The following is a 72,089-nucleotide window of genomic DNA, read 5'->3' as shown; positions in this document are numbered from 1 at the left end:
AAGGTCGAGAAAGTACTGAAGTGGCCACGACCATCAAGTCCAACAGAATTACCACAGTTCCTTGGTTTTGCGGGCTACTACAGAAAATTCGTACAAGACGTCGCCAATATAGCCAAGCCACTCTAAGCACTGATGCCTCATGGGAAATCCAAGAAGTAAAAGAAACCATCAGGGGAACCATGGCACTGGGGGGAGGAACATGAACAAGCTTTCAACCATCTGAAAGATATGCTAACTTCACCGCCACTCCTAGCGTACCCTAACTACGGGACACCATTTTAAGTTCACACAGATGCCAGTGGAAAGTGAATCGGCGCTGTACTGTATCAGGAACAGAATGGTGTCAAGAAGGTAATCAGTTATGCAAGTCGAGGACTAGGTAAGTCTGAAAGAAACTACTCGGCACATCGTCTGGAATTCCTTGCACTCAAATGGGCCGTATGTGAGAAGTTCCACGACTACCTGTATGGAGCGAAGTTTACAGTTCTAGCAGACAACAACCCGCTGACTTACCTCCTTACAAGTTTCAAGTTGGATGCCACAGGCCACAGATGGCTAGCAGCACTTGGAACCTAAGACTTCAACATATTCTACAGACCGGGATTGAAGAACACGGATGCGGATACTTTGTCAAGGCTCCCAGAATACCAGAGGCTTTCCTCAGTTCGGTATCCATGGACTCAGTCAAGGCAATCTGTGGAGTTGTTCATGCCCACCCCTACGTGGAATCCCTCTGCCTCTCAGCAGCATCGGTTGACGAAGAGATGTCCACCAAGTCAACAGATCTGAAAGGAATGACTGAGAGGGTGCATGGCCCAGGCGGAAGACTCTACTCTTAAGCCATGGATCCAAGCTGTCAGGATGAAGAGGAAGCCACGCAGACAGGAATGTCCGAGCACGATGGCCAACACATCACTTAAAAAGAAAGAGGAATCCTACATCGGCGAATCAACGTGGATGGAGAGACAAAATTACAACTCGTACTTCCATCAAGGTTCATCCATGATGCATTGCAAGGCCTTCATAACGATGTGGGACACCCAGGACGTGACAGAACTCTCTCACTGCTCAGGGACCGTTTCTACTGGCCAGGAATGCAAGCGGACACTGAAGACTGGATAAGAACCTGCAACAGATGCTTGAGGAGGAAGACACCAACCAACATCCGAGCTCGGTTAGTCTCCATCACTACCTCACAGCCTTTGGAATTAGTCTACATGGAATTCTTTACGTTGGAGACTTCCATGGGTGGATTCCAGCACATCCTAGTGATTACAGACCACTTTACAAGATATGCTTTGGCTGTCCCCACTAAGAATACAACCACCAAGACCACAGCCGACGCATTTTACATGCACTTCGTGATGCGCTATGCTATGCCAATGACGATCCACAGTGACCAAGGAGCCGACTTTATGAGCAGGATAATGAAAGAGCTCTGTTCTACACTCGGGATCGCCCAATCAAGGACTACTCCCTACCATCCTATGGGGAACGGCATGACCGTGCGTTACAAAAGAACCTTGCTCAACATGTTGGGAACCCTAAAACCAGAACGGAAACAAGACTGGAAATCATTTGTAGCACCTCTCGTCCATGCCTACAATGCCACAAGACATGAGTCCACGGGCTACTCCCCTTTCTACCTCATGTTCTGAAGGGAACCCAGACTACCAATTGATCTTGCCTTTGGAATAGAACTAAACAAGGAGCATAACAGTTTGACGTCCTACGTTCAGGCTCCAAGGACAAACCTGGAGGAGCCCTACAAAATTGCAACCAGAGCATCTAAGAATTCCAAGGAGCATCAGAAGGCAGGTTATGATGTCAAGGTCAGGGGAGCTACAGTACAGCCTGGAGAGCATGTTCTGGTGAAGATCCTAGCTTTCGATGGCAAACACAAACTTTCTGATGAGTGGGAAGAGGACTCATACATCGTTGTTTCTCAGCCTAACATGGACATCCCAGTGATTGCTGTGAAGAAAGAACGAGGGGACGGAAGGTCTCGGGCCCTACATCGGAACCTGCTTCTACTCATCGGATCTTTGCCAGACGACTCAGAGAAGACCAAGCCTTACCACCTAAACCAAAGCCAAGAAAAAGGATGGCCAGGACAGTCACAGAACCAACGGAAACTAATGTGTCGGAGGAGGACAAAATAAGGTCAATTTCAAGCCTTCTAGTAGAACTTCCTACAGATCCTGATGATTCCACAGTTTTCAGCGCATAATCTATGGAAGAGGATTCGATCTCCCAGTTGGATGGTGATGGTCTGAAGGCTGAGGAGATGGACAGCGCATCTTCTGATGGTGATGGCCATCAGCCGGGGACTAGTGACGATCCCAGCACTGAGGATGTATCTGTCAAGGAAGAAATGCTTGAGGATGAAGCAGAACCTCAGTTAGAGCCGAATCCAGAGAACCTAGCAGGAGAAGCCAGAACTCCCGACTCGCCTCCAGTCCGAACCAGACCTACACCTAAACCACCACCAAGGACTTCACGTCGTGAGAGGAGACCACCGGAATGGCAGCGCTCGGGGCATTACGTCATGAGCCAGACGACAATCAACGACTGGGACGAAAAATCCGACCTAATAGAGCGCTTGGCCTCAGCAGGTGTTTTCGAGCAATTTGGTGGTGCTATGTCACAGTTTGTTGTGAACCTTCTTCACTCAAGTAAATGACGAGGATGTGATTTGTGTGGAGGGGGAAGTATGTGGCAGATTCAACTTTGTATTGTATATAGTTGTAAATATAATAAACATGTGAATCTTTTAAAGTTGTGTGTCATTATGATGAGATATACAATCTTGTTAAATAACCTAAGTCTAATAATTTTATCAATAATTATATATTCAACATTTTATATCACAGACTTAGCCCTTATAAACATCAATCTAATCTTAAATGTGATCTATTTCAGCAATACTCATTTGCACTGCATGCTTTTCTCCCTGCTATCCCTTCTAAAGCATGTCCCTTCCTCAGGCTAGTGTGCAAGTTCTATTGTTCTCTGTTCAGCCACGCGTATAAGGTATTAAGTATTTAAAAGTTAATTTCATGTAGTCTCTTGGTCAGCATCTTATGTGGTTGTCATCGAATGTTGCGGTTTAGTCCATATTCTCTAGGATCGAGATCATGGTGATCTGGACTGTTTTCCCCATGTGTATAAGGTTAGTAATCTCTAGTCTTGTGTATATATTTATTGTGGTTTTGTGTAATAGTTTCTGGTTATGTTGGCTATAGTTTAAAGTATGTTTAATCTCCGTATCCACTTTCTACTATGTGTAAATATTTTATGTGGTGGTAACTCACACTATAGTGAGTTATGACATTGCTATTAGTGTAGGTTATAACTCGCATTAGAGTGAGTTATCATACTGTTTCTATAGTTTAGCTCACAGTATAGTGAGTTAGGTTAATGTTACGTTTTGACTCACAGTACAGTGAGTTGTGTAAGTGTTATATTATATATTTATAGTGTTACATATAATCATTAATTATATTTCATCTAAGTATAATATTTAGCAATAATCTTATTTCCCATATTCCTATCACATTAAAGCATAATTACTATTAGCATTATTATAGCTACAATAAATAGAGTGCGGGTGTGGATGTATGTGCGTATGTGTGGTTAAATGTGGTTGTATGTAGCTATTACCGTAGTTACTCTTTTAATCATTTTTTGTAAATATCATCCTGCAGATGATGTAAACACCAGCAGTGTCACCTATGCATGGAATGCAGGAGCTCAGGTCATACCAACCTGGTATGTTATCATTGTTATTTCAGTTGTATTTATCATTGTATATTATGTAACATCTATCATATTTGTAAATGTTTATAGCATCAATGCCATGTAATATACATGTGCATCATTCATGTGCATCACCAAATCATGTGTTTTACCATGATATTATATATTTATATATCTGTGGAGTTGTCACGGTAACGTGTTGGCAACAGTAGTTATGATTAGTTATGTATATACGTGTACATGTGTGTGTGTTTAATTAAGTATTTGGATAAGTTAATTCAGTTGTTATGTAGTAATGTGATTCTTGTCAATTATTGATTGTAAACTTATATTGTCATTTTAACCTGTTTCAGGCTAAAGCTTTTGTTTATTACATTCGTTGTAATAAAAGTCTATCCGCCTCACACCCCAGTGGCTTTGTTGTTCTTGTTAGAACAATAACTACATCCTGACGCTACTACATATGTTTGTATATGCATTATATCATAGTAATTCTGCAAGATGTTTCTCATGTTATTCATATTATTACATGTCATCTCATTATGACTTGTCTGTGTAATATTATGCTGGTTCATTGGGGATTTTGATACCCTTTGTTAAGGCCATTAATTACCGTAACACTACGTTGTGAATTACGTATTACTACGCACATGTTTGTGACCTCATATAAATATGTTCACATTCCACGAAGTTTAACTTCATGTTTTGTGGAAACTGAAATCCCATTTCTAAATCATGAAGTAAGAATGACAGTATATGATAAATAGGTTATCACTTTTGTGTGTGCCAAAGCTCGCTAAATACTATGTGTGCTGTATTTCACTGGGACATTTTTACTTGCACCGTTTGTCACGGGTACTTTTTTGCACCTTTTTCATGCGTCTTGTTTTGAACTTTTGATATGGAAAGCCACTTGTCCAGGACTCTCTCCCTTTTTGGGGTTACAAATCCACAAAGTGTATGTATTTTCATATTTGCTGTTTTTTGCATATTGTAATGTGTGTTCAATTTCATTATTTAGGCAATTTGTGTGTAAATAATTTGCTGTATTTAATATTTTGGATGTGGCGTTCAGTTTGGGGCAGGGAAAACACTGAACTATTTTCAAATGCTTTTGATTGCTATTTTTGCAAAGTATTTTGGAATGTTTTATAGTATTTTGAATTTAGGAAACATATTCTGCAGCTTTAGTAAGTTTAGGATGTAAGTTTCTTTGACCTAGACATGCTATGCTGTCAAAATGCAGTATTTGAAGCACTCGTAAAATATCCTTACCTGTGGACTGGTCATTGCAGAGTTACCTCATGTGCATCTACTGAAGTTTTTTTATTTTTAACTTATCCTGCACTACTCACTTCCTGCACTTATTGCTTATGGCTCGAAAAGCGTGGCTTGCCAGACAACGTCAAAAGACTTAGAACTGCATCACTTCCCGATCTCGGCTGCTACTCGTCTGCGCATGCGTCCCCGGAAGGTGACGTCAGCCACCTCAGATTATTGCTCTTTGCTAGACGTGTTGATTGCCAGCTCTACTTGTATCCTTTGGGATTATTTTTGTGAAGCTTAATAAAGCCTGATTTTGTGTGTTTTTTGTTTTTGTCCTCTACGAGAAGTGTAGGTATTATCTTTCATAAAGTGATGCTGACGCCATATGGCCACCAGCAGTTTGATGTGTCCATGCTCAGCACTCTCTTGACTTTACTATTAGGTCAAACCAGTACATCAGCGCCTATGCCGTTTATGCCACCAGCAACATCGGCGCCTCTCCCCCCTACGGCGCCTTTGCCACCTCCGACGATTACGGCACCTCTGCCTTCTCCAGCATCGGTGCCTATCCTGTATACTGTGTCTGCTCCTGTGCCAACGTCTCCCGTTTCTTCCACGTCTTCGGCAGGCGACCATAGGTCGAGACCTGAGAGCAAAGCGTCTTCTTCTAAGGCGCCGTCTGCACGTAGCCATTCCCCATTGCCGTTTCGTTCACCGTCCTCAGAGAGAAACTTTCCCCATACTACGCAGAAGACATTGGCTCTCATCACCTTGGCTTTGATCACGTGTTTGACTGGATTGCTGATCGTCTAATAGCCTCAGTCCCTTCATCGGGACCTGATATTGCAAAGTCTCTTACTATTTGGGACTCGCCTTCCTTAATGTTGCCAACACATGAGGCGGTCAGAGAGATTAACTCTACACGTGATGAAGATTTCGCGGGGATGTCTCTCAACCCAAATATTGAAGCGCCTAGAGTCCGGCGTGATGTCTATCCTATTCATGGTTTGGACTTTGTCCAGACAGTGACTAAGGTGGATGAGAAAATGAAACGTGTGACAGGCTCTTCCTCTGTCTCCTCCTATTAAGTTCAGAATACAAGGGTCGCGGCTTTGGACTTAGAACTTAAGCGTATGCTCCCCCCTATATCGGCATTGGCGTCAGCGACTGATGCTATCACTCAGGATCTTAAGGAAATAAATCCGATTGACTGGATCATCTCACAAATATGATGCTATGGCAGGGTGCTCACTGACCTGCGCGAGCACATTAGCTTGGTGGTTGCCAACGCATGCATAATTCCTCAGCAAGGCTTCCTCTCCTTTTCTTCATGGGATTCGGAGTTTCAGCGGAAATTTTTCCACCAACCCTGGTCATCGTCGTTGCTGTTTAACAATGCCATTCATGACGTTTATCGGGAGGTGTGTGATTTTGCCAAAGGGGAGACTGCCTTGAAATCTTTTCAAAAGGGACAACGTCCTAGCTCCACAACATCCAACACCTACCAGCCTCGGTGACCATCGCCGTACCAGAAACTCAGCGCCGTCTCGTGGCAGGGGACGTGGTGCCAAGCCTAGATCAGACAGGGGAGGGTATCAACGTCGCCTTGCTCCCGCCCAGGGCGACGGGTGTAGGGGCAAGTGAAGTGAGTGAATTGCTCCCAACTCCAGTCGTTCCAGTTTATCCTACACCGGTAGGTGGGAGAATAGGGATCTTTGGGGAAAACTGGTCCATCCTAGAGGATCCATACATCACTGATATATTGAAGCAGGGGTTTCGGCTCCCCCTCCTCTCCGATCGACATCTGACGCTGTTCTCACTCCAGCACAATCACTCGATTTTTTGGGAGGAAAGCACCATCGAATTACTTCCATATCCCGTCACAACACCAGGGTTTTATTCCCCAATATTCTTAGTGCCGAAGAAAGGGTCCACAAAAATGAGCATGATTCACAATCTGTCCTATCTCAACGAGATTTTCCTAGAACGTCCTCCACACTTCCGAATGATATCCCTCGAATACCTCAAATCTATGGTATGCGTCAACGACTTCCTCATCAGCCTGGACCTACAGGATGCATACCTCCATGTTCCAATACGCCCCATCAACATGAAGTACCTGCGCTTTAATTTCAACAATCAACATTTCCAATGGGCTGTCCTTTCAATGGACCCGTGGTTGTTCACGCATATCACAACTCCTATTTCCCGGTATCTTCATTTGAGGGGGAACAAATTCAACCCCTACCTGGACGATTGCCTGATGCACCTGTTAGACCGTCTGATTCTTATGCAACAATGGGATTTCACCCTTCGTCTGTTGCACCAAAAAGGTTGGCTGGTCAACTTGGACAAATCGGAGCTTGTCCCGTCTCACTCTCTGACATTCATTGGAGGCCATTTCCAGACAGACAAGAACCTCGTTCAGTTTCCTCTGGACAGGTGGGACAAGATTCGGTCTCTGATTCCACGTGCGCTCTCCCAACCTCTGTCACTCTGAGAGTGGCAGGCACTTCTGGAATGTTGACGTCACCACAGGATCTTACCAGCTGAGGACGTCTTCAACTTCGTCCTCTGCAGCGCTTTCTTCAACCATACACTCGTTGGGCTGACGTTCATCAACGGTTTTGTCTTCCACCTTAGTTACATCGCTATCTTCTTTGGTGGACTCGCCCATTGAACGTCTTAGAAGGAGTGTCTTTGACAGAGCAGCCTCCAGATCGCCAACTGTTCGTGGACGCCTCCATGCAGGTTTAGGGCGCTCACTTACATGACCAGACAGCTGCCGGTCTTTGGTCGGGTCAACACATAAACTGGCATATAAACAGTCTGGAGTTGGAGGCCGTGATCCTCACTATTCATCACTGGGCACATCGACTATGAGGAACTTGTCTTCTAGTGGCCACGGACAACACCATGGTGGTATGGTAGATCTGGAAGCAGGGCTTGACACGCTTGCAGTTTCTTCTCGATCAGACTTTTTGGCTCTTTCAACTGGTCGACGATCTCCTCATTCTGTTGAGAGTTCAGCATATTCCGGGGTGCCGCTCTCTCTCAGAGTTTCTCCAAAGGAATGGATGCTACACAAGGAGGCCTTCACTCTCCTAAGTCACGCTCTGTGTTCTCCAAACATAGATCTGTTTGCCACCAGCCAAAACCATCAACTGGCCGTGTATGTGTCCACAGTCCCGGATCCAGCGGATTTGGGGGTGCATGCTCTCAGCCTATCGTGGGAGGGGCTTCACGTGTATACGTTTACGTCACCAGTTCTATTACCCAAAGATCTCGCAAAAGTCAAGGAGACAACTTGCCTACGACTGATTTTGATTGTGTCTTGGTGGCCGGCCAGGAACTGGTTTCCCGTTCTAAAAAGTCTAGTGGTAGGAGATCCCTCCCCCTCTACCCACGTTGAGGAACGTTCTCGTGCACCCTCACAGCCGTCTTCCGCATCCTGCTCCAGATCAGTTCAATCTGCACGCATGTACCATTTGCAGAAAGCACTGAGTGCTAAGCGGTTTTCGGCCAGAGCAGCCAAAGCCATTGTGACTGCGCACAGAACTTCTACTAGACATTTGTATGACGACAAGTGGCAGTCGTTTGAACGATTTTGTGTTACCAGGAAGCAGGATCCGCTGAAAGTGTCTCCTCAGTTCATAGCAGACTTCTTACTTTATCTCCGAACGTCCAGGCGTCTGAAGGGAGGCACCATTGCCACGTATTTGGCGGCAATTAGCTCCGTTTTAGCAGTTCCCACTGACAGAAGGATTTCCAAAATCCCAGAATTACAGGCCATGCTTCGTTCATTCAGACTTGAAGACCAGAAGTTGAAGTTTCGTCCGCCGGCATGGAATCCCAACACTGTTTTAGACCATCTCCGTGGTGCACCTTATGAACCTCTTGATAACGCTTCCCTCGCTGATTTATCGAGGAAGACGGCTTTTCTGTTGTCATTAGCAACTGCGGCTAGACTGAATGAGGTTCACGCCCTTGACGTGACTAGGGTCAAGTTTGAACGTCATGGTCATGGTTCTGTGAATTTAGGTCTGTGTTGGGATTTCATCGCTAAAAAACAACTACCAGGTCAACCTGATCGACAGTTTTCCATCCCGACATTATCATCTATTGTTGGCTCTGAAGACGATGCTGAATTACTTTTATGTTGGATTTGTGCACTCAAAACTTACATTGATCGCACCAAAAGCGTCCGTGGAACAAGGAAACAGGTTATTTCTTCCCCTATCCCGGGCGTCACAGTCAGATGTCAGCAAAAACACAATTGTCTTATGGTTAAGAACGACCATTCTTCAGGCATGTAAAGCAGCTGGGCTGGACCCTCCTACGTCCTTTCATCCCCACGAGATTTGAGCACTTGCTTCGACTATGGCACTTCACAGTAATTACACTGTGTAATCCATTATGGTTGTTTTTGGCGGTCGGACACAGTTTTGGCAGTCATTATTTGCGTGACATGGCTGTCAAGGATGTTAACGATGTCCACAGCTTCGAAACCAGCTTCGGTTGCTCAGCAACTCGCCATTCTCCGAAGAAAGTGACCTTCCTACCTTGTGTTTTCCTTCCCACGGACCATCCTGTCGGGAAAGAGTTGTTTTTTCTTCAGAAACAACTAGGTATGTCAGATAAGGAGTTATCCTTGTTTTCAAGTCCATGCTTTTTACTGTATTCCTTAAGCTTCGTCAGGTTTAAAATTAGTGGTTTCTTTTCATTTAAGACGCGGTCTTATTTGCGAATTACCACTACCTGATCGTCACTCGCTAATTCGCTCTCTGTTATAGGTGCGTTAACAACTTTTCCAAGCATGGGCTTTTCGGATTGAGCTGGCTGCTATTACATAAGCGAGGCCATCCCTCAGATGACACGCCCACCTTCCAGCCTGTCGGATAAAAGTGCAGGAAGTAAGTAGTGCAGGATTAGTTTTAAAATTGTGTAAAATCTAAGTATTTTTTATATTTGTAGACTTATCATGCACTACTTATGATAAGGGCCCACCCTGTGCTATCAGCTACCTCGCCGCTTTCTTTTGCCATCTGTGGGAGTTCTGGCAATAATCTGAGGTGGCTGAAGTCACCTTCCGGTGACGCATGCGCAGACTAGCAGCAGCCGAGACCAGAAAGTAATATAAGTTCTACGTCTTTTGATATCGTCTGGCAAGCCACGCTTTTCGAGCCATAAGCAATAAGTGCAGGAAGTAAGTAGTGGAGGATAAGTATACAAATATAAAACAATATTAAGATTTTACTAATATTCCCATTTACATGTAACAGTGTAACAAATTCAGGGTTTGGCTGCTTATGCATTTATTAAGCAATTATTGTGACTTATGCATATTTTTTTTGAAATTTACTCTATTAGGGAAAATTTTGAGTGTGTGAACTTTGGGAACTTTGTACTTATTATTGTGCTTTGTACATTTCACTCTTACCCTATATCTTCCATGTCTACAAATGAAGATTACCAATAAACGATAAACTGGATCCTTGAATCTTGACTGTCGTTTTTGGAAGTGGGTGAATGCTAGGACATCATAGTAAGAACTTTCGCGAAGTATTCAAGGGAGAGCCTTGCCAACGGAGAGCAGTTATTCTCAGGGGATCAACACCAACCTGACCAAGAGGACCCGGGAAAGAGACAAAGGACATTAACGGAAAGGGGACAGGACTATTTTCATTCTTGTTGCACTAGATTTGAAGCTAAAATTGATAAGCTGATTGTACGGTTTGAAAAATGCAAAAAAATGCAGTGAGCAGAAGGACTTGAGTGATGATAGAGACAGTTTGATTAGTGTTGAGATGCAGTTGGCAGATATCAAGTCTCAATATCAAACTGTTTTTGAAGATTATCAGGAATTCCTAAGAAGATCTGGTGTGGTTGAAGCTAAACAAATTCTAAAGCTGCAGATTGAACGTTTTCATAAAATATGTGCTTTAATATTTGAAATCAGGACATTAATTTAACCAAAACTGCAGTCTACTGTAAATGCATCTAAGGCTGTAAAGAAGCTGAGTACGTCAGACATTAACATTCTTTAAAGAAGAAACAGGCCCTTCTGGAAGAAGAAAAGGCTCAAATACTCAGGAAGAGCCTAAAACTTACAGCAGACCTAGAGCTCCTACAGGTAGAAAAAGAAGCTGCAGTAGCAGATGCAGAGGCACTGGTACATGAAGGGGAAAGCTCCTCACAGAAAGTTGATCTTCCTTCAGGTTTCCAGCAGAAGGCTATAGACATTCACAATTATATTGACCAGTGTGCAGGGACTATTCCTATTCATACAGGGCCATCAAAACTTCTACGACAAGGACATGACGCACAGCCTGAAGAGCAACAGAACCGGCAAGCAGGACATTCAACGTCAGAGCCTAGATCCCAGTGTTCAGCCTTTCTATCCAAGAGATTTCAGTCAGATATTTCTGAAGAAAGACCTTGTTATGGCTAGACTGAAAGTTTATGACGATAAACCTGAGAACTTTGTAGTGTGGAAATCATGCTTCCTTAGTGATGCCTGATATCAGCATTTCCGATGAGGAACAGCTGGATCTTCTGATCAAATATCTTGGTCTTACTTCGTCAAGGCATGCAGCGAGTCTGAGGGCAGCGAACATCCACACACCTTCAAGAGGATTACAGCTCCTGTGACAACGTCTAGATGAAATCTATGGTGCACCTGCGTTTGTAGAGAGTGCCTTGAGGAACAGACTTGAGCCTTTTCCCAAAATCACATTAAAGAACATTCACATGTTGTATGAACTTTCTGACCTATTGTCTGAAATAGAATCTGTGAAGCTCAATCCCATGTATAGTCAGTTATCCTGGAGTAAAGCTACATCTTGCCTTGCATCACAAGCTAGTAAGGCAATATTCTCTGTTAAAAATTTCCAAAGGAAACTTGGCAGCATTAATTGTACAGATTTATTTAATATCTTTGATTGTATGATATCACCCATTCTCTGTTATCGGTCTGAAATCTGGGGCACATCCTACTGTAATACCATTGAATCTGTCCATATTAAATTTTGTAAATATGTCTTGAAACTTTGGAAATCCACCTGTAACAATATGGTCTTGGTGAATGTGGAAGAGTGCCTTTTACAGTTTACTTATACAACCAATGCAGTGAAATACTGGTGCATGCCTGACTATAGAATACCAAAACAATGTTATTTTATGCTATTATCTTTAGACAGGGTAGGACGAAACTAGAATTAAAAATATTCTTTTTCAATTTGGCTTTGGATTTGTTTAGATACGTCAGGAAATTGGTGATCACAAAATATTTATGGAATCATTTAAACAGAGACTACGTCATAATTTATTTCAATCTTGGCATTCATCTTTGGACAGTAACCGTAAATGTCTTTACTATAAGCAATTCAAATCTTTGTTAAATGTTGAGAGCTACTTGATAAATAATGATATCCCTCAATATTTAAAAACTATATATGCCCGATTTCGGTGCTGTAATTTTAAACTAGCAGTTGAAACGGGCAGATACACTGATGTTGCATATAATGAAAGGCATTGCCTGTTTTGTAAATTAAATGGTATCTTTGTTGTTGAACATGAATGGCATGTGTTTTATATCTGTGATGCATATTCTCATATCAGAAATAGGTACATATCAAAATTTTTGAGTAAATGTCCATCAATTTTTAATTTTATATCAATATAAATGTATAAAATATGCTTTTATTATAAAGGATGTATGTCTATGTTTATACTTTATTGACAAGAAACACAAATCTAAATGAAATATATATGTGCTCTACTTATCATCAGTTTATGTACATGTATTTGGGCCGGAGGCCTGTTACTGAAATAAAATTCTGTTCTGTCCTGTTCTGTAAACTCCCTTATGGTTTGCAGGATAAGTATACAAATCAGGCATTTCATTACAAAAATCAGCATATCACTCCATACCCACCTTTTTCATTCTTTGTCAAATTTATTCATGATATGAGTAAGGTAAAGAATGATCCCAGTTTCATGTATGTCACAAACGTGTCTTCCAGGTCTTCTGCAGCTGACAGTACAAAGGTGTCGACGAGAAAGACTGACGTCTCACAACAATCATACACTAGTAGACAGGATGAAAGCAATGCAGCCAAGTGCCCTTACCATTCAACGGGACATTCCTTGAATCAGTGTCGTGAATTCAGAAACAGTACGTATGAAGAGCGTAAGGAATTTCTCAAGAACAAAGGTTATTGCTTCAGATGTTGTTCAACCAGTTCTCACCTAGCTAAAGAATATAAGGAAAATGTTTCATGTACTTTATGTAACAGCAAGAGACACCCAACATTTTTACACATGGACAAACAACAGTTGACTTCAACCAGGCAGGCACAGAACTCAACAGATCATGGCGGGGAGGAAATAAGTTCTTCAGAGGCTATATCATCCCAATGTACACAGGTATGTGGAAACAAAGCAGAGGGAAATCATGTGCGAAGATCATACCTGTCAAGGTTTACTCCAAATCAAGACCAGAACTTTCAGTTAATATATATGCTATGTTTGATGATCAGAGCAACGTATCCCTTGGTAATTCTAAACTCTTTGACAGTCTTTGCTTAGGTGGAGGGATGTTTCCATACACCATTACATCATGTTCAGGTATTTCTGACTCAAGTGGAAGACGAGCAAGTGATCTTGTGATAGAATCTCTGGATGGCAGCTGTCAGCTTGACATTCCCATCTCATAGAGTGCAACTAGGTACCCAATCTGCAGGATGAAATTTCTACACATAAAATGGCTAAGTACCATAACTATCTCAGTGACATTTCAGATGATGACAAACCGGGATTCTCAGGGGAAGACAGACAATTCAATGAAGTTATGGACAGAGAGATGCATATGGGACCAGAAGATAATTGGACGGCACCACTTCCCTTTAAACTGAACAGGCCTGCTCTTCCAGATAATAGATGTCTAGCATTGAAGAGAGCATGTTCTCTTGCACGAAGCCTTCATCGGGATCATATAAAGATGGAACACTTTGTGCAGTTCATGACTAAGATATTTGACGAGAAGCATTCCGAAATTACACCTCGCCTAGAACCCGATGAAGAACACTGGTACCTGCCGATATTTGGTGTTTATACCATCCAAAGAAACCCGGACAAATCCGAGCAGTGTTTGATTCTTTAGCTACTCTACGAGGAATGTCTCTCAACAATGTCATCCTTCAGGGACCAAATTTAACCAACAGTCTTCTTGGCGTTGTACTTCGTTTCAGGAAAGAAAACGTTGCTTTCATGGCGGACATCGTAAGTATGTTCCATTGCTTTCTTGTGAAAGAAAATCACCGTAATTATCTCAGATTCTTCTGATTTGAAGAAAATGATCCCACCAAGAACCTGACAGAATATAGAATGTGAGTACATGTTTTTGGAAATAGTCCATCCCCAGCAGTTGCAACTTATGGTCTTCAGAAGGCAGCCAGAGAGGGAGAAGAAACTTTTGGACAAGACACAAAACTATTTGTAGAGAGAGACTTTTATGTGGATGATGGATTGATATCATGTTCATCAACTGAAGAGGCAAACGGACACAGAAATCACTTATTGAAAATGGTAACTTGAGAGTTCACAAGATTGTTTCAAACAGCACTGAATTGATGCAATCATTTCCTCATACAGACTTGTCAAAGGATCTCAAAGATTTAAATCTGTTAGAGGAATCTCTCCCTTTGCAGAGAAGCCTTAGTATGCTTTGGAACCTGGAAAATGATGTCTTCACTTTCAAAGTCTCACAAGAGGAGAAGCCTTATACGAGACGTGGTATGTTATCAACTGTTAATGGCATATTTGATCCAATTTGATTCATTGCTCCCGTCTCAGTGCAAGAAACACTACTACTGTGCAATGTATTGATTGGAAAGTCAAGCTGGGATGAACATCTAGATCAACAACTTGAAGAGGAATAGGACCAATGGAAAAATTCTCTCCAGCAACTACAGAACCTTAAGATTCCAAGAATGTTTGTTCCCACCTCCTATGACCTCTCCAGTAGAAAGGAAGTACTGGTTTATTGTGACGCTTCAGAGCACAGCCATAGCAGCAGTTTCGTCCATTCGTGTCACAGATAACACTGGACAGTCACATACAGGTTTCATACACAGAAAAGCTAAAGTTGCGCCAACTTATGGACATACGATACCCCGCTTAGAACTTTGTGGAGCTGTATTGGCAGTGGATATTGCAGAATCTGTAACATCTCATCTTGAATTGGCCCTGAACTCAGTACCGTTCTTTACAGACAGCAAGATTGCATTAGGATACATTAGAAACTCTACAAGAAGGTTTTCTGTTTACATCTCCAACCGAGTGCAGAAGATTAGACGACTATCAAGTTCAGAATAGTGGTCATATCTTCCTACAAGTAAGAATCCTGCAGATTTAGCTACTAGGCTTCTGGACACTGCACGGATATGTCACAGCCCATGGCTAAAAGGTCTCATCACCTACTCTCGGAGTGAATAAATTTGCCAAAAGCAGTCAGAGGGAACTTGTTCAGATTTTGTGAGGATTTGGAATTGAGTGAAGATTTATCTACTTTCTCAACCACAATAGTGCAGAAAGCTGGAATTGGATACAAGAGGTTTGAGCACTTTTCAGAATGGAAGAAGCTTGTTCGAGCTGTTGCCTTTTTGAAGCGATTTGCCAGAAGTTACAAGAAGGATGGAAATCTTGACAACCAGTGTAGGGATTCCGAAAGATTCAGAAAATTTCATTCTTCAACAAGTTCAACAAGAACAGTTCTTTCTAGAAATCAAGTCACTCAAACAAAAGTCATCTTTGTCTAAAGACAGCCGGTTACTTGGTCCTAATCCTTTCTTAGATGAATTTGGACTTCTACGTGTTGGCGGACGAATACGACATGCAGAAATTGCCTCATGTGAGAAGACTCCCGTCATTCTACATGGAAGTCACTACATCGCTACACTCTAGTACGACACTTTCATACATTAGTGCAACATCAGGGACGACATTTTACAGAGGGAGCCGTTCGGAGTGGTGGATATTGGATTGTTGGAGGTAAGCGACTGATTTCATCTTTGATCTACAAGTGTGTGAAGTGTAGAAAATTCAGAGGAAAACAGGAAACTCAAAAAATGGCAAATTTGCCTTCAGACCGTTTGAAATCATTACCGCCGTTTACATTTGTGGGATTTGACACATTCGGACCTTGGAATATCTCCTCAAGAAGAACACGGGGTTGTTTAGCACAAAGTAAACAATGGGCGCTGTTATTTACTTGTCTTGTATGCAGAGCGGTTCTCATCGAATTGATCGAAGAGTTGAGTTTTCATCTTTTGTAAATGCAGTCCACCGTTTCATCTCGATTCGTGGAAAGGTTAAAGAATTCCGATCGGACAGAAGGACACATTTTGTGGGCGCAGTTGAAAATAACAAAAACAGGAAATTTCTATTGGACAACCAGTCTGAGTGGAAATTTAATCCGCCTCACGCCTCACACATGGGAGGAGTATGGGAGAGGATGATCGGTGTAGTTCGCAGAATCTTAGACGGTATGTTGTTTAACCAATCAACAAGGAGCCTAACACATGAAGTTTTATGTACTTTCATGGCAGAAGTGTCTGCAATAGTGAGTGGTAGACCTATCACACCAATATCAAGTGACCCGGAGTCCCCATTTATACTGATCCCACAAACTCTGTTGACACAGAAATCTACTCAGGAAGTGGACTGTGATTTTGCTATTTCAGATAATCTTGGAAACCTGTATAAATCACAATGGAGACAGGTACAAGCCATGGCGGAGACATTCTGGAACAGATGGCATCGTGAATATCTTCACACTATGCAATATAGGAGGAAATGGAAGGAAGGTCGACCTGACCTGAATATCGGAAACTTTGTTTTGGTTTGTGAGAAACATGTACATAGAAATGAATGGCCAGTTGCTGTTATTACTGATCCTATTCAAAGCAGTGACGGACATGTCAGAAAAGCTGTTGTGAAGTTGTTTCGGAACAATAAGATGACCTATCTTACCCGTCCTATCACAGATTTGGTCCTTTTGATGTCAGCCTAGATCATTCCGGGTACTCAGCTTGTGATGTATGATCTCCGGAGAGATCGCTGTTGACTGTTGCGTTAATATGAACGCTGTGAAATGTATAGTTTTCCAGCAATTTGTCGTTTCATGTTTTGGGAATCTTTTTGTGGGTGTGTTTGTATTTTATTATTATGCCATTATTTTTGTAATATCCGAGTTATCAGATATTAGGCGGGGAGTGTGCGGTATTTCACAGGGAACATTTTCACTTGCACCGTTTGTCACGGGTACTTTTTTGTGGAAGCACCTTTTTCGTGCCTCTTGTTTTTCAACTTTCGATATGGAAAGCCGCTTGGCCAGGATTCTCTCCCTTTTTGGGGCTAAAAATCCACAAAGTGTATGTATTTTCATATTTGCTGCTCTTTGTATATTGCGATATTTGTCTTTAATTTCATTATTTAGGCAATGTGTGTGTAAATAATTTGCTGTATTTAATATTTTGGATGTGGCGTTCAGTTTGGGGCAGGGAAAACACTGAACTATTTTCAAATGCTTTTGATTGCTACTTTTGCAAAGTATTTTGGAATGTTTTATAGTATATTGAATTTAGGAAACATATATTGCAGCTTTTGTTAGTTTAGGATGAAAGTTTCTTTGGACTAGAAATGCTATGCTGTCAAAATGCAGTATTTGAAGCATTGGTAAAATATCATTACCTGTTGACTAGTTAACCTATTCCACTGTCCACGGCTGAAGCATATTTTCAGAACATTTACAAAGAAAGACTTAGCATTGTGTTTCTTTGTTGATTGTTTATCGCCAGACTCAGCATTATTCCACTATCTAAATTCTGTGAATAATCGAGTCTGGACCAGGCAATTCAGTGATCCAGACTATGAGCATCGAGATCCAATGTCAATCATCTTGGCTTAAAACATCTTAAATAACTTTTACAAACATATCTAATCTTTTATGATATTTTCAGTTATGTTTCCAACACTGTGGCGATTAGGTACAGTACAGTACCCACAATTTGCCATTATTTGTGGATCTATATTTACTGGGCCGTATTACTAGACAGGAACAGGAAGTGTTATGCCAGCAGCACGTTTGACTGTTACAGTACGGTTTCACAAGCACCATTAATACGAATGTGTGTTTGTTTGTTGTTTAACGCCGAACTCAGCAATGTTTCAGCTGTATGGTGACGGTCTGTTTACAGTTACGTCTAGGCCGGGCAAACCAATGATCAAATCACGAGCATCGATTTACGTAATTAAGATACGACGACATGTTTCGACCAAGTCAGCGATCCTGACCATCCGATTCCGTTTGTCGCCTCTGACGACAAACATGCGGAGCATAATATAGATTTTACATCAAGGTTTCTGCATATAAAGCAACGCAGTTTTCATAATGTATCAAAATATCGAATGGTACAAAAACTCAGTGGGGTTTTTGTTTTGTTTCATATATTAGCCAATGTTTATTGACCCAAACGAATCATCTAGAATGGTATTTTCATTACAGCGTATCCCTTTAACAAAGGTTTACTTTTTAGATGAATTAATGCATAATTTCTTGAAAAGTGCGATTAGTTAAAATGTTCTTACACATATAAAATACTGTTATATCAAACATATGGACACAAGATTGCAAATCTTCTCACATGCGATAGCTAATATGTTAGATAGTTTGGGGATTATGCAGTCAAGGTACTCCTAGTGTTTTCTTTCAGAACTACACATGCCATACATTTGCTTGATAAAACCTAAGATATTGGGGGATTTATATCTGGAAGTATTTCTTCTAACATGTCACATAAACGAATGAATAAGTAAGAGTAACTTTTATTGTGTTAAGTATCGATAATCACTAATATGTTTTACATATTCTCCCTCTTATCAGCAGATATAAACTATTCACAGGTACATATATACTCCCAATACAGCAATCGAAGCTGCATATTGTAACCTTGTTCAAAGGTGAACTACCCGCCTTTAGAAGTGTCAAGGACATTTGCAGCACATATATTTTGAAAGTCCTATATTTCAGACCGAGAGGTATGTTACGCATTCCCATGATTACCAACTAATCTGAACAGTGTTCACAACAATCATCTCTCGTGACTAAATTAAGATATTGAATATGGTTTACTGAGTCACGTTACTAGTACACAGGAAGAAGATTTGTTGATATTTGCTTGGGGACTCTGATGAAAATAGGTAATTAACAACATATGATGGTCATCACAGTTCTTTCTTTGCTAACTGGGTGCTCTTTGACTTGTAGTTTAGCATGGATGTTTACAGATTAAATAGAAATGATAAATATATGTTTTCTAGTCATTCTGCCAGTAACGTATCTGATTTTGAAAGTAACGTATCTGTTTATAAAACTCACATGTTTGAATCACGTTTTTCTGTGCATCACATATATTTGTTTGTGATAACAAACGATATAATTTGTTAACTTACCTGACAACACCATTTAGTGTTTCAATGGTTGATTTGCTATGAAAAAAACAAACTAGTAACAAATTCATTATACTGGAAGCTGAATTTCTTCAGCGAAAATTTCTCTGAAAACATTGACTGATATGTTAAGTGAAGAAACATGACTGCTATGTTAACATAGAACAACATTTCTTGAGACGTTGTGGAAAATATAAGGTGGTTTTCTTCAAAATACAAACTGTTTTTATCTTGTTTTGATAATTTGACAGATACGTTACTTAGAAATTCATCAACTAAAAAGTTTACTTGTTTAGTTAGTTCTTCATCTACAAAGATATTGTCATCCTGTTGCAGTTTTATATTTGTTTGTGTGTGTCTTCCTCAAAATTGACCAGGCAAATAATATCGATTCTATGTCCCGCCCGTCCATATGGATTTTCGATAGATTCTCACCATTATCATTGTAATCCTGCTTTTAATATCGTGTACCCTTAATCTAATGTGTAGCTGAGCAACTGTGCACTAAACTGGGCAAACCAGGCAAACAGGAATTTCAACGTTCCCCTGAGCCACTGCAGTGTGTTTCTGCTGAAACTGCTTGTACGGAGGGGAGATGATGTTACCTGAAAGTTTTAAATAACTGTGAATATTGTTTCCAACATTAGCAGACAACCACCAACTTATAATTCATTTTCATTTTTTCTTCTTTTTTGTGCGTGAGTGTTCAAATGGCTATCACACTTTAGGTATGGCTTTCATCAACAAACTCGGAAAACAGAGTCTAACACTTACCCTGTTCCCCGTAACATGCAAAATATACAAAACATTAAATATATCAACTTTTTCTATTAGCACAAACGTATTTTAGGAAAAGAACATCTTCATTGAAAAACCTGTTAGGTATCAACTAATTATCCAGGTTTAATATTTGTACATTGGCGGTCGGTTGATTGATTCATATTCTTTTCATATTTTGCTGAGTTAAGAGCTAATACAAGCAGACCGGACATTTCGGCTATGTTTGAGATGCACTTTTTTAAAAAGATACATTTGAGAAGGCTTCCAAAGAAAATTATACTGTTTGTTCTCATCCTGCAACATGTGTGTATATATAGAGACCAGGAGATCGTGTCATCCTGTGAAAGCACAGCTTCCGAATACAATGTGAGAAATACAGTGAGCTGTTTGCTCGTTACATTGTCATCTTCCATACCACTTTCAACTGTTCACGGCTAGAGCTTTTTTGGTAGAACATTTCCAAAGAAAGACTTCACATTGTGGTTCAAGAAGAGACTGGAATAACAGTTGTGTATGACTGTGTTATTGTGTTCCTTAGGAGGTTGTTTAACGCCAAACCCATCATTATTCCAGTATGTCACAACAGTTTGTAATGATATTTTCAGTTCTGTTTCCGACACTGAATGAGGTGATGAGGTACAGTTACCAAACCTTTTCAACAAAATCATGGGGGAGCTTATGTCATTGGGCCGTTTTACCAGACAAGAACGGAACGGTTTTGTCAGCGACACGTTTGGCTGTTATAGTACAGATTAGCCAGCACAAAATGTACGAAGCTATCAGTGTTTGAAATTTTTATTTGTTTATTTTGTTTTGATTTTGTTCTTTATATGGGGGTTGGGGGTGGGGGCGTCTGGACCAAGCAAATTAGTGAAGGGGAAACTGAGTTGTGTAAATATAGATTTTACATACAGGTTTCTGCACACAAAGCAATGTCGTTTTTTATACAAAGCACATTTACAGTAATCATATGTCCAATGCAAAGATATTGAATGGATATCAAGATACGCAACGGGTTTTTTCTTGCTATATATACTGTATATTTGAGGCAATTTGTGTTCACACAAACGAACCATATATAGCGAATCTCAATCAACATAAATACATTTTATCAGTATGTGATAGTCTATAACATGAATCACTGCACAGCAGAGTTATCCTGAAAAATATACTTACAAATACTTTTTGATATTTATTGCTGAGCTGCTTGAGTAATAGCAGTACGCAATCATGAAGTAGTTGTTTGGGAGGTATTCTACCTGGATTGGAGTCAGGAGATTTGGACATGTGTGACAAAACAAAATGACTGCGGGTTTGAGACATCCAGCATAGTGTTAAATTTTATAAACAATCTACCTTAAATGTCTAAGTTTTCCATAACAAATATTTTCGTCCAAGTAATTTCTTTGAACAATACATTATTTGTGCAAGAATAATTAAAACGCATGATTTTAGACACGATTCTAAATTTCACCCCAATATGCCATGTGTCATTTTGACATTTTCCCACTGTATAGAAGGAAGATCATGACATCTGAAAACTCGAAATAACAAAAATAGTTGTTTTCAATACCATCAAAATCCCATGCATACTTAAAATGCATTTATACTATGAGTACGGATAATAGCATCTAGTACTTACCAGAACTAATCCGGACAATCCCTGCAATATGTAGAAAACATAGTTAGGAAAATATTCAGTCCTCACATGTACACATAAATATAATACAAGTTGATATAAATGTATTTTCAAAAACACTTGTCCTCCCATAGCTGTTAGTTAACGACTCATTAGTGTTTGCATTCTGGTTTAACGTTTGTACACTAGCAGTCCATTAGTACATAATATTTTCATATTTGCTGGTTAAAGGAATACATCTCGGCTGCGTTTGATGTAAAGGTTTTGCAAAAGATGCAATGCAGGAGGCTTCTGAAGGTAATTATACTGTTTCTTCTCATCCTGCAACCTGTGTGCATCTATTTATGCCGGGAAACGTGAATGGGGTCATTGTGTCAACCTGTGAGATCACACGTCATTCTTGAGTATGAGCTTCAATTCTATGCCGCTAAAAATGTCCAAATATTATCTGTGCTGAAATTAAAAGTAACACATAACCCCAGTATGAACTACTTAATATTGCCAAAACCAAATGTTATGAATCTCTGCTGAATATTAACTGCGTCTTAACATTTTCCGAAACATGGAAGTATTGAAACACGCCGATTACTTAATCGTTTATGACATTTTGAGTTATGTTTACAACACTGAATGAGGTGATTATGTACAGTATCCTCAGTTTTTCACCATGTTACTTGTCGATATAATTTTACAGAGCCATTTTACAAACGGGACTTACAACAGCAGTGATAACGAGAAGGTGTCGGACCCTGTTGCGTCAGTCCCCAATACAACCGTACCCGATGCAGCTGAGACAGAGAAATAGGGGTGTGGCCGTGCTCAAACTCACAGTGATACAATACCCAAAAAAAAAATCTTTTGGAACATATCGGGAATTGTTAATACAGTCAATGAAACTGACTTAAATTATCTTAATACATTTCAAAACTGGAATTGACATTGTAGGACATACCGAAACAATTGACTTCTCATATAACGATATGTAGCAGAGACATTTTTCATGTTTTTAATAAGTCAGTTTGGTTTGTTTGTATAGAACTATTTTACAATTATTGAATATGAAATGGTGTTATAGTGTTTTATTGTTTACAAGTAAAATAAGAATAAAAAAGATTATATAAGTCATAAAAAGGTCACTAAAATATTGAAGGGTGGTGGTAGTGTTCTAAAGTTTGTGGTTTTATGCATATGTCAATCATATTGATATTTGGTTGTATTTGTCAAGTATTTCGGATGAATTTCATTCATCTGAAACGTTCTTATTGTGTTTAGGATTCACAAAATATGCTGGATCTAGAGTATGGTCTCATTATGGATTATTGTTTATCACATGACCCTAATTCCTAGCTTTTAGTTGGCTAATTTCAAATTCCCATAATTCCCAAGCACCAATATGAGCACCTCAGTAGAAACACGTTAGCACAGCACAGCACCCAGGCAACAAGGCAACAAGGTCTACTACACAGCATCAAACAGGTTAGTTAAATACTTTAGCACTAAATTATGCTTAAGTGTATTTGTTCTTTTACATCTCCGTTAAATTAATTGCAGTCTAAATGTTATTTGGTAATTTGTAATATATGGTCATGTTGTAAACCTACTAAACTTGGTTAATTACCTTAAAGCCAAAGTTCATGTTGTATTGTATTATAACTCATGTAAAACCAAATAGCATTATAAGTAATGTTCTGTTTTTACAACCATTTCCCTCAGCTTTCTAAACGTATTTAAGTGCAATGGTTTTCTGTGAGTCGAGAGCAGAAAAAATTGTGAAAGCATTGTCATGTTGGTGAATGTTCTGTATGAGCAACCATGGTGCTCAGCTTTCCCGTTGTATGTGCTTACAATGGTTTTCTTTGCGTTGTGTGAACGGAGATCGACAGTGACGGCGAATGTATTGTCACGGTGATGAACGATGTTTGTAATTGGCAGGTCACATATGTATCAGCACAACACGGTCTAATCAATAAGGCTCTATTCCACAAATGGGTAAGATGTATTTTCATATGTCAATGTATATCCTTTTTCTTAATGTACACCTTTCGCGAACCTTTAAGGGTTACCAAATATTTATCTGGTTGTATGTCATGTTAATTGTGAACTTTATTGTCTGTCAGATATGTGTACATATTTTTGTAATTTAACATTATTTGGGCAAATGTGTTATTTGGCAATGAATTATCTCCCTTGGTGTCACAACCAACGTTGTGCATATAGTTTCATGCTATTAATATTTCCTTAAACAGTTTATAATGTGGTATAATTCACATGTCTAAATGTTAGACTACAGAATTAATTGTGGTAAGCTTATTGTGATACCTATGCAAAACATTATGCAATGTGTACATGTTTCTAAGAATTTTATGTGTGTTTCAGGGCTTGAAGTATGATATATAGTATCTGAATAAACCGCACCTCACCCCTACAGCGTGTCATGTGATCCTTTGACATTACTTGGCGTTTAACCAGCTGTAACATTTGGAGCCCCCAGTGGGGGGTATTCAGAAAGGACCATGAGCTGTTGTCTGCTGGAACATGAATTTTGACCGGAAGTTGTAATTCAACTGCTACGGCTTGATGTGACCGTGAGTGACTTTGCCTTGTGCCATTTTGCCTTGTGATACTTATAATGTGCCTATGTTAACGTCAACTGTGTTGTGTTAAACACACTGCTGTGCTCTTACACCAGAAACTCTGTATACATTGACTTTTTATTCATTTTATACAACAATTTGACTTTTATATGTGTGCAGCAGTGAATCTACAGAGGTATTATATGGTGTTTGCACTTTACATGACAGATTCTGTGATATTATACATTGTCTGATTTATAGCATGTTTTAATATATATACTTGTATCTCAACACTGATATTTGTATATTTTAGGGGTGGTGAAACACAAAATGAACTTAGTCGTTGCCCATGTGTGTCAATCATTGCCGATGTTTATTTTATAGGTTCATTTTTGTGCCTGTGTGATGTGTGGATTTTGTATGTTCATCTTGTGACATGATTGGGTAATTGCACGATGAGGTGACTTGAATGAGTAGTCCTTGCAGTCATTTTTTAAGGTAACAAGGTTCCTACTGCTATATCTTATTAATTCAAATACCAAATCCAAACTAAGGTTATATTAACTAAATATTTAAAACAGTACTCAGTTAATTAAATTCTTAATTACATTTAGCTTATTTCAGGTCAATAACTGCCTTAGTAAACTTGTTGTTGCACGTTTCTTTCTTCTCACATAGTTAGGTACCCTCTACTCTACTAATTCGTCACATTGCCTCTAGTCTGTACAGTTGTGTCAACTTTTTATTTCAAATTTTGGTTATCTTCTTTATAGCTTTTAGTTCTTTTTTTATAAACCATTCACATTGGTGAGTGTCATTTTGTGGCTAGGCAGTTGGGACTGTTAGTCATGGAGGGAGTGTCAGGTATCAAGGAGGAGGATCCAGAGCAGGGTGATCCGAAAGGGTCAGATTCTATGCCAGAGTTAGAAGGTGATCCAGACCTCACTGGTCTTAGTGACACTTTGAAGCAGATGGGTGTAGTGCCTGTGGTAGATAGCCCTGAACATTTTCAGGATTGGATGGTTTCCTATTTACAGTCGATAGGGAAGTTGTCTGGTGATACTCAATCTAAAGCTGAAGGTACTTTGGGTGGAAAAGGTTTTCAGCCTAAGCCTGATAGCAAGTCAGTAGTTACTTTAAGTCAGACTCCTAAATTGTCATCTTTCTTTGGTGAAGCTGGTAAAGGTGAGGCTCCTTATGATCTGTGGCGCTACGAGGTCGAGTGTCTATTGGTTGAGAGTGCTTATCCTAAGAATGTCATATTTGAGGCTTTTCGACGTTCTCTGAAAGGAAAGGCTGGTAAAGTAGCTTCACTCCTAGGTCCACAGTCTACCATTGATTCATTGTTAGCTAAACTTGCAAGTGTTTATGGTAGTTGTGAGGAACGTGAATCCTTGATGGCAAGATTCTATAGTGCTAAACAGATGGCAGAAGAGGATGTTTCTTCTTGGGGTTGCAGACTTGAAGATCTATATGCTAAGGCTAGACAGAGTAGCAACTCATCACCAAGTGAGACTAACCAAGCCCTTAGAAGTGTTTTCTGGCAAGGTCTTAAACCAACTTTGAAGGATGTGTCTGGTCACAAGTATGATGCTATTGAGGACTTTGATGAGTTACGTGTAGCAATTAGAAGGATTGAGTTTGAGTTGAATGAGAGGAAGCCCCAAGAATGTTCCAAGAAGCCCATCCCCTCTCAAATGGCTGCTCGTTCTTCTGACAAAGATTACCAGGAATTGAAAGGCATGGTACAGCAATTAACGTCAGAGTTTGGTGCCATTAGAAAGCAACTAGCTGACATTCCTACCCTTACTCATAGTCCATCTCCTTCCGGATTTAGAGGAAGAGGCATACCTAATCGAGGCTCAATTTGTAGTCATGGCAGATCTAATAACTTGTCATATTGGAACCATGTAGGACGAGGTCAAGTTAGTACAAGAGGTCAACCCAGATACAGTCCTATATACTTACCTTACAAGGGAACTGTTCCTCATGATGGCAGCCAGGGCGTTGTTTGTTGGAAATGTGGACAAATAGGACATTTGTGGCGTGGATGAAGGGTTATTATGGACCATAACTGGACTTTAAACGCAGGCAGGCCCATGGAGACTGGCAACACATGGGCCAACCCACAAGCACGCCAGGAACGACGTCCAGGCCACCTCCAGAAGGATTGATTGGAAAAGCAAATGAAGCCAGTGTTACAGTATGTGGTACAGTATGCACAGCTTTACTTGATACAGGATCCACAGTATCTACTGTAAATGAATCTTTCTACAGGAATCACCTTTCTCACCTTTCATTGCATCAACTTGAACGTATTTTGGACATTGAATGTGCAGATGGTGGAACATTGCCCTACTTAGGATATGTTGAGAGTGAATTGTTTGTCCCAGACCTTGATTTACCGGACACTTTACCTTGCTTACTACTAGTTGTAGCAGACAGCAGATATAACTTGTCAGTGCCAGTATTGTTGGGTACCAATGTCTTGTCAACCTTGATGGAAAGATGCAAGTCAACAATGGGTCCTAGGTTTCTACAGAAAACATCAGTTCACACTCCTTGGTATTTGTCATTCAGGAATATGGTCATTTATGAGAAGAAACTAGCAAAGAATGATTGGAGATTGGGACTTGTCAAGAGTGCCGAACATAGGAACATAGTTATTCCAGCAAACTCACAAGTTGTTGTCCAGGGTTATGTTGATAAGGAACTCAATTATCCTCAAGCTCTTGCCACACTACAGCAAAGTCAGAGTGCAACTATTCCATCAGACATAGATGTTTCCCCAACACTCATGTTGTACAAATATAAGAAGCAGCATCCTATCCAGGTACACTTGTCAAATGTTACCACTCGTACTGTTGTTATCCCGCCAAGGTCTGTACTTTGTGAACTTCAGCCAGTATCAGTAGAAGAGAAAGAGCTTAATCAGTCATCCAATACCGAGTCAATTTTAAACCTTATTGATATCAATGACAAAGGACTTACCCCAGAGGAGTTGGATAAAGGTGTTAAGCTCATTTCAAAGTACATTGATGTCTTTTCAAGTGGAGAATTAGATCTTGGTCACTCAACTGCTGTACAGCATCGTATTGAGTTAGTGGATGAAACTCCTTTCACACAGAGGCATCGACGTATTCCTCCATCAATGTTTCAGGAGGTGAAAGATCATCTAAAACAGTTGCTAGCATGTGGAGTTATACGTAGATCTCATAGTCCTTGGGCTTCCAATATAGTTCTTTGTAGAAAGAAGAATGGAAAACTTAGAATGTGCGTGGACTTTAGACAGTTAAACAATCCACTATCAAAGACAGTTTTGCTCTACCAAGGATAGAGGAAACGTTAGATTGTCTCGCGGGCAGTAAGTTTTTCACAAAGTTGGATTTAAAATCTGGATATTACCAAGTTGAACTTGCAGAAGAACATAAGGAGCGTACTGCTTTTACAGTTGGCCCCCTGGGTTTCTTTGAGTATAATAGGATTCCCGTTTGGTCTATGTAACAGTCCTGCAACATTTCAACGTCTCATGCAAGATTGTCTTGGAGATTTGCATTTGTCGATTTGTGTGATATATATTGATGATCTAATCATATTTGCTGATAGCTATGAGGAACACTTGGATCATCTTGCCAAAGTTTTGGACCGCTTACGACAATGCAATTTGAAATTGTCCCCTGACAAGTGTGAATTCTTCAAAGAGAAAGTTGCCTATGTTGGACATGTCATTTCCAAGGATGGAGTTGAACCAGATCCTACAAAAGTGGAAGCCATCAAAAACTGGCCACGACCTACAAACCCTTTTGAGGTAAGGAAGTTTCTAGGTTTTGCAGGATACTACAGACGATTTGTAAAGAATTTATCCAAGATATCTAAGCCTTTGTCACAATTAATGCCTAGTCCAAAAGACAAGAAAGGAAAATCTACCGTGGAATGGAAGTGGGGAGATTCTCAGCAAGCAGCATTTCAGGAGCTGAAAGATAGACTTTCATCACCGCCAGTGTTAGGTTACTGTGATTATTCTATCCCATTTGAGCTCCATACTGATGCCAGCCAACGAGGTTTGGGTGCTGTCCTATATCAATGTCAAGGTGCCAAACAGAGGGTCATTGCCTATGCCAGCCGTGGATTGTCAAGGTCAGAGCAAAATTATTCAGCCCACAAATTGGAATTTCTTGCACTGAAATGGTCAATTACCGAGAAGTTCCACGACTACCTTTTTGGGAACCAATTCACAGTATACACAGATAACAACCCGTTGACCTACATTCTGACAACTGCCAAGCTCGATGCAACTGGTCACAGATGGCTCGCTGCCTTGTCAGCCTACAATTTTGATGTGAAATACAGACCTGGAAAATCTAACATAGATGCGGATGTGTTGTCACGAATTCCAGATAAAACAGAACCTGAAGTTAGTCAGATTTCTTCTGAATCTGTTAAGGTTATCTGTAACTCTGTTTCTGCATCCAATTATGTTGAGTGTCTAAGCATGTCCCCCGAGTCAGTTGATGTTGGTGATATAGGTCATGATCTGAAGAGCATGTCACCTAAGGACTGGAGACGTGAACAGTTCCATGATCCAGCCCTTGCAGATATCATCAAATGGATCCGAACAGCACAAAAGCCAAGACATGACTACATGCACTCCAGTGAATTTACAGCCCTATCTCAAAGCTTTGACAACCTGAAACTGAAGCAAGGTGTATTATACAGAGTAACTGCTACAGATGATGAACTTACTGAACAGTTGGTAATACCTTATCATCTCCGTCCACAAGTTCTCAGAAGTCTTCATGATGATATGGGTCATTTAGGACGAGACAGAACTTTGGTTTTGGTAAGAGAGCGATTCTTTTGGCCTGGAATGGCAAGCCAAGTTGAGAAGTGGGTCAAGGACTGTCCGAGATGTTTACGCCGAAAGTCAGCAACTAATACAAGAGCTCCCTTGGTAAACATTGAGACTACATATCCACTGGAACTAGTTGCTATGGATTTTCTCACTTTGGAACCTTCAAAGGGAAACTATCAGCACATCCTTGTGATCACTGATCACTTTACCAAGTATTCTCAAGCCATTCCCACTAGAAATATGACTGCTCGTACAACAGCTGAAGCATTTCTGAACCATTTCGTTGTACATTATGGTTTACCAGCAAGAATCCATTCAGATCAAGGTGCCAACTTTGAAAGTCGTCTTATAGAAGAACTTTGTACAATTACCGGAATGAAAAAGTGAAGAACAACGCCGTACCATCCCATGGGTAATGGTCAGACTGAGTGCTTCAACCGAACACTTTTGAACATGCTTGGAACTCTTCAACCTGACCAAAAGAAGGATTGGAAAATGCATGTGTCTCCTCTAGTTCATGCCTACAATTGTACCAAACATGAAACTACTGGGTATTCTCCGTTTTATTTGATGTTTGGACGTCATCCACGATTGCCGATAGACGTTGCATCTGGAATTGACCGGGATCACACCAGCCAGTCATTACAATCCTACACAACTTCTCTTCGTGATAGACTGAAGAAATCTTATAAACTAGCCACTAATATCACTCAAAAGTCTAAAGGAAAACAAAAACAGAAATATGATCAAAGAGCAAGAGGAGCAGCTGTACATGTTGGTGATAGAGTGCTAGTGAGAACTCTTGCCTTTGAAGGTAAACATAAGCTAGCAGACAGATGGGAAGTGAATGCTTATGTTGTCAAAGGACACCCAAACCCTACTATACCTGTATTTGTTGTGGAACCTGAGTTTGGGGAGGGTCGAGTAAGAACTTTGCATCGGAATCACCTTCTCCCCATTGGAAGCGTGGATACAGGACCAGGAAAACCACAGCCAAAACCACGAAAAAGAACCAAGATTCAAACTGTACCAAGTAACATGAATGGCATACAGCAACAGGATGATGATGACGAAGTTATTCTGTCTGTTTCAGCCAGTGATACTCCCACAGGTAACATGACTGGTGCTGAGGTTACACAGATGGAAACAACGAAACATGATGAAGGTAGTTTAGTCCTTGTTGATGACATTATGCCAGATGAAACTGAGCAAGTAACTGGAACAATGGAATATATCAGTGGTGATTCTCCACCAGAATCAGAGTCCACATTATTGATTGAAGATCAGGATACCACAGATCTTGTTGATATCACTTCCATTACAGATAAAACTGTCATTAATGATTCCGACGTCACAGAGCTTGCTGTTGCCCCTGACGTAGACAACGTCACAGATGTTGCAACTAGTATTGACAGTGTTTCGGATGATATTGACACAGAGACTAATAGTAGTCACGAGAATGCACCAGTGAATGATACAAGGATTCAAACTCCTGCTCAAGACATTCCACATGCTCAGATCAGACGATCAGAAAGAGCTAGACGGAAACCAGCATGGCAAACTAGTGGTGAATTTGTAATGTCACAAGCAGGTCGACCACCCGATTGGTTGGAGAAAGCAAGATTTTTGGAACAACTTGCAACCAGTGGAACTTACAACACATTACCTTCGAAAATATCAGATGTTCTCTTGTCGGTTGTCAAGGATAACTGAGTGATGACGGGGACGTCATTTTTTTGATAGGGGGGTAGTGTGTAGCAGAGACACTTTTCATGTTTTTAATAAGTCAGTTTGGTTTGTTTGTATAGAACTATTTTACAATTATTGAATATAAAATGGTGTTATAGTGTTTTATTGTTTACAAGTAAAATAAGAATAAAAAAGATTATATAAGTCATAAAAAGGTCACTAAAAATCTTGAAGGGTGGTGGTAGTGTTCTAAAGTTTGTGGTTTTATGCATATGTCAATCATATTGATATTTGGTTGTATTTGTCAAGTATTTCGGATGAATTTCATTCATCTGAAACGTTCTTATTGTGTTTAGGATTCACAAAATATGCTGGATCTAGAGTATGGTCTCATTATGGATTATTGTTTATCACATGACCCTAATTCCTAGCTTTTAGTTGGCTAATTTCAAATTCCCATAATTCCCAAGCACCAATATGAGCACCTCAGTAGAAACACGTTAGCACAGCACAGCACCCAGGCAACAAGGCAACAAGGTCTACTACACAGCATCAAACAGGTTAGTTAAATACTTTAGCACTAAATTATGCTTAAGTGTATTTGTTCTTTTACATCTCCGTTAAATTAATTGCAGTCTAAATGTTATTTGGTAATTTGTAATATATGGTCATGTTGTAAACCTACTAAACTTGGTTAATTACCTTAAAGCCAAAGTTCATGTTGTATTGTATTATAACTCATGTAAAACCAAATAGCATTATAAGTAATGTTCTGTTTTTACAACCATTTCCCTCAGCTTTCTAAACGTTTTTAAGTGCAATGGTTTTCTGTGAGTCGAGAGCAGAAAAAATTGTGAAAGCATTGTCATGTTGGTGAATGTTCTGTATGAGCAACCATGGTGCTCAGCTTTCCCTTTGTATGTGCTTACAATGGTTTACTTTGCGTTGTGTGAACGGAGATCGACAGTGACGGCGAATGTATTGTCACGGTGATGAACGATGTTTGTAATTGGTAGGTCACATATGTATCAGCACAACACGGTCTAATCAATAAGGCTCTATTCCACAAATGGGTAAGATGTATTTTCATATGTCAGTGTATATCCTTTTTCTTAATGTACACCTTTCGCGAACCTTTAAGGGTTACCAAATATTTATCTGGTTGTATGTCATGTTAATTGTGAACTTTATTGTCTGTCAGATATGTGTACATATTTTTGTAATTTAACATTATTTGGGCAAATGTGTTATTTGGCAATGAATTATCTCCCTTGGTGTCACAACCAACGTTGTGCATATAGTTTCATGCTATTAATATTTCCTTAAACAGTTTATAATTTGGTATAATTCACATGTCTAAATGTTAGACTACAGAATTAATTGTGGTAAGCTAATTGTGATACCTATGCAAAACATTATGCAATGTGTACATGTTTCTAAGAATTTTATGTGTGTTTCAGGGCTTGAAGTATGATATATAGTATCTGAATAAACCGCACCTCACCCCTACAGCGAGTCATGTGATCCTTTGACATTACTTGGCGTTTAACCAGCTGTAACAGATACATTTCCTAACTTTTTTACCATACAGTATTAATGATCTCAAACCTGTCGACAGAGGCACGCCATCCAGTGGACTGACCCTCCTTGTGCATAGAATTACCAACAATCTGTGAAGGACAATGCTATCTTTTATCTTTGATAAATGTACATTTAACGTTGACAAGGACATTTTCATCGCATATGTATATGTCAACCCATCTGGTTCAACTTGGAACGACAAAACACATTCAAAGTGTGGTGTCACATTTTTCTTTAATGTACTTATTGATACCATTGAAATAATTGCTAAAGATATTGATATTCTCACTGGATGGAATTTTAACGCCTAGACATCAACACTCCCGGATCACATCGACGATGACGTAGCAATTATCAGAGGAGAAGAAGAATTGACAGCTCTCTAAGAGTGTCACGTGATCATGTCGTAAACAGTTTTGGGCGTGATCTGGTGAAAATGTGTGCGGGAATGGATATGTTCATTCTAAATGGACACTGATGATCTGATCGTGGCCATGGGGATTTCACTTTCATCAGCCGAAATTGGTCAAGTGTTTGTGTCATTGTGTCAAACAACCACTTCGATCGATGTCAAAGTTTTGTTATTCTATCGAGGGCAGAGTCATCTAATGTCGAGATAGGTTGTCCATTGCTATCACGTGACCAGGTCCGAGACGGATGATGCAGCACGTGCAGATCACGACATTGGGACATTGACAAGCTGTCCAAATTTAGAGACAAGTTACTATCATCGGATACTATCATTGTTGACATATTTAATCGATGTACACTGCTCCCAGATGATATTGACAATGATGTTAAAGGAGAATACGAGTAAATTGCAATAATTTGCTTGGTGAATGATAAAGTCATCAGAAATATATTCCCAAATTTTCAATTAAAAATTATGTATAATTATGTTTTAATCGCGAAAACAGTTTCTGTAAATCTCAGCTTTGGCCATTATGCATATTTCGCTGGAACCCACGTGACCTTTCTGCTGGCGACGTCAAATGTGCCTGGAGTCCGCCATATAGCCAAAGACACAGTAAGCGCTACAGTAGTACAAATCGTGTTGTTTCTGTCGTTTTTTTAAATAGTACGATGGTGTATTGCGTGGCCTGTGGATGCACGGCATCATCGAACATGGGAAAGAACCACCATCTCTTTCGTTTTCCAAGTGAAATGAACGATTTCGGCAGGAGAAATGCGCCGATCATTCCAAGTCGGACGCATATGAAAGAGACATGCACGCATGGGGTATGGAAATCCCCAAGCTAGGCTGAAGAAGGAAAAAGTATCCCGAGATTCATTTATACTCCCATCATTCCCTGTAACAACTTACTGTCAGTGGTATTTTTAACATAAATTAAATCAAGTCCGGTTGCCAGGCGAATTGACCCCGCTACAAAATGACCCACCAAATACGGTCAAATTGCCCCAGTGGGGTAGTCAAAATGCCCCAATTTATTTAAAATGAATAAATATAGGCCATAAATGCATGGTTTTGTCACCTTTGATATTATGTTCTTCACATATAAGTATATACATAGTTTTGAGGTTACTAATGAAACATTTATCAGAAATATTACTTCCTAAAAACTTTTATGTGAAGAATATAATATCATAATAAGTTGACAAAAACTATGCATTTACGGCATATATTTAATCATCATAAATAAATTTGAACAAATTAGAATGAATGACCAAGTTTGCTGGGGCATTTTGTAGCTGGGACAGTTCGACTGGTACACATGAGATATATATTATCAAAATCAGTAAGTGATTTCACATGAGCTTGAAAAGGTTTCGCTATATAACGTTCTTTTCGGTTTGGAGCCCTAAATGATGCAGTCAACTCGAAACATTGCTGAATACAACGGCAAATCATGAAGTACTTGTTGCTTTCATTGTTTTCCATTTTGTCCATTTACGCACGTCGGCATTAGACTCGCTATTTGTTAATATTGTGTGCCGTGAAAGTTGTTTTGTATTCTCATTGGCTGACAGGATGTCATTCTAAGGCTATGACCGAGTACCATAACTATTTCCATAACAAAACAATGGGGAAACATACTTTTTCCTGACTAGTTTTTTATAATTCACCAGTTTTTCGGGGAATAACTTATCTGCGTCGCAAATATTATCTCTGCTCGACCAGGCTGGGATCTTGTATCGAGATTTGATACGTTATTAATGGGAACTAGGATCCTAATTGTTTTCAACAAAATAATTCCAGTAAAAGTAAATTTTCAAGCAGATAATTCTTATTTTCCCTCGTCTGAAGCATAATTATTTTGTTTTTAAATCCCAGACACCCTACAGTCACCCATTTGACACAAAATGAACTGTAATCACATTTTTTTAAAAATAATTCTTAGTTGGAGTGGTCATATATTTATAGGGGTGAGTTTGCTGGCTGGAACTGTATGACATTTTTCTGACAAATAGTAATGTTGTTAAATTATATCGTTTATTTTCAAATCTATTTTGACCTCAAGCGGTGCCTCCGTTTCGCTTGATTCTTCTTCATCTTCAGTTGAAGATTGTTTTGCAAGATGTAAAATCGGATTGTATTGATACGGTCTAACATCCATTTCAGAAATGATATCAGGAACATCTGGTACTGCTTCAGAATCCACGGACACTGTTAAGTTGTGAGGTAAAATCAAAGAGAAAGCCATCAGCAACAGGCACTTATGACGTCATGTCACGTGATACCCTTCTGCTCATTATCTCTCGGGTGTTTCCGTAATAGGCGGAAATACAAGTGCGTTTTGGTGTTTTTATTGCTATTTTACAAATATTTGTTTAATTTTAATCACGGAATGTGACTTTTAGAATATCCTTAACAATATATCAAAAGTTTTGTTTTCGTTCGCATTCTCCTTGAAGCAGTGTACAGATGCAGTTTGTGATGCTGCCGATTACATGAAGCGCTAAAAGAGGTCCCGCTACATCCTCTCTGAACCGTGGTTCGATTCAGGGGTGCCACTACTACAGAACCGAAAAGGACCGCCTACATAGAGCATACCATTAATGTTAAAGTGATGTGAATCTAGACAATTATATCTTCCCAGCTAACACAGAAACGTTTTGAAAACGTCTTGAAAACGTTTCCATATGGCTTTAAAAGCGTTCAATAAAATGTTTTAAAAAACCTAATTTTGTGGAGTTTTCTTTACGTTTTAAAACGTTTTGACAAAACGTTGGCGAGAAACATTCGAAACCTTCTTCAAACGTTTTGAAAACTTTTTTCTCCGTGGGGTTTCTAAAACGTTTCAGATACGTTTGGGTTGATTTCAATAAATCCATGCACGTAAGTAAATTTGTTAATCATGCCATCCGTTGTTATTACTGAAAATAAAAAACAAAACAATGATATGTTTAAAGACTACTTCATTTCATCAATACAAAAGGCAAATAATCAGTCATCTTTGTCATCAGGCTTTTCTTGTGTCTGTGTTGGCCTCTGAAATAAACACAAAGAAATTCTATAAATCTTTACGGCCCCTTCAGCTCTTGATGATGCTAAATTACTGCTGCATAATGTTTCTCTGTCGTGAATCTATGTTGAGGAGTACAAATTCCAACCAGTATTTATCGAAAACTTACAAAATAAGTACAGATCAATCAACCCCAGTAGACCATTAGTCATATGCAATTGGAATTTACTACCAACCAAATAAATACAATTTGTCAAATTGTGCAAGTGATTTCATCTGATTTTATTGTATGGTACTTTCCCAAGATACGGGCATCATTTACATAAGGAAGTTGTTACTCACAATAGTTTTACGGAACTTAATATTGTGTATGTCTTACATTTGGCCCAAGTTATAAATGATAAGTTGCCCTTTAATGGCAGGATGAACTTTAATTTAAAAGTATTTCTTCATGACACATCTTCATCGCTTGTTTAAAAGTCGCATAGTATATTTACTTATGAGGGGGTGACACTTGTCATGGTCTGTTTGTTAAGGAAGTGACGTATTTTTTATGCTATAACATAACGAGCTCGAGTCACCGATTCGAATGTAATATTATTCCCCGATTTCCTGTACATCGCTGATAAGCAGGAGTATCTACGTGACCAAATCTGTGTCGGCAGATTGGATACGGGGCAGAAGAAACAGGGAAAATTCCTATATTTGAACACATGTCAACACTTTGGTCATTTAAAGAACCACTAAACTTTGTTTTTTGTTACTCTTTTAACCATTACATATGAAAGATTTGTGGTTAGTCTTATGCGGAACACCAAATTTACTCTTTAAAAACTTGTGGTTAATTAATACCGAGCGCTTAAAAGTGGCCAAAAAGTCGCCTGCTTCTCTCTCGCCCGCCAACGAAACCACAGACAGGTTATGGTACTCTGTCGCCAGAGCACGGCAGTGACGTCATATGAGGAACGCTTTTCAGTTAGTTGTGTAGAAAGTGTGTAGCATGCTCATCATTTTGATGATTTCTCGACATCAACGACGACATGCCGAATCGTTGCCAACTGCTCCTAGGGGACGGGCGATGGTGTCACCATGCACAGATTTCCACAGGACCCCGCAGTTCGTGCTAAATGGGTTATGTTTGTGAGTGCGAAGCGAGCGTTGTGGAAGCCTGAAACGATATCTTACTTGTGTTCAGATTGCTTCACGGAAGTTAAAGAATCAAAACTACTTACTAGTTGTAGTAAAATATGTATATAATTGATGACCATAAAGATTTTCCATGACACAACTTGTAACATAACGATTTCTTCCTCGGAAGTGAGGTTGTGGTCGAAGTAACAATAATATTGTAAGTAGTATTATATTGACACCCACCTCGCTGCCAGGAGAGAAATTGTTATGTTATACGCTATGTCATGCAAAATCCTATTGGCCATCAATAAAATACATATTTTACTACCAGTAGAAAGTAGTTTTGATTTTGTAACTCGGTGAAAAGAAACCTAAATAGCATTTATCCTCAGACTGGCGGATGTTCCCGACAGGGCGCCGCCATTTTTGAAAATCGTAAAGTCTGTTAGAATTAATGAGATTATAGTTTGTCTTCATCAAAATCAAGACTACTTTCTACTCGTAGTTAAATATGTATTGGAATCATAACCAAATGGATTTTGCATGACACAACTTATAACATAACGATTTCTTCCACGGAAGCGAGGTGGGGTTCGAAGTTACAATACAGCGCAATAAATTTCTTGCTACATTCACATGGTTAATGTCCACTCACCAGTATGTAGATACTAGTCAATGTGCATCTTTATATTTGGTCTTATAATCCTAATTAGTTTATTATCATATTTGTATGCATTTTGAAACTAAATAAAAAGCAGACGATCTGCTGATACTTATTGTGAATTTATAACAGAACTGTAATAGCTAGACATTTTATAGTTTGCCAATGTGAATCATAATCCGCACACACATCCTAGTGTATGTTGTCTGTCTCATTACACTTCAAGGCGAAAACAATGATTCTGTTGAATACTACGACAAATGAATAAAAACAAAATGCAAATATTAAAATTAAAACAGATTAAAGTTATAGGAACAATATCAGGCCATTACCTTGTTCGAGGAATGTATCCATCAATATCCACAAAACTGTTCCAAATGATGTGTCTTTTAACAGTTTAATATACGAAAAAGTGATGAATCTTTTCAGGTATTGGTGTATAGTCTCATTGGTCACCCAAGATAGCACACCTGGCAACTAATTGCATAATGTCCGCCTTTCTTTAAAAAAAGTAATTTAGTTAGCCAATTATGGGCAATCAATCAATGTATTGCCGGTTAATCCTTTGAAAGAAGCACGTTGTTTTTACGCAGACACTGACACGACAGAGTGTATTCAGTATAGATTAGTAAATCTACATACATAAACACTACCTTTTGACAATTCTGCTGTGTAAGATAAAAGTAATTAATCAATCAGCGTGTTATCGGTTAATCCTTTGATCGATGTTTATAATGTTGAATATTTACTCCAGACACAAGAAATGCCAAATGGGAACCTTTGTCGGGTAATCTAAGTGTGTTACCACTAATTATACCTGTTATAAATTCTTTAACTGACCATCAAGTGAATGACGACAAATAACATGTGTAGGTTTATACCACCTAACACGGGTTACAACAAGGGAGTATTAATTGCTGTATTGCATGTGAAAACTTATGGGCCGACACTGTTTTGAGAATACAAACAGATTTTTACATGACATGATTAAATATCGAGGTAACAAAACACAGAAATAGGATCAATTTAGATCAGTCCTTATACAAATAGGGCCTAACGACACCAATCGATTTTGACAGAATCGTCTACGAAAACAAGTTGTAACTCGGAAACTAGGCAAAGCAGGAGACAAAATTAAATGACAGTAGATTGTGAGAACATATAGCTTTCATTTTCCACAACAATTGTCACGATTTCAGGTTTATACAAGCCTGTAAACAAGATAATTTACCCCCTAAAATGTAGATGAATTCTGCATCGGCCCTCAAAGCTATTCCTCATATGACGTCACAGAGCCACGCCGCTCTGATTGGTTGAAATTTCGTTCGCGGGTGAGAATTGTGCACTGTTGTCAAAAAGGTCGATTTAAGTCAATTAAAGGTCGAAATGAGTAGTTTTAATGACGGGGTTTCATTTATAACGATGCCAGTTAGTGATTTATGTATTTGTACCCCCTAGGGTTTATGTGACCTTTAATAAATAGTAATATTACAGTTAAGTAAATATTCGACGTTTCTTTTCAGTTAGTAGTACATATAATGACAGTCCGAGATCAAGTCCAACAAAAGCCTCTGCAAAGCTTTATTTCACAAATAAAGCTTTTGTCAGGCCCTTAGATCTCACGCACCATTGTCTACTACTTTTTAACCCCCAGTTAATTTCCCGGCCCCACGTGACATAATAGTGTCACACGTGGCACTACTGTGCCACTATGACCGCGAATATACCTATAGAAAGATAGAAAGGTTCTAAAAAAAGTAGTAAAATGTCCCCGGCAGCCACAATTCCCCAAGGGTGAAATCGAAAGACGATGTTGCGCTTCTCCCAAGAGGAATTGCGTCGGCTGTCTTTCTCTCACCATGAGAGTGCCCCACTCAGCTAAGTCATTTTCAGCGACCCAACTGATATGATCCTGATTCCTTACCGAAACACCTCACATCACACAAAGTTGCAAGGAATCCACTGAGGCAACGGCGGGATACGAACCCACATGTATAGCTCGCGCAAACTATATGGGCCACACCACTCAACCGATTGAGCTACCGGGGACTTAGCTGAATAATCTCGGTTTAAGGGGGCTATCCTGAGATAGCGAACTAGCCCTTTCCTGGTCATCTGACGTGTCGCGTTGACCTCGAGGAAACAGTTAATGTGATACAGGATACTATTGGGATTACTCAAGTGTTAACTATTTTGCTTTGGGGGGCAACATTGTGCCGTACGGTATGATCAATAATTCCTCTCTAACGATACCTCTCCCTGGCCCATCTCTCAAGTAGTACAAGTTCGGCTCGTCGGCTTTGATGTCCACTTTATCTATATTGTAAGTTTTGACTGACCATATCGGATCGGTGGCACGCTTAGGACTATCCCCTTCGTGTTTCCTGAGCTGGTAGAGGTACCTCACGAGGGCCCTATCTGGTATCTGTTTCTCCTTCCCACGCAATGGTGCAGCCGACTCAGCCACTATTGATTTTAGTTTGATAGCGTCGGCTGGTTTCTTGCCAGTGAGCCGAGTGGTTTCGTGGTTGATGGCCGACACCACCTGAGGTAACCGCGCTACCCATTCAGTCGATCGTTTCCCCCGGGTTTGCCATCTCTCTCACATACTGATGCCCGAATAAGCGCTCGGCCAAAGTCCTATTGAATCTCTCAACTATCACTTTGCTGCGATGGGCTCTGGCCATGCCACGCCTGACCTTGGTATTGTGTTTGTCTAGCAGTTGTGACACAGCACCCATGAACTCCCGCCCGCGGTCGACTTGCAGCTCTGTGGGCCACATCAGCGGACTGCGTTTGTACATGCGTTTGAATCCGCGGGCTACCTGGGCCGAGTCTATCGCGGTCAATGGTTCGGCTTCCTTGTAGTGACTGGCTACGTCCACGATGGTTAGGGCATACTTGTACCTCTTGTCGTGGAGTAGGAACAGGAGGTTGGCCTGGTGAACGCTATTGGGTGCGGTAATACCGAACTTCCCACAGCAAAAATAACTCGGTTTCCGCAATGCGGAAACCTGGTAGAAAGTGGACTGAAACTTAAGTTTCCACCTAGAATCCAGTGAGTTTCCGTTCTTTTACATTGAGTTTCCGCAATAACGGAAACTTACAATTACCCACTTTCCAAGGGTTTCCGCAAGGTTTCCGTTACCCACACTCCAACAGGTTTCCGCAAGGTATCCGTTACCCACACTCCAAGAAGTTTCCGTTGAGTTTCAGTTAACTTTGAATCCATCAGGTTTCCGCAAGGTTTCAGTTATTAAGACTCCAACAGGTTTCCGCATAGTTTCAGTTACCAACAATCCGACATAGTTTCCGCATAGTTTCAGTTCCCAGCAATCCGACATAGTTTCCGCATAGTTTCAGTTACCAACAATCCGACAAGGTTTCCGCATAGTTTCAGTTACCGGTTTCAATTTCAGGTTCACGGGTTTTCATATGCGTTTCAAAGAGCTAAATGTAAACATTCTTCTTTATTTATATCATAAACTCTTGTTCAAAACAATATAAGCAATTTGTTATTATCATGACATTTAATAAAAGAAAAACAGAATATATAATAAGATTCATTGTTTTATTTTCTCAACATGGTATGGATTAGCATTTAAGGCAAATAAGGATCATACATATAACTAGTAATATAGCACTAAAGAACAGGGCAAAACATGTTGGCATAACTCAATCCAGTTTTAGAAATCATATATCATTTATAACAAAGTTGTAATTTTTCATCAGTTAAACTTTCATTCACTTATTATCTTGAAATAGCATGTTAGATACGAAATTTATTTCTAAAATCAGGCTAATGATGAAAAATAACAATAACATACAACTTAACACAGTGATAAAACATAGTTGCATCGGACATTTATTTGCACGCCTTGGCATTCAGCCACACACTCTATGTCACAACTATCGCCAAACATCCACTATGATATACAATAACAACATACAGCTTACAATACAAAAAATAAAATAAAAATTACATTATGAAATTGAAAATAAATTCAATTAAATTGCAAGAGCTGGTCAGTGGGCCCTGTAAGGCATCCCTGGGCGGAGATCCCTCTGTTACTTTGGTTGGATGCCTCATCCTCGTCCTCCTCTTGGCCTTGACGAGAGCAGTGGAGGTGTAGATTCTTTCCAAGTCCAGTGTCGTCGTGTATGCCATAAGCTTGCTGGACTCACAGACAAAGGGGACGGAATGCAACCAATTGACGTCATCTTCGTCACCACGACAGGTGATGTCATGTCTATGGTGAGTGTTGTCGCTACCTTTTTCTATCGTCTATCTGGCCAATCAATAGATGGAAGTCTGTTTTGGGCGTTGTGCAAGTTTCTGAAAATGGCAGGTTATAACGAATTACTAGGTTATTTTGATGAATTACACAAACATCAATCAACAAGAAACTGACAATGCCAAGGATGATTTAAAATGAGTAATCCACAAGTAAGTTTGAATAAAAGAGAACTAAATTGAACAATCACACTTTGCACTAGTTTTCTCAAAACTCAAATTATGCAATTCATCACACTTCATTGACCGAATGTAATATCTTATTTTCTAAAGAGGACACAGAATCTATACAAACTTTGCTCTGGAGTTACATGCTTCCCAGACCAGAGGTAGTAATATGTTATATATAATATCTGAACATTTATTGCATTTTCTATGTAGTAATAATGGTACTAGTAATAGATTTTCATCAACGTTGTGGTGTCCACCTCCGTGATGTTGCTGGAATATTGCTAAAAGCGGCGTAAAACCAAACTCAGTCAGGCAGTTGTATTGTTGAAGGCACAAGTATATTCACCCAGTAGTGACTGTATGTTTACACCATTACGTCTTTGAGGTGTATTTAGAAGTGAATAATACAAGACGCGAATGTTTCCGGATGTCAAGGTCTTTATTATGTGAAAACACAATGTTTCGGAGTGAATACTTACACCTGACGAAGGGGTAAGCATTCACTCTGAAACATGTTTTCACATAATAAAGGAGTCGATATCCATAAACCTTGTCTCTACACTATTAATTGGAAATAATTTACTACTTATAATGAAAGTCACTACAGATAGGTCAAAATTACCTTCACACATGTTTCAGCTGACCATCCTTGGTCATTCATTATACAGTCACCAGACTCATCATCAGCTGAAAAAAATAAACAATAACACGTTACTTTTCTTTGCATTTCTCCATTCATTCATTTGAGGTTTAACAAACCCCCAAACAATTGCAGCGACATTTATACCAACAAGCAAACTACAGATTTATCACTTTAAGGTTATGCAATGAGTAAGTGAACGGCCTGACATAAACATCCTGATGAATGAAGTTCAGTTATCTCATGTGACATAACCTTGGAGTAATTACGGTATTGTAAAATCAAGGGGTCAGTTTTACTGCCATTTCACACAGGTGTGAAGTTTATTTGGTCCAATTTGAAATCATGATTAAGTTACCGGTTATTCAAATCCATTTGCAAATGTAACTTGAGTATGGTTCATTTTGTGAAAATGTATCTAGGGAAGCATAATAATAAAATATTCAAAGTGAAATTACGTCTATGTTTCATAGTACCATAAACACATACCTTCAGTTAGAGAGGGTGATCTTTTCTTCCAGGAGTGGTCGTGACACGCTTCCTCTCAACAGCCTAAATGGATAAAACAAATCAATTAATAAACAATCTATTTGCTATATTTTTCAAAATTGTAGTATATTTTTCGATAGACACTTATTTTACTTCACCAACCTTTGAAAATAGTTCGTGCAAAACTGTTTATACAGTCAGGGGACTTAAATATACGTCAGTCGGCAAAATTCTCATAGACTTGCATGCTATTTTAGTGTAGCTATGTAATTTTCATTAATTCAGTTTTCCATATTTGGTTGTCAAATTATGCAGGCTGTTAGGAAATAATCTTGGTCACAGATACATAATTTTCCGCATTGTAGTTACATGAGCAACATATATACAACATTGCGTATTCTTTCCCATAGACCGCCATGTTAAAATTGCCAAAACCATGACACGCATTGAATTGAAAATAAAACGGAAATTATGTCTTTGAAGCTGAGATGATTCAGAACCCATGTGCAAAATATGAACAATATCAAACGGATATCAAATAAATTCAAGACATATTTCTAGCTGCACCAAATTAGCATGTAAGTCGAATAATGCATAGTGGCGAATACCTATGGCCACTGGCTGTAATTCGATAGATTAGCTTGATTACCAATCCGGATTATCTGTACGTAAAGTAAATGATTCATAAAACGTTATTTGACAACAAAACAAATTGGTCTTACCTGACAGGGTCGTGGTACTGCGAGTTTTTCGCAGCCATTTCCATCTTTCTTTTCCAGGTAGCGAATTCTCTCTTTCAGTGCTTTGAGGAAAACTGAGGCGGCTTTGAAAATCGCGACTCGCAAAGGCTCACGGGAAAAACACTTTGTTGTTGTTTTTCAATCTAAATCTAACATTAAAGTTTGACAATATCTTTCCGCGTTATACAACAAAATAAACATACACTATACACATAAAATGTCAGCTGTGTGTTTTTATAATGATTTAGGTAGTCTCGCGTGGACGTGATCCGGTCGCCATTGTTTTATTTGTTTACATTGCCGACATCAAAGGGGACCGTGAAAGGTGGAAATGAGCAGATTGAATGTGAGTACCCAACAGTGGGCTTGTATGGGCTTAAGGGTTTTCTCATCGCATTATGGGCACTAATTGCTCCTCCTCAGTGTCAAGCATCAACATGTAGGCCTAGAGAAGTGAATAAATCTGAAAACATATTCACGTTACTTTAAAAGTCCTCATCGAGCTCCATGAGTCCTACTCATGAGAGATTGTGTTAGTGGCAAATAGGCGATTTTTCAAAACCCTGTCAGGAGTAGGCAATATACGTTCTGCTGGACGTAAAACTTCACCAGGTAAGTAATTTACCTATTGAGCTCAAAACATGCACATGTATTAGACATGCTTATATCATGTTCATTCTTTTCAGTTCTACACGTAGATCTACGTACATTCCCTGTATTATAACTTTACTTATCTAATTATATGTGATGTCAGCTCAATATATCTACGTGAGCGAGTTTAGTATTACCCCGCACTCGGCAATATTCCAGCTATATGGCGGTATTTATCCAATTATACCAGTACATCTTTTTTATCATTTTATTACCATTAAAACAATTATAACATATACTTTACACTCATAGCTTTGTGTAATAATTTAGGTAATCAATTATTGAACCTCTTAGCCTTACAATGCATTGACACAAGTCACGTATAACATTTCTAAAAGAATCATTGTTTCAATTATTTGATTTACAGATACGTATTGTGGATCCACTGACTTGTTGGAGATTGACAAGAGGCTTGGCTTGGTAATCATTTATAGTTACACCATACCATGCTCCTAATTTCATTAAAGGAAATCTTAAAACAATATTTTTATTCATCAGCATTTAGTCAAAAACAAGTAAACACTAAATAGATACATAGAATAATATTTCTTTATCTTTGTGAAAAATATAATCACTCAAAATGTAACAGGATTCCAGTGTAACCATAAGTTTAACATATGTTATATATGGGATTACACTTTCATAAGTTAAGATATGTTGATATGTTTTTCAGTTCCAAGAAAAAGACCCAGTTTTCTGTCCGCACTGCCAGTCGTTTGTTTCAAGGAAACAAGGAATCGTCTGGAATGGACGGCAGTTTCTCATCAGGTTAGTCCAAAATACTTCACTTCATAGTTTTCATTTAACGACTTCAGTTTGATCTATCCCATTGCTATCCATCATATATCAATAATGAATATATTTAATTATTGTAATTTGTTTGATTGGCATTTAGAAGTTGGTGACAAATAAGAAAGTAAGAGAGTTTATGGATAACAACTTCTTTATTATATATGATGCGACGTTTCGGTATGGATTCTTATACCGTTGTCGAGCAAGAGTGTAATTATTGTATACCAGATATGTAACTGAAAGTGAATAAGTTGTGTTACACATTTTACAGTTTTTTAAATTAAATTAAAGGTCACATAAAAAAAATAATATTTTATGTTACTATATTGCTGGGAATGTTTCCTTAGAGAGTTGATAAAACTAAGAAATACCCACGATTTTTCATTCATGGGAAATGTTAGGTTTTGTATGCTTTTCTCAGTTGAGTTGGTCATTTCAATTTGAATAAGATCACATATATAATTATGTGTTACATTCAGTGTTTAAACATAATTCGTATCTATTTAAAATATGTATGTACCGTTTTACATATGCTTCGATTTCAATTGGCGATTTGGTAGTAGATGTTACCTTGAATATGAGTACAGTAACAGTAATAAATATTACAACAATTTGCTTCAGAATACTGGGTTGGCTGCTATTTTCTGGTACCAATCAATAAAATAAGTGACATGTCAAATGGAAGATAGAATATACATGTATACTACATATCTTTCCTTTGTGATTGTGAAAAAAATATTTTGGTTACATATACAAATTAGTCGTTCTAATTATATAATTTCATTGTGATCAGATGTACCACTGTGCATGTTTATGAATATGTATAAATGTGTTACTTTGGCTGTTTTTGCAGTTTTACTAAGCATTGTATGTATTGTATTTGCAGGATGATGAAGAGTCTGTGTGGGATGATAAGGATGGCAACGATGTTGTGCCAGACATCAACCAGGACTCTTCATATTCACCCACAAATCTTAAGTAGAGCATACACCATCTGTTTGCGGTTGTGGACTGGTTCAAGCCTTGTTGTAATCAACTTGGTTATATTTCCCCTTTCTGTGTGGCAAAACTCAGGCTCAACTCAAGGCTCTGCGTCATATGTACCACATCAGAGGATTGTTGGCTGCTCAGTGTGAGTGCAACAGAAGCTTCATGGTTGTAAGCAAGTTGCCAAGTCTTTACTATGTGAGATTGTTAGTGTGTATATGTTAAGATACATTGAGACAGCTTCAAATGTACACTTCATGTATATGTATATGGGCCTATGACCTTTCATACAATAAACATTTGAATTTGAAATCTGTTTTATAAATACCACAGCAAATATGTTATGCCTGCACTAGTAGACCTCATTTCATCATATGCATAAAATGTTGTAGGGTTTTGACATATTTGTATTTGCATATTCATACAGAATTTGTTTTCTCCAATGCTGAAAATTCCCTTTTTGATATGGGCATGCATGCATACATACATACATACAGACAGACAGACAGACAGACAGACAGACACACACACACACATTGTTGAGTACTGTTGAAATGTGAGCTATTCACAATAATGAAACAGATGAATCATAACAGTGCATTTGTCACTGTGTTTGTTGTTTTTCGGGTACAATGTAATAAATTGTACATTCACAAGTTATGCAGAATGGTAGTGAGTGAGTTGCATAGTCACATCGGTAGCCATATCGTGACTATGAAAGTCGTAACTCTAAATTTGTAAATGTGTACATGAAATAAAAACAAACTTATATACTAACCTGTCTTCGAAGGACAGTAAAATAACTAATCTATCACAAATGTACACTAAAAACTGGCATGTAACCATAAACACTTTACCGGTACAGTATAAAAATGAGCTATAGATTGCCAACACCTGAAGGTTGATCAACATACTAGGGACTATGGCACGAACAGTACTTTTGCTTCCTGCATTGACTCTAACTGGATTCTGTAAACAGAAATTATCTTGCAAATGTAACAATAAGTAAATATAGTCCCCCAATGGAACAGCACAAAGCTAATTATAAGTTTGCCATTTCATCTAAGCTGAAACCAACAGAAACCTAGCGGAAACCTACATTACCCAGTATCCAATAGGTTTCCGCAATAGCGGAAACAAAGTCATTTCTCTTTGAATGTTTCAGCGAACTGAAACTAAATGGAAACGCATAGTGATAGTTTCAGTTGTAGAAACTTGACGGAAACCTAGATTTGTTAGTTTCAGTTTTGTAAACTATGCGGAAACTCGCATTGTCTGTTTCCGGATACTGAAACCTAGCGGAAACCTACATTACCCAGTATCCGTTAGGTTTCCGCAAAAACGGAAACTAAGTTATTTTTGCTGTGTCCTTCTAGGCACCTAGCGTGGTGCCGGTAAATAGATCTGCCACAGGGCTTGCTTTTCAAGCCATGCTTTGACCTCGTTCAGGGGTACTCACGCCACTTTAGCCAGCTTATGTACGGTGCTAGCTCCTTTCCAGTACCCATGTGGGCTGTAGTAAATAACCTCAAACTTTCTCTGGTTCCGTGACATCCCGACAGGGTATTTATATATACACCTATGTTCTTGGTTCAATTTTCTCATGCCCGTACGCGTACGTGTTTATCCCATCAATAGCTATCCAACGCTTAGTGTCCATTGGCGACAGGGACGTCTTGTTTATAGTCAGTCCGTATATCCTATGCCCATCGCTTCTAAGCGTGTTCATTTTATGCCTGAAGGTACGGGTCTGGAACAGGGCTTCCTTGAATCGTTTTTGATGTGTTGTTTCACCAGGTACTTCTTAACACCCTTCGCCTTTCGGATCTCACCATTGTCGGCCTTCAGGATGGAGTGCATCTTGGGTCTCAAGCCTATGTACTCGGCTATGGGCGTCTCCTGAGCTTGTCTTCCTCATTCGACCGAACCAGCTTCATGGTCACACGTTTCCTCAGGTTCTCCATAGTCTTACCGTACACCAAGTTGTTCATGAGCTTGTAGAGGTTTTCTAAAAGTCACTGGTGGCCAGCTTTCTCAGGTTCGTGTTCATTCTGATGTAGGGGTCCATCCAGGTGCTCTGGTTGAACACGAGCACCCTGTGTATTTTGGTCAGCCTCATACCCAACGACAGGTACAGCTGTAGGTTGCGATAGTGAACGATGTACTTGGTTTTATTCATTAAGTTGGGCACTAGTTTTTCAACGTCTGCCACCCCACCACCTAGCAAGTTAAGACCACGGGGATGTTTATTGTCTTGGGGGTGATTCTTAGCTTGAGGTTACACACCTTGTGAGCGGCGCCTCTATACTTACCGGTGACGTGGCAGTGATCTCTCACCGAATCGCCATTCAGCAGTTTATTGCACACGTGGCAGTGAGTGCTGCAGCCGTGAGCTAGCCAGTCGGCTTGGGTCATACGCATGGGAGCGACTGTATACAGCACATTCCTAATACTTTTCTCTTCCTCCTCCAAACACTTTAGAAACTTTTCAGCCGCACCGGGACCCCTGTACACTATGGGAGCTTTCATTTCGCCATCACATCGGACGACCACATATCCAAACCCACAGGCCTCGTGCTCCTGTGTTTTATGTGTGACGCCAGCGGCAGCCTCAACGGGTTTGACCAAGGCTTCGAAGTCGGCGTGGATGACATAAGGCATGGACATTTGGTTCTTGTGGTTGTCGAATTTTAGGATATTGTCATCTTCCTTAGGCATGTCAACTCGTATGGCCATCTGCCCCACACCTTGGCAATCCTCACGTTGGGATTACAGCAGGTCGGGTCGGCTGAAACCGTGCAGGCATCGTATGCAAAAGTCTTTTTTCCCATCATGTTTGGACTGGTCGTGCAACAGCCTGCTGTGGTGTTTTATCCACGTGTAGTGATACTTATCACCTCGCTGGATCATGAATATAGTGATAACGCGGCGCCCCAACATTGGGCTGATCCTGTACACGATCGTTTTGTTGCCTTCATGCCCTAAGACGTTTATGGCTATATCATTCTGTTTTTCTATTTTAGTGATCTGAGATATGGGGGTGGGTTCAGTTATATCATCCCAGTTCAGCCCATCGTCTTTGGGATAACTAGAAGGCCTGTTCGAATTAGTGTCAGCTGGAAACAAGGCTGACCTGATAGCTAACCTCAGGCAATCGTCTCCTCTATCCTTGACGTTGAGGATTGCCTGTTTTGCTTTGTAGTAAGGAGGAGGGGGGGGGGGGGGCGCAAGTCTAGGTACATTATCGATTTTATCAACAACCCACCCGGACCCCATGTGTGTGTAGCGTTCTAGGTATTCTCGTATCTGCTGAAAGTCTATAGTCTCGGTATGAGTCACAACTTCTTGTTTACCTCGAAAGTAAGGTTGAATGTACTCAATGACCCCAGCCCCCTGCTGTTTATCGAGCGACATTTTCACTGTGATTTGAAACTTTATACTTCCCAAATCGTTGAGTTCCTCACTGACTTTATCAGCGATTAGAGGCTTGATATCGGCGATGTCTATGTTCCTATCAACATGCATGTGCCAGCCTCTCAAATAATTACCTACAGCGCGCTCAGTGCGCATGAACTCTAGGTCAATGGCTCTATTCTGCCATAATAGTTCTACAAGCTGTGGTTTCCTCATACGGGAATAACCTACTAACCCCAACTCGCGGGCCTCCTGTTTGAGTTGTTTCACAGTGTGGGGCTTTGCTACGGGGTCGTGTAATAATAATGCGACTAATCCGTCTCTCCCCAGGCGGGAATAACCCGTCAACCCTAGCTCTTTTGCTCGAAGTTTTAGTTGTTTTACCGTGGGAGGGGGTTGTATGTTAAATAATCTCAACAACGCTGGTTTGCTCATTCGACAGTAACCAATTACACCTCGCTGCCTGGCAATCTGCTTGAGCTCTCGAGTAGTAGACATTGTGTACACACATAACTAGGTCAATCTCTAATTGGGCCGCCGGGGAGGTAACTCAAAAAATTTGTTCACCAATAATAACCGTATCGATTATTGGCTCAGTTTCGTATTCCCGTTTTATTATTTCCAGAATATTGCTGATATATGAATGTAAATCAACTGATTAAGTCAAAATATACTCTCTGAAGACATCCTGAATTACAACAATCATCATTTGACAGTTAATGTGTCCCAATTCTTCAAGTTTGTAAATAATAAGAGGCTTGGCATCAGTAATAGATACATGTTCAATTCGCCAGCTATTCATTATTTTCATACCTGTAAATAAACTCTAATTACACCTCTATCCTGAGGAGGCGCCTACGTTCTTTTCTGTAGCCTTTTGTCTTCTCGTAGATAAGATGATTTCTGACTACGTTTGCACCGTGAGTTTTGCATAGGCAGTAGTGACCTTTCACCCCGACAGGGTTCTTCTGCCTGGTGACTGTAGGGTTCACCTACAAACCCACCCTGGGTGTCTCCCCCAGTTGGGGCGGGGTTTCCTCTGGAGGGTTCACCTCCTTGGGGGGTTGGGGACTCATTTCTTGGGCAGCATCCATCTTGTATACTATTATTATTATTTTTCCCCTCCTTAAATTGGCAATGCTTTGCCGTGATGATCGCCGCCGTCACCGGGGCTAAAAACATACCGTATTTGTGGTACAGCAGGCAGCTGACGGCGCTCAAGGCATGTTGGATAAATGGGTCCTTCTCGAGGTCCTCCCACAGGTAAAGCCGTCGTTCCGGCGGAATGGGGAGGACATACGATGCCAAACCGGTGTGGATCTGCGTCATTGTTGAGCCTATAGTTTTCGGCATCTCGGCCCGGAGCCGGGACTCGTATCTCGCGTACAGCTCATCGACCTCATCGGCTGACAGTTTCTGGATTTTATCAGGGGTATAGTCCCCAAAGTATTGTTTGGCCTTGCCACCGACCACCAGCGTTACTAGTTTCTCTCGCTTGTCGTCATCAGGCCGTTTATCACCCTCCAACAGTTGTTCGGGCAGTTCATCACACTCCATCTTATAATATATCAAGCGATTTTTAACTCTAATGATATAATAACCGATACAGGCAAAACACAGTGAGATGGAGGTTAAATTGCACACGATGAGCACTTCACAAACAATTGCTTAGCTTTGCTTAGCTTTGCTAAGGCTTTGCTTAGCATTTGCTTAGCATTTGCTTAGCTTTGCTTAGCTTTGTTTAGCATTTACTTAGCATTGCTACGCTAAAACACCCTATAGGCCACGGGTTGGTTGGTCTTGAGCACGAGCTTAACATGCTTAGTTTCAGCGAGCTGTTCTTCACACATTCCCGTTCTAGTTTGCTCATCACATCGTTTTCCTTCAAACACTCCTCAAACGAATCCCTGTCCTTACAGTGGAACGAGGCCACCCATCGCGTCTGCTCCCCTGTGGTCTTTCAACACAGAGTTGAACTTCTGCGTTAGCACCCAGACACTGTGCTTTGCGTGTCGGCCGGAGAAGGCCAGGTACGATAGCATGTTTATCTTTTTTGTTATCTCACGATTAGCGCTGCAGTCGTCCAGTATGAACAGCGTCGACTCCCCCTTGAATTTGTTGTGATAAGCTTTCAACCAGACCTGCAGACGTGTCCCCGGGTCGACTTTGTGTACGTCCGGGTCCATCATCACCCAAGGTCTTTCCGTGTACGTTCTATTCATGTGCAGAGTAGGGCACATGATAACGATATTGTCGAACACATCCCGGTAGTCCCCCCCTCCAACATATCCAGCACGAAAACGGTCTTCCCACAGCCCGTCTACCCACACACTATGGCGAAGTGTGGGTCGCGGGGCAAATCAATAGATGGCTTGCATGAATCTCCCATTCTCTATATTAAGTTGAGCATCCATAATCACGTACAGATATAATTTCATCTTGCCCGTGATTCTTAGTAATCTGGATTGTAATCCCCTCGCTACCATTGTCGATGCGGCGACCGCTGCTGTGCAATTTATCGTTGTCTGTGTCCAACCATAGTGCGTACTTGGTGGTCGGGTATTCACCGATCTGCATGATGGATAGGTCCAGGTCCTTGATGACCTGTTGGTGCCACATTGGTAGTTTCATTATCTCGCCCCACTGCTGGTGTGCCCTCATACCTGCGCTGAACAGCTGGTTGGGCACGCCCTCGATGGTCAGTTACACCTTTTCAATTGCGAGGTTGAAAAACTTCTCGTTGTCCCTTTGGAACGGCTCGTAATCCTCCACGGGACAATCAGGATGCCTTTCATTGATCGCGCCGGCATGTTTAGGTTGATTTTCCACAGTGTGTCACTCTTATCCCGCACGATCGCTCTATGCCGCAGGACCCTATCGTACAGGATGGCCACCTTCCCCCGAGTACTGGTTTCGAACCTGCCTGGCCAGCTCCGGGCTAGTGACCATGTCAAACTCCAGAGATGTTGTCTATGGTGTAACTGGCCTCATCACCGTTCGGCGTACGCACGACTTTGCTGTAGTCGTTAAACGTGAGCTCGTATTCAAGCCTATCACCCAGCGCGGCCTGGTAAAACAGCACATGTTCCGTGAGCATCTCGAAGTCGAGCGGCCGAAGAACCTGTTCCCGTACACTTGGGCGATGGCCTTTTCACCGTCCGAGATCTTGTCTAGCTGGTCTGACGTGAAGCCGTACCATGCGCAAATGAGTCGATTTGCTGATACCCTGGTACACGTCATTGACGCGTTCTTCCTCGCTTTTCCATAGGTCCCCGTAGCAGTGAAAGACGTCGCTGTCGTGGATGCTCAGCACCTCGTTACCCCTGATCTTGATAGTGGTTTTCTTGATGATGGCTCGACCTACGTTCCGCACTAGCTCGCGTTTGTCGTTGTCAGAGGTCAACGTGAGGTTGAATGACAGTCGAACCGTGCCTGGTACGATGAGGTCATTCACACCCAGGTTTGGGAATCTAACCAGCAGCGTTTGGTTCTGGTCTATCTTGCTGGGATTGTTGGTGATGGTCACAGACTGGCGCACCTCTCTGACGCCTAGAGGCCCTCTTGATCTTCGGAAAGGATCTAGTTTCCTGCCATACATTGTTATATAAATAAAATATAAAAGTTTAATATAAATAATGGCTGAAGGCAGTCATGAGGACATCCCGATGGATGATATGTGGGATGATAGTGCCCAGACGTTCGGGGAGGAGGAAACCTCATTCACGAACAACCCCTTAAGTGCTGAACTTGTACAGCCGGCTGTCGACGATTATTACTACGCAGTTGAAAAGAGAGACAACATCAAGCCTTGGGGACGAGACTATGCCACGTTTACCATCGATAAGAAGGGCACGCTGTGATTGAAGGCTCACCTGGGGGTCGATATCAGGAAAATAGACGAGAAAGGACCGTATGCTTTGTCAACACTCACCAGTCACGCTAGTGGAAGTCAACTGATCAGTGAGGAACTAGGCTTCACAGATTACGGTGGTGCACGGCCTAAGCTTCCCTCGAAGGTCGTCCAAGGTCTGCAAGTAGCCAGGGCCGAAATCAGTGATGAAGGTGATGCTAAAGAAACGTCGGAGAACGTCGAAAAAACTGTTGAGCGCGTACTGGAACAAGCCTTTGCTAGGTCTCGAATTTCCCCTGAGGGAACTGTACGGTCTAGACGAAGCCTTGAAACGTGTACACGGAGAACTCGTGAACAACATGGGGACACAGAATGAAGTCGACGAGCACATCACTTGCGAGAAAATAGAACTCACCGAAACGGAGGACGATGATATGAAACATCGTAGGAGAGAATAAAAAAACTTGGAAGACGAGAGACGGACTCGGTTGGAATCCGCTTCCTCGAACCGGGAAGCCCTCCAATCCCAGATCAGTCGTGTACGGGAAACCATCGATTCATCATATCAACCCTGGTGGTGTCGCTGGGTGGGGGTACACCAACACCCACCCCACCAAGTGGAGGTACACCCACTGGTGGCGTCGGAGACTGGATAAAAAAATCACCTGAAATCCCTCAGGGAGCCCTGGCTAAACCGGCTGGTAAGGCCACTGAAACCCTGCCCGGCATCCTGGGTAGCATTGTCTCATGGCTTCTGAGCGCTCTTGCTAAAACTGCCACGTGGCTCAATCAAAACCTGTGGGCAGCCATTGTCGCCGTGGTAGGGCTGGTGTACGTAGCGGCTAAGGAATTTTTAACCAAATGAGTCCCTAACCGACCCCTACCCCGCCAACCACCAGCGCTGTTTTACGGTCAATGTGTTCCTTGTTTTCAGCCACCCGGTGTGGTAGTAGGGGTTGTGGGGGTGTTGGTTTAACCCTAGGCTCCGGGGGTGGCGCCACTACACCCATCGCACCAGTATGTGTGGGTGGCGGGACGTGGGGGTGTTAATATCGGGGTTGACGCCCAACCTTTGGTCTGCCGTGGCTATGACTATTTCGTTGTTGTAACCCACCACTTTTTGTACTCTCAGTTGCATATCGCTCGGAGCCATGTACAATCCCACGTCGAAGACGGAGTCGACTTTTGACCGGGCGTATTCAAACACGTCTTGGTAGCGTTTGATGGCACTGGGTAGATCAACTGGAGCATTGATAGCATCCTCAACGTTAACAACGAACTGTTTCTGAGCATCGTAAGCAGTCCCTATACCGAGGATGTTGGAACGCGTTTGCGTTTGCGCACCCAACAGCGCCCACACGTACGTTCGAATCGAGTCGTTCAAGCGTTTGGTGCAGGCACGAGTAAACCCTTTCGACGAGTCCAGCACATATATTTTCCAATTGTCTTCAACGTAGGGGGGTTGCTCGACCTTTTTGATGGTGAAAATAACGTCGCCTGTAAAGTCCTTACGATCATCTCGCCATTCGTTACTCGACAGAGTAAATACTGGCCGAAGTAAACCTTGTTTCAATAGATCATTGCTGGCTTCTTTCACCGGTTTTGATCCACTGTGTATGGGTTTAGGAACGAGGTTGGAGAATGCATGGAATAAAATTACCCGTACTAAACATATTGTGCTTCATAAAGTTTACCTCTGTATCTTTTCGTAATGCCCAGCACTGTACGGAATACCCAACCCATGGTTCACTCCTCCTGGTATACGCCAATCTGTTTTAGGGTCGATTCCGAATTCACCACAAATCCGTTCGTAAGCACGACGATCGTGTGGATTGTTAGATACATCCCACGCCTTGTCCTGTGGAAGTGGGGCGCTGATCTCTTTGAGGATACGTCTGACCTGGTAGTACACGTGAAACGTGAACACAGCCGAGTGTCGGTCAATGTCACACCACACCCCGTTGTAGCGCACCACACGGCGAAGTTGAATTGATTCTGCCAGAACTGCATCGGGTTGTTGAACCAAACATGGACTGCCTTGACGTTAGTCACCGAAAGCTTATACCTGTCGAACACATCTATAAACTGGGCGTCGAAATACAACCAATCAGCGACCATGATCTTCATGTGTGGGAAATCTATGTCCAGTTTAGGGTAAAACACTCCAGCGGAGTAAAAACAGTCCTTGTTTGTCCATTTTTAAAGTATTATATATAGATATAAATCATAACCCTGTGAATATAGGATACCTCAGCATAACGCTGCACATAAAATTACTAGTGCACAAGGCCCCAGAATGAGGTTGAAAAAATGCATCAATGTGGGGATCTCCGACCTCGGGGACATACGCGGATTCGATAACCCTGGAGTAGATGGTAAATTGTACGCCTTGCAACTGAAAAACAACATTTACAAACGCGTTGAAGTCCCCTCCGGTAGAACCCTAGGTGATATAGTAGATACCACAGGAGCAGCCGTCAACACTCAGTACGCCCTAGTCCGCACAGGTGATGATAGATGGATGGTATACCAATCGTTCGGAGGCAAACTGTTCGACATAGAAGAGGTTGAGAGCACTACCGTCGCACGAAACAAGCCATATACGCTCGTCTTTACCGACGATGACAAGTGGGTGTTATTACCCGCTAAAGTCGACTGGTTTCTCAATATTAGGATCGGCTCCCCCTACATGTTCACGGAGTATAAAGACAACTACTTAAACAAAGTCGTGAACAACGGAACCCTGCTCGTGGCTTATGTCCCGAAGCAGAGACATAGCGTAGTCATCGGCCCAGTCGCCAGTATGGCACCCCCCCCATGCTATCGAGTAAACCGGGAGTGCAAGACGGGGCATTGCAGTTGGTGTCTGAATTCGCTGGCGTGGTCAACATCCTGGCGAGCCTACCATTGAACTCCACGCTGGTCATCAAAGTCTACCTAGGGGAACCATCGCGGGATGAAGTCGAAATCGTGAAGGGGGTCAAACTGGTATGGGTGAAACGGCACCAGTGTCAGGTTTTCACTGTTTACGTGCGTGTGGGTGTCGACTCCCACACCAGTCTGCAGGGGGTCATCGTGACCGTGGAAGACGCGATATCACTAACCAAGATCTTCCTACCCGACAACATACACTTCATGGGAGTGAAATGCATCCCTTAGAAATTATCAGAGAAACAGTTGGAAATTATCTCGTAAGAGTAATATAGCAATGACCAGTCATCACCACAACGTTACAGTTAAAGGGGTGAGTTAAAGTTTAACCGCTACGGGCACCAATTGGGGGTTCCGGCTGTGGTACCAGGTTCCACACTCATCATAGAAGTTTATCTCCTGAGATATTCTGTTAGTAGAGAGCAACAACTTTTACCCGGGGTGACAGTACACTGGAGTCCCCGGAACAATGACCAACGTTACCGTATCATCATACAACCGGACCCCTCAACGGGTTCTATAGCCCCCTCAATATGACCCTCCTATTGGGCTCGTGTGGACGCAGAGTTACCTATTAACCTCTCACCTATTTCCCTGCATGAGGATCTACACCTTATAAGCCTCAAGTACATTGATCGACTATTAACTGAAGCCCAATTAAAAATATCTCATAAGATATATTATATGCACACACAATGGGGCAGTACCCCATCGTACAGGAAGTAGCGAAGACACTGGAAACCTTAGACGGGTTCCGCTTGAGACAGTTATGTGATGTAAAACGCCAACTAGAACAAGACCGCGATGCGCGGAAAGCACTATATAAGAAGTACCATAGAGCTCTCAATATCGTGGACGGGACTGATACTGCCCTTATGGCAACCAGCATGGGACTAGGGGTGACAGGTGTTGGGTTGTTAGCCACCATCGTGGCTGCACCTATAGTGCTAGACATTGAAATAACAGCTGGGGTTGTAGGGGTGGCAGGGTTGGTGTTTAAGTTTGCATCCCGCAGACTGCATCGTATGGCATTGAAGCACGACGAGATCAGGGTTCTGGCTGAAGCAAAACTGAACACAGTAAGTGAGCATATTTCCACAGCACTCACTGACAGTAAGAGCTCAGAGGAGGAATTTCGTGCAATCCTCTCTGAACTCGACAAGTGCCGTAAGATGAAACAAGAAATCCAGTCCAAGTCTCGTAGGTCTGCTTTTAGTGAAGACGAGAAAAAAAAGTACATAGAACAGGGGATACGAAAAGCCCAGCAAGCCTTCATTACGAACACCAAAGATCATAGGAGATTCACATTAAACTGTTTCATCGAGGTCAACACGTCATAGCGGCACTTTTTTTGTCACTTTTTTTGCCGGGAAGTTAACTGGGTGCTCAAAAGTAGTCACGCTTTATTTGTGACATAAAGCTTTGCAGAGGCTTTTGTTGGACTTGATCTCGGACTGTCATTATATCTACTACTCAATTTAATTGATGTCATCATGCACAATACATTGCAGTATTTGCAAACACAGATACACTGTGACATAGTTTGGATATGAATGTGCATTTATTAATTTACCACTCTGCAAAAACAGGATATCTCGTTTTGCTTGTACTATTGATTTTGATCTCGTGAACATTGATGCTCATGTAGTAAACATTCATTCTAACACTACGTCACAAAGATTTTATGCCACAAGTAATATCTATCAAACATATGTTGAATAAATATCATGGGAATACATGCAGTTACAAACAAAGGATGAACGTTCACAAGACAAGAAATAGAATTTGACTGAAGTACAATAATGTGAATATACATACCTCCTTTTAGAAAACTGTCGTCTTGTCACAAGAGTAAAATGTACCGTCTCATACATCCAGTAATGTGATGGAACTTCCCGCCTGCTATGTACAGAGTCCGATTTTGGAAGCCCGGTTTCCTGCTCTGACCTGATAAAGTATCTGGGAACATTCCTGTAGGCTGACACCATACAAGAGATAACAAGTTGTCCACGCAGAGAGGGCTGAGAGCAGTAAACTGGGATTATGTTACAATACAATGTTGGATCTGTAGTAAATAGCACAGTACAATAATAAATGATAGTAATGAAACAAATGACATATTATTCTACTTGACAAAATGTTCACAACAGTTTTCAAGTTTTCTCACAAATATTTTTGTACAGGTGTAATTACATGACCATTATTTTCAAGTTAATGTACATTCCTGTAGTGAACGGAGACACTTATCAGGAAAATTAACCCTCAAAATGTTCCCACTAACGATCTTATAATGTTGTGATTTGGTTTCAATCAAACTTTAGGGAAACCGTCGCCAATGTTTCAGTAACGTTTCTAAAACGTTGGTGTGTAAAACTTTGGATTTTGTTTCTTGATAACGGTTTAATAACGTTTCAAAATAACGTTCAAACGTTTTAAAAACATTATCAAAACGTTTCATGAAGCATTTCCATCAGAAACCACTAGAAAACGTTTTAGGAACGTTTTGTGTTAGCTGGGTTACTCAGGAATAGGTACACGGGTCTACAGCGTGCAAACAAAAAGAAATATTTTCAAACTCTCAGTGATAAAATTGCATCAAGCATCCCAGATAATAAGACATGTTTTCTCCTTGAGGGCTATCTAATTCTGGTTCTAACAATTAGCCTGGTATCTCTGTGGAACAATGGACTAATCACTTCAAAGAACTGTTCGCGTCTCGTGATACACATGAGAAACAAAATAAGCACGTGCCTGACCCAGATGATGTTGACGACATGACACATTTCATATTAGACTCGCCAATCACACTAGATGAACTTTTACATGCTATTAAAGGATTAAAGTGCGGCATGTTTGCTGGAGCTGGTTTATTAATTACTGAATTTTTCAAATAGACTTCCGATATTTTAGTGTCTTATCTTACCATTCTCTTCAATATTATGTTTGATAATGCATATTTTCCTGAAGCCTGGTATGCTGGTGTAATTGTCGTAAAAGTGGTAAGTTTTCATTCTCCATCCAATTATAGAGGTATATCTCTTCTGAGTGTTATGGGTATATTATACACTTTTATTATCAATAACAGGTTAACCTATTGGTGTGATGTAGATCGTAGAGTCACAAGCTGGTTTTTGTATGAATATTCAACTAATGAGAACCTTTTTGTTCTCCAGACAGTTATCCAAAAGAGTAAAATTAAGATGGTATTTTCCTTGATTTTGTAAAGCATTGGATAGTGTTCGACTATGAAGTTATGGTCAGTTTTCAAAGAGAAGGGCGTTTCTGCTTAAATGATCAGGTTGGCAGAGTCTACGTATCATTCCACTAAAGCTTGTACCACATTCAACCGTTCACGGCTCCAGCTTTTTTGGAAGAACATTTCCAAAGAAAGACTTCACATTGTGGTTCTGTCATTGGGCCGTTTTACGAGACAAGAACGGAACGGTTTTGCCAACAACACGTTTGGCTGTTATAACACGGATTATACGAAGATACACAAGAAAAAAAATGGTGATTTCCAAAAATTTCCAATTTGGAAATATCATATTTCCAAAAATTTCCAAAATTGGAAAGATGATATTTCCAAGGCTTGGAAATTTTTGGAAATTTAGGAAGGATTTTACCACTACTTCTTTCAGTTTCTCCTTTTCCCAAGGATCCCCGTGAGTGTATAGACTGTGTATTCGTCCTCCTAGGAGTGTATTCGTCCTCCTATGCGATCAACTGTTACCAGGGAGACTATAAGACGTTGTAGATTATTCCTGGTATAACTTCTCTCGTCTGCATCTTTGTTGTTCTAGATGTCAAAAATTGACATTAACTGTCATATTTGCCCTGATATGGCTAGCATTTTCCAAAATACAGTTTTAAGTGTATGGTTTACTTATTATCCACAAAAGCGCAAATAGTTTTTGACCTGTCACGGTTTGCATAAACACAAATTACATAGACCTACGTTACATCATTGATTAAATAAAAGTTTACCGGACCCACTGACTGACTGGCCAGGGTTTATTACATGTCATAAAAGTGAACCCTTGCCAGGGAATAATAGGCTTATTGTAGTAGAATACATTCTTTAATGGTACCCTCTAATTAACACCTGACACAAGGGATGGACCGTTTGGGTGGTTTATCATTGCGAAATCAACCGTCAACAGACCATGAAATGTTGTTTTAAGACTGTAGGCGAATAGAGAGCAACCCGTTTGGGTTTGTGGTCAGAGACGGTGTTATGCAGTTGGTGTATTCACGAAATATCATGAACTTAATAATAGATAATTGGTTATATTGTCCACACACAGGCGGACTGGGGCAAAAAGAACCCAAATGAATTCCTTCTTACAAACGTCATAGTGTAACTAATTAATTTGGTCATATACAATAAAAGGTATAAATGATATTCTATTACTGCCTTTTGCAGATGATGTTACCTTACTTGATGACACTGTTATTGGTTTACAAAGAAAACTTGATACATTGTATCGTTTTTGCTCAAAATGGGGTTTAGAAGTTAATCTTGACAAATCTTGTATAGTAGTATTTAGAAATGGTGGATATCTTAAGAAATCAGAAAAATGGTTCTATAATGGAAACCAAATGAATGTTGTATCACACTATAAATATCTAGGTGTTGTTTTTACCACAAAATTGATATGGTCGAGGACATGTGAAACACTAAGTCTTCAAGCCAAAAAAGCCTCGTTCCCTATATTTAAAATGTTTAAAGATCTTCCACATATATCTTTGAAAGTTGCATCAGCAATATTTGATAGTAAGATATCCCCAATATTACTGTATGGTAGTGAAATCTGGGGACATTCATATCGTCCTCACATTGAGAAAACCCAATGTTTCTTTTTCAAACGTTTTCTGTGTGTTAATAAAAATGTTTCTTCAATTGCTGTACTTGGTGAAATTGGCAGGACCCAATTATGTGTTAAATATTACGGCAGATGTATCAAATATTGGTGCAGAATATTATATATGGACAATAATCAAAATCCCAAATCATGTTATGAAATGTTAAAGTTGCAAGACGATAGTGGCAGCTGCAACTGGGCTACGCATGTGCGTCTACTTTTATTCCGAACTGGATTTTTCTTACGTTTGGATTGCACAGGAATATGGGAATATAGAAACGTTTATAAGTGAATTTAGACAAAGATGTCAAGATATTGAAATTCAAAATTGGCACTCTAGGATAACATCATCTTTTCTAAAAGACTATGGCGCAATCAAGTCCGCCCTCGAACCTGAAAAATACATATTGGAACTCTGCCATAACAAGGACCTTATGCGCATTTTATGCAAATTCCGCTGTTTAAGCCATAAGTTCAACAACAACGTTATAATAATAATATAAATATCAATGTATTGATATGTGACAAATGTGATTTTAATGTTACACAGGATGAATTTCATTTTTTACTTGTGTGTCCATTTTATTCTGTACAAAGAAAACTGTACTTACCAAGTTATTACCATACGTTCCCATCAAGATTAAAATTTAAACAACTTTTAACAACAACAAATGCACATCTAATTACATTGTTTTTGTCTGTCCATCCGCACAATATTGTTCTTAAATGTTTGTACTCTTGGCCATGTGGCCTCAAATGCTGAATAAACTTCTTCTTCTAAATGTTTAATTTTAGATAACGTTAAATAATTTCTATAGAAATCACTACACAAGTTCATATCACAGGTGATTCCAGAGACAAATAGTTTATCAGATTCTAGTTTATGAAAAGCATTAAATTCCAAACAAACCAATCTGTTATCTAATGCTCAGGAATTATTACCACTTACATACCATAGTTTGAGATGTCGACTCAGGAAGCCGACCTTTCGATTCTTATAAGGCTGGGGACATTGACAAGGGGTACGCTTTAAAGTTTGGGTGTTATTTTAGCACATGGCTAATCTCATGTGACGTGTTATTACAAGCTGGTGGTTGATGGAAGTGAAAACATCGCACACTGAAGCCGATCGTGTAAAAACATCATCAAAACAATCATATGGTAAACACATTTAAAAGGGCACTGATCCAGGGCAATTTCCGCGCACTGGTTGTTGCTTTTGTTATTGCTTTTCTCCCCTGAGCACCCGGATGATATCCCAGTATTTTGGATTGGTTCGTGACCTTTGCTGCGCAACCCGCATGCGCAATTGATCGTATAGGTGTAGATTGATCAACAAAAATAAAATCTTTTTTACTCGATTATGTTTCCATCATTTTGATCATAACAAATGAAAACAGTTTGAAGTTTAATCATCTGCCAGTGGTAGGACTGAAAAATAACGAAGTCAATGTATGTGTCAGGGTAGAGACTGCGATCTGGTAGAATCTCCGATCCTACCAGTAGAGACTGCGATCGGAGTCTCTACCATTCCTGCTGGCAGTTCGTCTCGTATTAGTTCGTATTAGTGTTGAAGAATTTTACTTGTTCTGTACTTCTCTCAGGTGATTGCATTAACATAACTACCCTCAATTGGTGCAGCTAGTTATCCCAGGTTTGAGAGCGAAACTTCGCGAATCAGTGACCAAGACGCTCTCAAAAATGGGACACTACCTCCACATAAAGGAACAATATGCCATTGATCTGCAGCTGACAAAGAATCTGCTCCATGTCAAGTGTCTTTTAACAGTCTAATACCCGAAAAAGGGATACATCGATTCAGTTTTCACATTGGTGTATAATCTCATTGGTCAACTAATTGCATGATGTCCGCCATTCTTTAAAAAGGTAATTTAATTAGCCAATAATGAGCATTTAATCCACTTGTGTTTTTCTTGGCTTGGTCATCTCCTCCCCACCCTCCCACCCACCCGTACCATTGTCTTGCTAATTAACATGGTCTGGTGATCCTCTTACTCCTTAAATAAACAACTTGCCCGACTGGTAAAAGTGGAACACCCCCATCAACTTACTGGCGGTTAATACATTGAAGGAAAGATGTTGTTTTCACACAGGTACAGGGTACAGGACAGGGTGTAATCAGTATAGATTAGTAAATCTACATACATAAACACTACCTTTTGACAAATCCGCTGTGCAAGAAAAAAGTAGTTAATCAATCAGCGTGTTATCGGTTAATCCTTTGATCAATGAGATGAGTAGATGTATTTACTCCAGACACAAGAAATGCGAAATGGGAACCTTTGGCGGGTAACCTGATTGGTATTACCATCATACCTGTTATAAATTCATTAACTGACCACTTGGAATGATGACAAATAACATGTGTAAGTTTATACCACCAAACACTCAGCTGGTTACAGCAAAGGGGGTAGTAATCGCTGAATTGCATGCAATGTTAATTGCCTGAAAAAAGTTATGGGCCGACACTGTTTGGAGGATACGAACGGAACTTCATTGTTGCATAAGAAATACATATAAGCATTGGATGTGTACTGAAGTTAAAATTGTATATACCTGAGTACATTTTCATTTGTAATAAATACAATATGTAATAGACATCATATGTTTACATGGCATGATTAAATATCGAGGTAAAAAAACACAGAAATAAGATCAAATTGGAAAATTGGATCAGTCACTATGCCATCCATGCATTAAAAAATCCGAAAAGCATATACACTGCTTGTATACTTTATTGGAATCAGACAGGAACTACTGGGGGTATTCTCAAATACATGTAACAGCATCTGATGAGCATCCACCCTTCCTAATGTCCCGCTGTTTGGGTTGAAGAAATTTTGTCAAGGTGGCTAGAAGCCCAGTCCCTGTGTCCGTCACGGTTGAGGGAGCAGATACCAACAAGCTTGCAGTTTGGTTTGGTAATTAGACTATTGGCGAGAAACATTAATCGCTCTGGATCAGTTCCCCTCTTATTACATGGGGATATATACATGTAATGAGAAGAAGCATGAAAGTGTACATTCGATTTCGAAATGGCTAATGCTCAACTTGAACATAAGTTTAATCCTACACCTCGTTGGTGCAATATGCCGAAGTCCAAAGACAACCCACGAAGAAGAAATACCGATACCTGGAACGACATCTTCAAGAACTGAGACACCAGTTTCAAAATGGAATGTTAACTGTTAGACAGTTTGCTGATTCAGCGTCTCTTCTTTTACATCTTTAATATATTTACAATGTACTTATAAATGTGTATGTATATTTATAATTATGTAATATTTTGAAACATTTCATAATATGATGTAACATAACTATTTATAATTCCTGTAAGATGTAGCATGTTGTAACATGATTAAATAAAATCTGTCCATATAGTCTCCCGTTACCAGTCGTGGCTTACGCCTTCTATGTTTTTTATGTGTTTTATATTTCAATGTTTATATGCTGAGACTGAAATGAAACACTATCTTTATACATATATTTGGCTCGTTTTCTCATTAGGTGTGCTCTCATTCGCATAATCCGGAATATCCTCTTCTATCAACACGTAGGCCTATCATTGTCTCTATAATCCAATGTTAATTTGCTAACGGACGGGACATCAACATTTCTCTTAACTCATCTGTTTGGACCAAAGGTCGATAGAGGGGAGTGTCCATTTATATTCTCACGCCGTTATCAAGATAACAGTTACTACAACCAGGTGAACAGAAGTATATATGCATAGAGACTAGCAGCAAATTAACACCAGGTAATTCAGCAACTAGCACATCGTTGGGGCCAACAGGAGAGTAAGATCAACAAGTCTAAATCCACTCCTTTGCCCAAGTGATGGAATCAATCAACATTCAATCAGCTTGTCTATCCTGAACGTTGTACATCGGAATGCCGCTCTATGCAATAAACATGGAGTTGTTATCACATAAGTGGTATGTTTCGTTGTGTATCCCCATACTGTTTACTGCAGTATAAGTGAAATCTGCTTCACTTTGCGAATGACCAATCATTTGAAGTTGATTTAAGTTCTACTTAAAGGTCACATGCAACCAAAAAATCAAACATAATTAAAACACAATTATCACTTCTTCATGACATATAATATGCATAGCTGATTATGAAAAAACAAATAAACAAAATTATAAGCGTATAATCGCAAATCAAAAGTGCAATATTTTGTACTTGGGTTTACCTCCCTCGAAACGAAGCAGCCGGGATACCGAACCCAGTCAGAGCGGTCGGGTGTGCACTCAAGTGTAACGGCTGGTTCATTAGCAGATGCCGCCTTCAGGCCTCATATTGTGTGTGTATATAGAGATGTTGAGTTTTGTAAATACATGCTCATTTTTTGTGTATAACATTTTGCAATCAACAGACATCATAACATGTCATGTGTTCAAGTATCACACCTGCCTGTCTGTGTAATTACATAATGTGACAGAGACCGAACTCGGGCCATAAATCAATGCGTTTTGTTTATGGTGTATAGCCTGATTGGTGTTAAGTTCAAGTTGCATGTGGTCAGTGATTGCAGTTGTGTATTGAATATTTTCATTAGCAGACAGGCAGGCAGACACACAGGTGTCAATAAAACAAGACATTGAGTTTTGTCTGTGACAACGACATATCTATATCACTGTTAGAAACTGTGTCAACGCTAAATAATGACATTGCTTTTAAGTATCGAACTGATAAAGCGTCTCGGTAAGAAGAACGTGTGGTGAAATAGACAAATGAAATTATATAAACAGTTAATTTACTGTCATAACATATAAAAAGCTCGCGCCTGTGAGATATCAACAAAACATTAGAAAAATAGCTCACACCAAGGCCTTCACCGAGTATTCACCCGACAACCCGCTTCCAAGCTGCGCGAACCTATTTACTTGCGCACGTGCTACGGGCGCAGCCCAGCTGTTGAAACCCGTTTCCCCAGAAATCTCTGGGGAAAATTAGTGAAACGTTTGAACTCCGATTTCGCGCGTTTTTTTTCATCGCGTTATTTTTCAACTTTATAAGTTGAATTTGCATTTTTGACTATTTGTTTTGGTATGTCCATACCGAAAGGTATCAGAATCTGCAAAGTTGTGTTTTACGTTGCATGTGACCTTTAAGTAAAGTGCTACCTAACAGATTCATCTCAGATTAAAACATCTCATTCCAAAGTCGTGTTTTCTATTTCAGGTTCTAAGAAATACTGAATTTTTACATATTAGATATAAATCTATCGGTACCAGTTTGACGTGTCTGGTCATGAGTTAACTAACATAGTGATTATATATTTTTGACCATTACCTGTGTCATTCACACGTCATGTATGCCATTCTAATGTTCTCTGATCCATTTCATCATACAGCATTTATTTCATTCAATGTTTTGAAGCTCATATGAAAACATGAAAAATGTTACTGTTCCAGTTCCTTTTGAAGAGTGAAATTATTTTTGTTCCTCAAGTGTTCCAACCAATATAGTCATTATGGTTACAATCGGCCTGATTTTAATACATATCAAGTTAGATGCTATACACGCGTGCATGCACACACACACACACAAAACATCCGTAATTTGTGAATTCTGTTCGGGCGATAAAGAAATATCTAATTTGATAAGAATCACTCTATAAATTATCTTCCCTTACTCTGAGAGAAGTATGTCATTATTCGTTCATTTTTTAATAATTTTATCTGCATAAAAGGAGGTATTATCAAAAATGTGAAACAGACTTCCGAATACTACCATTTCACAAACATTGCGATATTAACCATGGAATAATGTTAAGTTTAGTCTGTTTTCAATGTCATAATATGTGAGGTTCCTCATTCACACATACATACAAACTGACAGCATAACACAAAACAATATGCAACCAACCCAATGTAATACAATACAATTTTCACCGCCTGTGCATACCACGCTGTTGACGAATCTCTCAGGTGTGTTAGAGCGATAATCACATCGCGACATGATTAACAAACCTACAGCTCAGCAGATTTTAATAACTTACCTTTTTTAATAAGAAAAGCAAGATTTATGGATGTCAACTTCTTTATTGTGAATAACACGAAGTTTCGGAGCATATGCTTGCTCCTTCATCAGGTGAAAATCAGGTCACAGTAATGCATTCCATTTCTTAATGCCCATCAAAGATTTAACTTTCTTCCAGAGGCTTCTTTAAGAGGCATAAAAACGTGTTAATTAAGTAGGCCTTGTTAATTGGTGACTCTTAACTGCCTTGACTCACTCATCAATCAACAAGGGATTAGGTCCTGGGGCGTGCAAAGAACAATAATTTACCATCACCCACCAGTTATCTCCCCTTGTGGACATTTCCAAAATTGTACATTTTTGGAATTCTCATATTTCCAAAATTAGAAACATTGTTCTTGAATATGTCATGCTTCTTGCATATTTCATGCAATTCGAACAGCAACTGTTTGACTGCGTTTCTCCTTTTTTAACACATCCTTGCACTTTGCTATTGCTAGAAGACTCTGAAAATTTACTTAGGTAAATAGGTAAATACAGTTTTAGCACACAGCAAATGTTTATATGTATTTCTTATGCAACAATGAAGTTCTGTCCGTATTCTCAAAATAGTGTCGGCCCATAGGTTTTCACATGCAATACAGCAATTAATACTCCCTTGTTGTAACCCATGTTAGGTGGTATAAACCTACACATGTTATTTGTCATCATTCACTTGATGGTCAGTTGATGAATTTATAACAGGTATAATCAGTGGTAACACCACTTAGATTACCCGACAAAGGTTCCCATTTTGCATTTCTTGTGTCTGGAGTAAATACTCAACAATATAAACATCGATCAAATGATTAACCCATACTTTTATCTTACACAGCGGATTTGTCAAAAGGTAGTGTTTATGTATGTACATTTACTAATCTATACTGAATACACTCTGTCGTGTCTGTGTCTACGTAAAACAACTTCCTTCTTTCAAAGGATTAACCGCCAAGACATTGATTCTCATTATTGGCTAACTAAATTACTTTTTTGTAAAAAATGGCGGACATTATGCAATTAGTTCCCAGGTATGCTATCTTTGGTGACCATGAGACTATATACCAATGTGAAATACCTGAAACGATATATCACGTTTCGTAAACATGTATTAGACTGTTAAAAGACCCATCATTTGGAACAGCTGCAGGTGAATGGTATATCACTCATTTTTGTGGATATTGATGGATACATTCCTTGAACAAAGTAATCGCCTGACATTGTTCTTATAACTCTAATCTGTTTTAATTTTAATAATTGCATTTTGTTGTTTTTTCATTTTTCGTAGCATTCCACAGAATCATTGTTTTCGTCGTGAAGTAATGAGGCAGACAACATACACTAGGGCGTGTGCGAATTATGACTTACATTGGCAAACTATGAAATGTCTAGATATTCCAGTTATAAGTATAGGCAGATCGCCTGACTTTTATTTAGTTTCAAAATGCATACAAGTATGATAATAAACTAATTAGGATAATAAGACCAAATATAAAGACGCACGTTGACTAGTATCTACATACTGGTGAGTGGACGTTTACCACGTGAATGTAGCAAGAAATTTATTGGCCAGTATTGTCACTTCGACCCCCACCTCGCTTCCGAGGAAGAAATCGTTATGTTACAAGTTGTGTCATGCCAAATCCTGTTGGCCATGATTCAAATACATATTTAACTACGAGTAGAAAGTAGTTTCGATTTTCTAACTTGATGAAAACAAACCATAATCTCATTAATTCTTTAACAGACTTTAGCCCGTGATGTTACGATTATTAAAAACATCAGCCAGTCTGAGAATAAATGCTATTTAGGTTTGTTTTCACCGAGTTACAAAATCAAAACTACTTTCTACTGGTAGTAAAATCTGTATTTGATTGATGTCAAATAGGATTTTGCATGACATATCTTATAACATAACACTTTCTCTCGTGGAAGCGAGGTGGGTGCCAATATAACACTACTTACAATATTATTGCCACTTCCACCACAACCTCGCTTCCGAGAAAGAAATCTTTATGCTTCAAGTTGTGTCATGGGAAATCTTTTTTGGTCATCAATCATATATTTATTGTACTACAACTAGTAGGTTGTTTTGATTCTTTAACTTCCGCGAAGCGATCTGAACACATTTAAGATATCGTTCCAAGCTTCACAACGCTCGCTTCGCACTCACAAACATAACCCATTTAGCACGAACTACGGGGTCCGGTGGAAATTAGTGCATGGTGACACCATCACTCGACCCCCTAGGAGGGCAACGCAACGATTCGTTTTGCCTCGAGTAAGTTTCGTTGTTCAGACCATCCTTTAATGTTGGAATATGGTCGAAAAGTAAATATAAAACAACATGAGCGATTTCTGCCCTCTGTGTATTGTACTTACCATTGAATCAGAGTACCAATTCTTTATTGAATGTTCATTTTACTGTGATCTGAGAAACAGCCTGCTACAACAATACTACATAAATAATCCATGTGAAACTAAATTTATCAACTTATTATTGTTTTGCAATTCTACAACTGTTAACAATCTTGCTAAGTTTATATTTTTAGCATTGACAAAAAGAGCGAAGTTGTCGAATATAGAGTATAAGGTTAAATGAGACATTGTACATGTTAGCATACAGCTTAATATTATATATGGCGCTGGATTGTATTGTTATCTTCATAATTGTATAACGGGTCGGTGGCCCTTGTACGAAATTAACTTTCACTCACTAGATATAAGCTTACGATGACACATACTTAAACTAAACGTGACAAAATTCACTTTTCACCCAAAACATTGAACATTTAAAATGTGTTCACCACTGCTATTTCGACTAGTCAAGTCGATAATCCTTTCGTTAACCCCTTAAACAGTCATTACTAAAACAACACCAAACATCAAAGACTACCGCCAGTCGCCTTAACGACCCCATGAAACACTCATGCCGCCCCATGCCACTATTGCAATTAGTCCATGCAAAACAATAATTTACCATCACCCACCAGTTATCTCCCCTTGCGGATATTTCCAAGCTTGGAAATTTTTGGAAACATCATCTTTCCAAAATTGGAAAGTCTTGGAAACATCATCTTTCCAAAATTGGAAATGTCTTGGAAACATCATCTTTCCAAGACATTTCCAAGCTTGGAAAGATGGATTTTTTTTCCAGTGATATCAGTTGTTGTTTGTTTGTTTTTGGTTTTTTCATGTTTGTTTTGTTTGGGTTTTTTTATGGGGGATGGGTGTGGTGGTGTCTGGACCAGGCAAATCAGCGAAGGGGAAACTGAGATGTGTGTTGTGTAAATATAGATTTTACATACAGGTTTCTGCACACAAAGCAATGTCGTTTTTATGCAAAGCACATTTACAGTAATCATGTGTCCAATGCAAAGATATTGAATGGATATAAAGATACGCAACAGGTTTTTTCTTGCTATATATACTATATATTTGAGGCAATTTGTGTTCACACAAACGAACCAACTAGAATCGTATGCTCATTATAGCCAATCTCAATCAACATAGATACATTTTATCAGTATTTGTTAGTCTATAAGATGAATCACTGCACAGCAGAGTTATCCTGAAAAATACAATTACAAATACTTTTTGACAATTATTGCTGAGCTGCTTGTGTGATAGCAGTACGCAAAGATTGTTTGTGATAAATAAAAATTACTTGACAACACCATTTAGTGTTGCAATGGTTGATTTGCTATGAAAGAAACAAACAAAGTACTGTCGGAAATAGAAAAAAACCCTGTTTTTAGGATGTTACTCTGTATCCCTAAAATGTACACAACTTCATATAGCATTTGTCGAAATAACCCACATCGCCCTAACTGGGCGTTCAGTGGGATGCATAATAGGATATCCAGAAAAGCATTATTGCTCGTAAAATCGGGCAAAATTTAGAATAAATACTATAGATGGCAATTAGGTCGCTCAGCCGCGTCTGACGACGGACCGTCGGCTCACCTGGCATGAAATGCATGTGTTGCCTAAAGGCACAAGGGGTCATCTCAAGATATTTTATGCTTTTTCATGTGTGTTGAATATGTCTCATCAATCCATTAACACCTTACGTGTCTTTCTTTCATAAGTTTATGTTGAGGTATGTAAAAGAGTATGATACCCATAAAAACGCTTAAATCAGCCATAGTATTTGTAGCAGGTAATGTGACGAGTTATTTCCCTTAGACCAGTGCAGTGCGCGGCCAAATGTTGTGTCTGTCTGTGTCTCCCTTCGAAGCGTGAAAGCCACTCAATTTCACGTTCACCATTGATTCATAGTTGTTCGTCGGAGTTTGTAGGTTGGAAACTGTCATATATGTACCAGTAACGAAGAAAACAATAAATTCAAGTGCG

The 72,089-nt window shown here is 39.9% G+C and overlaps 1 long non-coding RNA gene across 1 annotated transcript; it reads left to right on the top strand.

The window, feature by feature from the left end:
• The first annotated feature begins 32,081 nt into the window (after positions 1–32,081).
• LOC124257849 lies at positions 32,082–32,578 on the top strand. The gene is made up of 2 exons (XR_006893388.1): positions 32,082–32,142; positions 32,530–32,578. It is a non-coding gene; the product is annotated as an uncharacterized LOC124257849 (long non-coding RNA).
• Positions 32,579–72,089: the final 39,511 nt, after the last annotated feature.

This window comes from Haliotis rubra, unplaced genomic scaffold, assembly GCF_003918875.1.
Source record: "Haliotis rubra isolate DU_JTF1 unplaced genomic scaffold, ASM391887v1 Scf676, whole genome shotgun sequence".
Classification (NCBI taxonomy): Eukaryota; Metazoa; Mollusca; class Gastropoda; order Lepetellida; family Haliotidae; genus Haliotis; species Haliotis rubra.
The sequence above is the reverse complement of the archived record's forward strand: the minus strand, read 5'-3'. Positions and strand labels throughout refer to the sequence as shown.